The sequence below is a fragment of the Pinus tabuliformis genome, chromosome 9 (assembly GCF_031772625.1).
Source record: "Pinus tabuliformis cultivar Carrire ecotype Pingquan chromosome 9, CPIR1, whole genome shotgun sequence".
Classification (NCBI taxonomy): Eukaryota; Viridiplantae; Streptophyta; class Pinopsida; order Pinales; family Pinaceae; genus Pinus; species Pinus tabuliformis.
Window position 1 is genome coordinate 83,542,951 of NC_142307.1, and position 72,089 is coordinate 83,615,039.

General features: G+C 37.8%; 1 protein-coding gene across 1 annotated transcript; it reads left to right on the forward strand.

The window, feature by feature from the left end:
• The first annotated feature begins 53,091 nt into the window (after positions 1-53,091).
• LOC149147213 (uncharacterized) lies at positions 53,092-57,270 on the forward strand. The gene has a single exon (XM_089441752.1). It carries the CDS (start codon positions 53,092-53,094, stop codon positions 57,268-57,270), a length of 4,179 nt encoding a protein of 1,392 aa, XP_089297878.1.
• The last annotated feature ends 14,819 nt before the right edge of the window (positions 57,271-72,089 follow it).

The window sequence follows — 72,089 nt, forward strand, 5'->3', positions numbered from 1 at the left end:
TCGGGATAATCCCACGCGGCTTATGAGAATGCCTGTCAAATGCAGTCAAGAGGGTAGGTGAAGGAATAGCCAAAGGCGATTCGATGGCCTTCCAGCATGACATCGACATGACCCACGTGGAAGCTACTTCTGGCCAATTTTCGTCAGTTGCCGTAAAGCTTCCCCTTGGCAATTCTATATACCACTTGGCTACATTACCAGTCAAGGTGCATTGAAAATGTCTCAACCTAATTGAGTCATCGATAAGGGAGTTTAATGAGCACCACAAATGGAATGTGGTTACATGGTCGCCCGGGTCTTCGTTGCCTTTCCCCTCAAACTTTAGAATGTCCAAAGGGAGTTTGGTTGGGACCGGAGGCAAGGCTGGATTGTATTTGATTGGATCATTTGTTAATTTCGTGAGGTCTGGAAAATTCAACATTGCCAGAAAAGGAAGCCTAGGAGGAGCTTGGGGATTCCACTCAGACTGGATGGAGCTGCCAAAGTTCTTAAAATATTGGCCTAGATTTTGGAAGGCACCAGGCTGCCCAAAGTAACCAGCAGAACCAACTGAACCAAAAGGCAGACCTTGTGATCTAGCAAAACTCAGAGTTTGACCAACTCCGGCTAAAAAACCTCCATAACCGGCGAAGCTTCCTCCTAAAGGATTATAAGGAGTTGATAACCCCTGATAAGGATTCCAAGCAGAAGCTAAGGGAGGAATACTTCGAAATGCGCTCACTGTGGAGTACGGCCTATTCCCTTGTTGGATGAAAAACGGATTCCCAGTTCCCATGCCACTAACTGCGGGGTTAGTCCAACCTTGAAAGGGATTGCTACTTTGTCTTGTAGCGGAAAAAGGCATAGATCCTATCGTCAGGTTGGAATGTGGTATATGACCACTTCCAAAAGGAAAACCCTGAAATGAAGCCAATCTACCCATCATGGATGTCGAGGCATTGAACGGAATTGATGGAATACCCTGTGAGTGGGTGCCAAACGGGAAAAATCCACAACTGAAAACATTGGCTTGGGAATTTCCACTCATAGAAGGAATGGAGGTAGACCCAACTAAAGATGTGCTAGCAAACGACGCAAATAAAGATGTAGAGGGGATGGAAATAGTTCCTCCCCCTTGTACATATGTTGGAGTCTGCATAGTTGTAGCACTTGTGGTAGAAGCCATGCTTCCAATAGTGGTCATCGATGGTAAGTGCATAATATGACCTGGAATTGATGGTCTATGCGTCGGAGTCCCAATGTATTATAATATGTCTGGATGGCTAGAAGGTAGGGGAGAATTTGGAGCTGCTAATGACTCTGGGAGTTCTTCTACCTCTATGTTATCTTCCAATTGAAAGAGAACTCGAGAAAGAACTGGAGTGTTCCTCTCTCATTCTGCAGAAGTACCAGGCCTATCCTGAACACTAATGCCCCCAAGGGGAGGATCAATCCCCAATGCATCAGCTGCCATGGAATGAAACCGACTGACAGTATTACCTCTGTGCCTTCTAGGAGAAGGCTCTAAACTTGGTGGTGAAAGACCACGAAGTCTTCGAGACCGTCTAGGTGATCGGTCAGCCACTTTGAATTTTTTATAAATATCTAATTAAAGACTCAGGGAAAAATGAAAGCTAGGCCAACTAAGAGCACAGATCACATACTAAAAAGTCCCTAAAAGATGTCAGCTAGTCAAACAACTTTCAAGTATTTCCACTCCGGGTGATGAGGACCGGACACGAAAATACAAGAAAGTGAAGTAAGGGGCCTTCCATAGATAGTCTGGGATAATGACAGCCCAATCCTACCAGCGAAGGTAATAGAGGAAGTTACACTGACCTCCTAACAATAACCTGTGCCAGTGCAAGCACCCAAGCTTCGCAAGGGTGCCCTCCAGTAGTACCATTGAGAGTGATACAACGCCAACCTCAGGTGCCACGGGATTCCTCTCCGTAGCCACCTATGTAGATCCCTAAGAGAAGCAACTAAGGTTACCAACTCGTGTCAAAAGCCAAGCGGAACAGTCTTGAGGTAAGATCTGACAAGTAAGAGAGGGGGTATCTTTCTTCCTTATCTTCAAAAACCCTCCTGCTTAACTCCCAGATCCGGAGCTTTCCTAGTCTTCCTAATGCTATTGGATTTTCACTCACTATTCAGACTCCTATGTTTGACATTTTAAATGGCCTTGGAGATTTTTCTCTCCACTCGCCTAATCCAAGGCCCTAAAATATACTAAAACTTGTTGGTGTGTCTAACTTGACAATTATAAAAAAGTTCTAGTGTATTTTAATTAGCGCTTGTTTTTAAATGGGTTGTTCTTTAAGTCAAGAGATAAGCAGAAGTGAAACTTGTGGTGTTTTGATGCAAAAGAAATTAATAAAAACCAAACTATATGCAAATGCACTCGTTTTGTTCTTTGATGAAAGAAATTTCTACTAGGTTCAGAGGAACTTTTAAGAAAGGAACAAATTTTTCTTTTCATTTCTTTTACTCAAGCTTCACACTCACAAAAATCAACAAAACTATGGATGCCCTAACAATATGCACAAATTTATCCTAATGCAATGAGTACATGCTGATGCAAAACTTAAGAATACTCTAAATCAAGAAATGAAAGTAACTTTTTTATCAATTCTAATGTGCCACTTAAGATGTTTAGATAGAATATAAGTTACTAATGCTCATTTTCGTCCAAACACTAAAAGAAAGTTTCAGGACAAAAAAAAATGCACTTTCACTCGCAAAAGGAAACTAAATCCAAACAAAGTTCAAGAAAGAAAAACCAAGTTTTCAAGAAGTTTTCTTCAAAAGCAAAAACAAAAATGTCTTTTCAAAAGTGCTCTTAAACAAGAATAAAACTTTATGATCGAAGAATAGGCAACAAAACACTTTGCATGTTAAGAACACAAAACGGGTGAAAACTCAACAAAAAAATGTGTTTCAAGATGCTCTTAACAATCAAAAGCGACAACAAGAGCTTGGCAACAAAGACCAAAAGATCGAAAAGACAACTTTCAAGAAAGTGTGAATCAACAACTTTCGGAAAGTAAGAAAAGAAGATGGTCACAAAGATGTAGTTTTGACATGCAAACAAAAAAGTCACCAAAAAAAGATTTGACACAAAGGTTGAGATCAATCTTTCTGCCCTGGAAGACCAGAGAAACCAAGATTCCCAGCAAGAAATCTTGTGTGATTAAACAAAAATGATGATGCTTGCAACAAAACAAAACCAGACTAGCACTTTCCACAATCGGAGAGAGTTTGAAATCATATACTTGTTGTAAAAATAAAGAATGACACAAAAAATTAACTTTTCAGGACTGATTCAGACCAGCAGACAAATCTTCAGAAACAAAAGTATTTGAAGAATCTTGAAAATTTTTAGGTATACGCGACTGTGTTAGTGCACAGCTGCGTGTATATTCTATTAAACCCAAGGAAACCTACATATACATGAGTTGACTTGAGGAAACTTGTGTACATACGCTTCTGTAAAGTAGAAAAACAGTGTATATAACAGATTACAAGAAAAAACAAAAAACAGTATGAAGAAGCTGATCAAACTTACAGTTCAAGTTCCTATAGGAACAAACTACTCAGTCACAGCAAGTAAATAAATAGTTGAGCCCTGATTGGTTTGAACAAACCCAAACTAGGAACAACAATACTGTTGTCCCCAGCAAAGTCTCCAATTCTGTTAAGGGAGAATGTCCCCTAGGGTCTTGGGTTAATACCCTAGCAGAGTGGGGGTTATCTATAAAGAAAAACAAGCATTCCACATAGCCATGATGTTGATATAAACAAACTACGCAAAGATAGGTGCACCTGGTGGTCCTTCATTTGGGAAGATCTAGCTAGGGTCCAAACCCTCTTGAAGTTCCTTTTGCTCCTTCAATCTGCAAAACAATCAATTCAAGAAAGCACAACAGTATATGGACTAAACATCATAAAGAACTTAACTTCATAGCATATTTAAGGGTAGTTCGTTATACAATTAAAATAACCATTCATATGTAAATCATAACATTGATATCATAAACATGAAGAAGATTCATATCAGGAACAAGACAAGTGTTTCTTTTGACTCATTGGATGCGAAAGGTTCCAACTTTTTGGAGTGAGTTGAGAGCGACCCGAGAGATGGCCATCGCTGAGGTTTTCTCCTGCTCTGGTAATGAAACCACAGTCATTGCGGTCGTTGGCGGTGGCGTTGCAGGGCTGGCCACAACCATTACCCTCCACTGGACCGGCCTCAAGAGCGTGCGCTCTGATGTTTATCGAGCTGCCGGCACGGGCTTGGCTATGCGGCCTAACGCCTGGAAAATATCTGAAGCCCCTGGGATAGCAGATAACCCTCGCCCAAATTATCATCTGCTTGATGGGCCAAATGTATCAAAGGCGGATCTGGAAGAGAAGCTCGCCAAGAGGCATGAGATCAGAAATCTGTACACAAAAATTGCTTTTGGGTTCAGAATCCACCTCGGAGGCGGAAAATTGTCAGGGTATGGCTTTATCGCTCACGCCAACATTGTCCCTCCTCTCACGACTTCTGCATGCAAGGACGGGGGACTGCGGGTTGCAGATCTGACCCATCACAAAACCGCATGGCCCAAACTCAGCAGATCTAGGACGGATCTACCCGATCTGAGCCCCAATCTCTGCAGATCTAGGTCGGATCTAACTGCCCAAGAACCCAGGCGGCAGATCGGAGGTTATGCGCATCGATTCAATAGAGGGTTCACAGACCGCGATGTGCAAATGGGAGATCGTCCCAACAGGAGCCCAGATCTGGAAGATTGCTCACCAGATTGGGCCAAATATTGCAGATCCGGGGTGGATATATCCCCGGATCACAAGGCAACCAGCAATGACACCGGTTCAGGCAGAGCAGGAACTCAGCTAAAATGCAGACCTCAGGTAACAAAAACTCATTTTCAGATTTTTATTAAAACCCCAGAGAAGCAATCTCTTTTAGTATGGGTATATGCAGAAAGTACTGTGCTGCAGCTGAAGCAGCAAATCTGCGCATTGACTGGATACCCTAGCCAGATCCAACATTTAGTCAATGGCGGATGGTCTCTTCAGGACAACAGAGCCATGGGAAGCTATGAAATTAGCCCAGGAGAAACCATTAGTTTGAACCTCAGACTAAGAGGAGGGGCCCCTCTTCAGGGTCAGTCAAGCAGCTCAGGAGGAGAAAAAAAAAATCCAGCACCTCAGCATCAACCCAAGGGAGGACCCTCCTACAAAAACATCCTGCAAGGTAGCAAAGACTCAGGGCCTTCTCCAGATCAAGGTGGACACACACCTAGGCCATACATAGTAGACCAGCTAGGGCAAACTCCAGCCCTTAGCTTTGACTCCACAGGGCTGGATGACTATGTCAAATCATATGAAACGCAGGCCCTAATATGTCGATTTAACAGCTTCTGGCCAAATCCAAGGGAACTATTTCACTGGATTTTCACCACTTGGACCATGGAATGTGACATACATTTATGTTCCAAAGGGTTTTTCATAGTCAGATTTGCATCCAAGGAAGTCAGAGATACAATCATCAGTGCTGGGCCTTGGTTCTGGGGAACGACGGGGCTATTCATGACACCATGGTTTACAGACTTCGATCCAAACAAAATGACAGTGTCCAAAATGCCGGTCTGGGTGCGTTTACACAACCTTCCCCTTCACTTCTGGAGTGAACGAGCCTTGGAAGGAATTGGGAACAGTATAGGGAAATACATCAAAACAGATCTGGAAAGGATTGACGAAAGAATCTTCACCTTTGAACGCATCTATGTGGAAGTGGATCTAAGAAAAGGGCTGCCTGACAACATAAGGCTGATCTACAAACAACAAAATTGGATGCAAACACTAGACTATGAAAATACTGCATTCAGATGTAGGATTTGCAGACAAACAGGACACTTGCAAAGCACATGTCCAGAAGCCAAGAAAGTAAACAGCAAAAGAAAACAAAAAGGGAAGCAGAGGAAAGGATGGCTATTCTCTCCCCCGGTCTCAGAGGATGAAGAATCAGAAGCAGAAGAGGAAGATACCACAACAGAGAAAGCTGAGGGTTCCCAAGAAACGGGGAACTAGAAAGAAACCACATCAGACAACAAGGCCTCTCAGTTCCACGCAAATCAGGCAGAGAAGATAAATGATGACCAGAACATGGGAGGGATAAAATGACATCACCAATCAGACACATCAGATTCGGACAAGGAATTAGGCCTGCAGAAGGCAGAAACACAGTTAGTCATAGCCTCGATCGAGCCCACTCAAGGAGAATGGCGCAAGGTCGAAAAGAAAAAAGGAAGAAAAACCTGAAGCGTGGGTTTTTGCTCACATATGTAATTCAGTTTTTCTCGCTTTTCTCCCTTTTTCTCTCTCTCTCACTCTCCTCTTCTCTTCTTTTTTGCACGTTAGTCATGTAAGTTGCGAAGAGTGCGAAAGCACTCGAGCCCAATGGGCAGCTTATGGTAATGCATCATGCATCTGCAATTGTAACTTTTCATTTTTTAAATAAAAGGTTACAGATTTTTTCCACCGGAAAAAAAGACAAATGTTTCTTTTATTATATATAACTAAAGTACAGAAAGGAATGATTTCACCTGAGTCTTCCTTTCGTAGGCTCCAAGTGGAACCGTCCTCTGGATTCATCCAATCTCAAGCCTTCAACAAGCTCCTTCCATAACTCACTCAAGGATATCTCAACAAATGTAAAGACATCATAACTCAAGGAAACAAGGGTTTCCTGTAGTGGGGGGAGTGCTAGAAGCACAAGGATCTTCAAACCTGATCTGGGATAATCTCAACAGAGTGATTTTTCTCTCTATTCTCTCCTCCTTTAGGCCTTCCCATTGAGGCCCTTTTATACTTCTCCCAAAGTAGTTTTTTAGTTGGGAATTTGTTGGGAACAATTGGGCCACAGGCACTAATAGGTAATCAACAGGTAAAACCTGCGATCTCCTTCTGAAATTAAAGAGATCTAATTTTTTAAAGTGTTTTAAGACATATATGCGGGTTGGGTATACACAGACCCGTCTACACACGCATTTAGCTCAGGGTAATGTCGCATATAGGGAGTAAAACATTGTTTTTTAAGTATTTGTACCTAGTCTAGAAGAAGGGGTTGCCCTAGGCCATGAGTGTAGCATCACAAACATCAAGAGTGAGATTTGGAGCTATAACACTAACTAGTGTCACCTACTCTAGTTAGTTTTTTTTGGGTTAATCCTTATCAACTCAGTTAGGTAGAGTAAAGTGAGGGGAAAAACCTTAACAAGCACGTCAGAGGTATATACAAACTACTTCTTTGAAGGAACAACCTCTTCTACTCTGAATAAGTCAGGATCCCTCTTCCTCCTCTGAAATGAATAAGTGTTATGCATAGTTACAAAAAATGAAAATAAAAAATGAAAATGTGAAAAATCTTGAAAAAATGAAAATGAATAAGGAGAAAGAAGAGAAAGGCTTCCTGTGCAGAGAGGTGATGCAAGTAACTCCGTCGAGGTACTAACCAGCTCACTAGAAACAGAGAAATGATTGTGTTCCTGTGTGACTCCTCCAGGGTACTTTCCAGCCCTCGTAGCGGAGCAACACCAAAGATAAAACTAAAACCCTGACGACCATATCACTTGTGCACTAATATACCCCTCATCCCCAATCGAAACAACTATGTTGACTTGGCTTGGAATTTGTGATGACCGACCAAGAGCTTAGAAGATGCTACAACTTACAATCAAGCAAGTGTGGAAAGCAAGATGAACAAAGAACTGAACAATACTTCCAGAGGTGTTAGACTTGTTTTTCAAAAACAAGGTCCATTCAAAGAGCTAGAGTTCTACCAGTGTGTTGCCAAGTGTTGTAGCGGCTAAAACCACCCTAAAAAATTTTTCCTTAGCTTCTTTTTAGAGCCTTCCTACTATCCATCCTTAATAGCATGTCTTGCACTGTCAAGTACATAGGCTTCATTGGTTTTTCATCAGCTTGCCAACCTATGCATGTTAGTTTTCTTCACTCCTAATGTGGATGGTTACCAAGATTGGTGTGGTAGTCTAGAATTAGATTAATGGTTCACTTAAAAACCAATCAGTTGCATGTTAAACATATTTTGTACGTGTATTTTCCTCCAGAGGGTCCTGCTAAGCTGACTAAACACCGCTAGTCCTACTTTGACTTCTTACTTCCTGAGCACTTCAATCTCCACCATTGATCTGGCTTCTTCAGATCCAACAGATATTGCGTCTTATCTACTTGCCAACTAGTTCGGCTGATTTCCACCATCGGTCTCTCTTATTCGATCCAACGGTTATCGCGCAATATCATGAAATTACTTGCACGATCGATATCAGGTCGAGGGCACACGAGATAAGTGGTTTCTCTGTGCTACATGTCAACACCTTAGGTTAATCGCACAATTTGGAAAAATACCATTTACCATTAATTTTCCACACGATATACCACTTACTGCTTTCTGAATACTACCCATGTGATTAATACAGAACCTTTAAGAAATATACTTAATAAGATTTAGTGCCTAATATCGGTATTAACCCTTAATTCTATTTAGCTGTAATTATCAATGAAATACATAAATGGAAAATAATACCCGATTAGGGTCCACAATACCGACACAGATTTGAGATAATTCCACACCAGGAATAATACACAATGGCACACTTAATCAATTATTTCAATAAAATAGAAATTACAGAGTCTTGGCCCTCTCGGCTTGATTACAACAATTTGTCTCACCTTTGTTTCACTCATAAACCCTATCTCTCTCTCAATCTCTCGCTTACTCACTCTCTCGTTCCATCCAAAAATTCGTATCATTACATTTTTCCCTTTCTTTTATGGATCAAATCCTATCCTAACAACAATGACAACTCAATCTCTATTTTTATTAGCTCAACTATTAAATCCCTATTCTCAAGCTTTGATACACACCTATCCTAACACTTATCTCATGTTCTAAAAATAATACAATGATTTAATTGTTACAATAAATGAAGTAAAGATCAATTCAAGAGATCCAACCCTCCCTCCTAGGAATTGATTTTGACCACTCAGGTCAATAAAATCCATCTCTTGTTAGCCACAACGTGTGAACATACATTCACATTGCTGGCTAAGTTCGGATGCTTCTGCATCAGACTCCCGGGGAAGAAAAGAATCGTTCATCAAACTATCAGGATTGACTCCATACTTCTGTAATTCTGCTGTTGTTAACCAAATGGAATCCTCCATTGGATGTCCCTTCCATTCGACTAGATACTAAAAATAATCTTGTCCTATGGTTCTTTTGGATACTATTTTCTCCAAAACAACTTCCACCTCTTTCTTGACTGTCTTTGGCATTTGTTCTTCCCAATTTAAAGTCCGAAATTCATATTCTGTAGGTTCCTTCTATAACTCTACCTCTGTCTCCTTGTATGGATATAAATCTGCAACATTGAAGATAGGTGATATTCCAATCCCTTCTGGCAACTCAATTTCATAAGCATTGGTTGAAAACTTCCTCACAATTTTGCATGGCCCTATATTTTTCATCTTTAGTTTATTATAAGTCCCAACAGGAAATCTTTCTTTCCTCAAGTACACCATCACTAGATCTCCCACTTGGAATTCTTTTTCTTTCCTCCTCATATCAGCTCTCTGTTTGTATTTTCCATTGCTTTCCTACAATTTGTCTTTGACATCTTCTTGCAGTCTCTGCATCTTCTCTACAAACTGTTCGGCCTTTGCACTTCTTCTCTCCTGTTTGCCCAAATTTCTAAGTTCATACACACCTCTTGGATTTATTCCAAAAACAATATTAAATGGACTCATCCCAGTACTTCAGTTTGGAGTGTCATTATAAGCAAGCTTAGCTTGAGCAAGTGCTAAATACCACTACTTAGGATTTTGATACAATAAACTTCTCAAGATGTTTCCCAAGCTTCTATTTACCACTTCGGCCTGTCCATCTATTTGAGGGTGATATGCTGAACTGAAACTAAGGTTGGCACCTAGTTTCTTCCAAAGAGTTCTCGAGAAATGCCCAACAAACTTTGTATCCCTATCAGGCACAATACTTATAGGCAATCCATGTAACCTTACAACTTCTAAAAAAAATATATTAGCAATATGTGTTGCATCACTAGTCTTTTTGCATGCAATGAAATGTGCCATTTTTGAAAATCTATCTACCACAACATAAATGGAATCATTTCCTCTTTGAGTTCTAGGTAATCCCAAAACAAAATCCATACTAACTGCATCCCACGGTCATTCTGGTATTGGTAATGGCTGGTACAATCCTATATTTTGGCTTCTCCCCTTAGCATGCTGACAAATCCCGCACTTCTAAACAAATTTCTTAACATTTGTTTGCATATTTGGCCAGTAGTAAAAAGCATTTACTTGAGCAAAGGTTTTATCTTGTCAAAAGTGCCCAGATAACCCTCCACTATGTTTGTCCTTGATTATGTTTTCCCTCATAGAACATTTGGGAATGCACAACTTGTTACCTTTAAACAGTAAACCTCCTTGGATAAGATAATCTAAGCATTGGCTTCTATTATGAACTGTTGGATTTTGTACAACTACACAAATATATTTAAATTTTGCATCATCTTTATACATATCAACCATTTCTTCAAATCCTACAACACCAACTCTTAATTCCTGCACAATGAAATTTACCCTGCTTAGAGCATCAACAACTTTGTTCAACTTATCACTTGTATCTTTTATCACAAAATTGAAACTCTACAAAAATTCTACCCACTTGGCATGCTTCTGGTTTAATTTTGGTTGGTGTTTTATGAACTGTAATGCATGATTATCAGAATACAATAAAAACTCTTTTGGTAGTAAATAACGTCTCCATTTTTTTAAAGCTTGCACAATATCATAAAATTCTTTATCATAAGAAGAATATTTCTTCTTAGCTTCATTTAGTTTCTCACTAAAGTATGCTATTGGTCTTTATTCCTGACTTAAAACTATTGCAATTGCATCTCCACTAGCATCAGTTTCAACTTGAAAAACTTTTCCAAAATCAAGCAAATCTAAAACTAGTTTTTTTGTAATTTTCCTCTTCAACAACTTAAAATTTTGGTCTCCTACTTCTGTCCTCTTGAATGGTTGATTAGTCTCTTTGATTGTTTCAATAATTGGTGCACAAATTTGACTAAAGCTTCTGATAAATTTTCTATAGAAACTTACAAGACCATGAAAGCTTCTGACCTCAAATATGTTTCTTGGAATAGGCCGGTTCCAAATTTCTTGGACTTTCTCTGGATCCATTTTTAGACCTTCTTTAGAAACTACTAACCCCGAATAGATTAATTCTTCTTTCATGAAACTACATTTCTTCATATTTATCAATAGTTTCTCTTTTGAAAAGTTCTTAGAACCAACTTAAGATGCTTCATATGTTCTCTTTTCTTCTACTGAAAACTAGAATATCATCAAGATAAACAATGACAAACTTGCCTACATATTCCCTCAAGACTTCATTCATCAATATCATGAATGTGGTGGGTGCATTAGTGAGTCCAAAAGGCATCACTAACCACTCATACAACCATTGTTTGTTTTAAATGTAGTCTTCCATTCATCTCCTTCTCCAATCCGTATTTTATGGTATCCACTTTTCAGATCTATTTTAGTAAAATACTTTGACCCACTTAAACAATCCATGAAATCATCCATGCGTGGTAAAGGAAATCTATACCTGATAGTAATCTTGTTTATAGCTCTAGAATCAGTACACATGCACCATTCACCTCCTTTCTAAGGACTGACTACTATTGGTACAACACATGGACTAAGACTCTCTCTGATTAATCCCTTATCCATCATTTTTTGCACTTGTCTCCCAACTTCTGCATTTTCTTGAGGAGTTAACTTGTATGCTGCTTTATTTGGCAAACTTGCTCTAGGTATTAGATTAATGTGATGACTATTACTCCTAATTGGTGGTAATGCATTTGGTAGCTCATCCACAATAATATCAGCAAAATCATTCAATAGAGTTTTAATAAATCATCTAAGTTTGTGGAAGTCAAAATTACCTTAGGTCTCCTTATGACAATAAAATGTATTCATCCTTCTTGACTTCTTGCAGCAATTCTTTCCCACTTATCAGCATAAAACTGTTTCCAGGCGCTTCTTTGTCTACTTCATTCTTTAATGGCAGTAGTGTATGTTTATTTCCATCCTTCTCTAGAGTATAAGTGTTTCTTCTCCCATCCTGTATAGCTTTCTGATCAAACTGCTAAGGTCTTCCTAGAAATACATGGCATACATCTGTTGGCATTACATCACATAATACCACATCCTTATAAGTAACAATCTGGATTTCTACTTTGCATTGTTTTGTCACAATAAGCTAATGTCCTTTTTGTAGCCATGATACTTTGTAAGGAGTAGGGTGTACTGTTTTCACTAATCCCAACTTATCCACCATTTATGTAGAAAGTTATCAGTGCTTCCACTGCCAATTATCACTTTACATCATTTTCCTTTGGACTTCCATGTATTCCTGAATAGATTATTTTTCTGTGCTTGTTCTCCTATCCCTTTTTCTGATTTAATCAATACCCTTTTCAATAACAAGGATTCTCCTACTTTGGGTGATTCTTCCTTACTTGAAATTTGAGGTTTTTCTTCCTTTGCCTCAGCCACATTCACATTCCACTAATTTGTTGCTTTATTATGAGGATAATCCCATGATCCATGTCCCCATTCCCCGCATGTGTAACATCGACTTTCTCTTCCTCGGCCTCTTTCTTTGGGTGAAAATATTCCTCTACTAAAGTCTCCTCTCTGTGGTGGTCTACTACTTGAACCTTCTGCTTCACCTTGAGGGTGCTGAAATCTTGATCTGGTAGTTCCTCTACCTCTTCCTGAAATTTTCCCTCTGTTCCTCTGATTTTGTTTCCTCAACATCTTCTCCTCTATTTTCAAAGCTGCTTGATAGGCATATTCAATTGTCTTCAGACTCAGCAAGTTAATTTCATCCTGTATGTCACATCTCAAGCCATTGACTACGTCATCCTCTGCATGTCCTGCTCTAGTGCTCAACTTATAAAAATCTTTTGTATATTCTTTGACAATCATCCCCTTTTGTCTCAAATTTTGTAATTGTCTGAAAAGATTTAACTGATAATATTTTGGCATGAATTTACCTTTCAACAATTTTATCCCATTGTTTGATCTTGTGCTTCCCCTTTCTTTCTCTAGATGTTTGTAGTTCATCCCACCAGATAGTTGCATGACCCTTTAATCTGGTAATTGAAAATTTCACATTCTTTTTGTCATCAACCTCCTCATAGTAGAAATACTTGTCTAATGAACTGATCCAGCCCATCAACTCTTCTACATTGAGATTCTTGTCATACAAAGGTATTTCCACTTTTGGTCTTCCACTTACTTTGGCCAACATTTTGAGAACTTTGGTTGCCTCACTTTCATCCTCTTCTTCTTCCTTAGAAGATTCCTCTACAGCACTAACATCTCCTTCATTAGGTGCTCTCCCTTGAGTAGTTTCCATTGTCTCCATCATTGTACGTAGGTTTCGAATCTCTTCCAGCAGAACTACATTCACTACAGGTCTCCCCCAACCTATGCCAACTCCTCTCCTAGGTGGCATGTTTAATGTAGCAGAATTAATCCTTGATCTTTGATACCAAATGATGTGGTTGGTTACCAAAATTGATGTGGTAGTCTAGAATTAGACTAATGTCTCACTTAAAAACCAATCAGCTGCGCGTTAAACATATTTTGTACGTGTATTGTCTTCCCGAGGGTTCTACTAAGCTGACCAAACTCCGCTAGTCCTACTTTGAATTATTATTATTAGAAAATTATATATTACAGAGAAATGGAACACATAAAATATTGTAGAAATATAAACACAGAAAATAGATAGAACAAGAGAGACACAAATATACGTGGTTCACCCAATTCAGGCTACGTCCATGGAGAAACAACCAATCCTTCCTTTTATATTATCTAGCAAAATGAAGAGATAAAGCCTACAGTAGATCCGCTGTAATTCCCTCTTCTCTCTTGCTCAATCTCCTCTCTCCTCTCTTTCAAAATACAGATCTACATAGAGGCAATACTGTTCCCTCATATATAGCAAGGGTTTTCCTTCTAGGGCAAAAAACCCTAAATTAAACATAACTTCTACTATCAAATTTCCTCCTAATGAACGACCTATATTGACTACGAAATTACAACATTTTACAAGGAAATTTTACATCTATTTTTAGCTTCGGGGGCACTTCCCCCGATCCCCCTGCTAGGGGAGGACTCCGAAAGGCCGCAATCACCCCCCTTGTAGTGTATATTTTATGGGCGGATTCGCTGCCTCATTACAAACTAGGGTCCAATGTGGTGATACCTTTGAATAGAAGATAATCAGGCTCCACATCCAACAATTTCCCACTTGGAGACTGCTTATAGTGACTCCATCGCTGCTTCATTTGGTGGACAATGACTCCACTTTGGACCTGGCTATTTCTCATCTTCTTCATCATACTTGAATACCAATTGAAACTAAGCACACTCTTAGTTTCTCCCTAGTTACAACTTTTGTTAACATATTTGCAGGATTATGGCTAGTGTGTATCTTTTACATCTTCAACTGTCCATCTTCCAATGCTGACCGTATGAAATGGCACTTGATTTGTATATGTTTAGTCCTAGAATGAAATGAAAAGTTCTTTGCAAGATGTATGGCACTCTGGCTACCGCTGTATAACTTGCCCAACTCCTGCTTCTCACCTAATTCATCCAGAAACCTTTGTAACCAAATCATTTCTTTACTAGCGTCTGTAGCAGCAACATACTTTGCTTGTATTGTTGAAAGTGCTACAACACTTTGTAGTTTTGAGACCCAACTGATAGCTGTTCCACCTATAGTAAACACATACCCTGTGGTTCTCATCTTGTTATCTCTATCACCCACCATATCTACATCAACATATCCTTGTAGAGTAATGTTTGAACCAACAAAGCATAATGCTTGATTTGTGGTACCTCTCAAATACCTGAGAATCCACTTTATTGCCATCCATTGTTCTTTTCCTGGATTGTTCATGTACTTTCTTACAACTCCCACTGCATGTACAATATCAGGCCTTGTGCAGACCATTGCATACATTAAGCTTCCAACTATTGATACATATGGAACCTTAGAAATATCAACCATTTCTTCCTGAGTCTTTGGACACATTTCCTTACTTAGTTTGAAATGGATAGCCGAAGGTATACTAACTAGTTTTGCATTCTGCATATTAAACCTTTTCAACACCTTTTGTATGTACTCACTCTGAGACAATGTTAATTTGTGATTCTTCCTGTCTCTAGTTATTCTCATACAAAGGATTTGTTTTGCAGCACCTAAATCCTTCATTGCAAAAGAGTTTGCCAATTTTCTTTTGAGCACATTTATTTCCGGCATGTTAGAACCTAGAACAAGCATGTCATCTACATACAATAACAATATAATATAGCTGCCGTCATTTTGTCTTTTGAGATAAACACAATGAAAGAGTGCCATCTAGTATAACCTTGTTCAGACATAAACCTATCAAATTTTAGATACCACTACCTTGGAGCCTATTTTAAGTCATACAAGTTCTTCTTCAACCTGCACATTAGTTTCTCCTTCCCTTTTACCCCATATCCTTATGGCTACTGCATATATATCTCTTCCTCAAAATCCCCATGGAGAAAATTTGTCTTTACATCTAACTGCTCAAGATGCAAATATTTAGCTGCTACTAGACTTAAAATAGTTTTGATTGAAGTCATTTTAACAATAGGAGAAAATATATCATCAAAGTCTATACCCTTTCTCTGTGAAAACCCCTTCACCACAAGTCTAGCTTTATACCTTTGTCTACCTCCATCTTCTTCCTTCAACCTGTAAACCCATTTATTCTGCAATGCTGTTTTACCTGCAGGCAACCTAACTAAGTCCCAAGTCTCGTTATGTGTTAAGGCATCCATCTCTTCTTTCATGGCTTGCTCCCACTTCTTCCTGGTTTCTACCTGCACTTCTTCTTCATAACATTGTGGTTCACCAGAATCAGTCAAAAATACATAATATAATGAAGGAGAGTATCATTCAGGGGGTCTACTTTTCCGGGTATATCTTCTAACACCACTTTTAGGTGTTTGAGGTGCTTATTGCTGTTGTGGTTGTTGTTCTGGCTGAACTGATCATTATGATTTTCAGGCACCATCACTTTTTCTGTGATCTCTTCAAGGATTGTGTATTCTCTATTTTCTTTTTCCTGTTTCTTTTCCTGCAGCTGATCCTTATACAAAACCTTTTCATTGAATATGACATCTCTGCTCTGAATGATTTTGTATTTTTGATAATCGTAAAAGAGATAACCAAAATCATTAACACCATATCCAATAAAGGTACATTTCTTTGATTTTTCCTCAAGCTTTGTTATATTTTCTTTATTAATGTGGACAAAGGCTTCACAACCAAAAGCCTTTAAAAAAGAGTAGTTTACCTTTTTACCTATCCATGCCTCCTCTGGAATACCGCCATCCAAGGAACTTGAAGGCCCTTTGTTTATTAGATAAATAACTGTATCTACAACATCTGCCAAAATTATAAAGGCAATCTTGCATGCAATCTCTTGCACCTTGCATGCTCCTTGATTGTCCCATTCATCCTTTCTGACACACCATTTTGTTGTGGTGTTCTTGGAGATGTCTTCTCTTTGCGAATTCCATTTTATGAATAGTACCTATCAAACTCTTTGCTGCAATATTCACCTCCATTGTCTGATCTGAGACACTTCAACCTTTTTCCTGTCTCATTTTCAACCAAAGCTTTCCATTTCTTGAAAGTATCAAATACATTAGATTTATTTCGAATATAATAAATCCAGGTTTTTCTGGTTGCATCATCAATAAAAGTAACATAATAATGAGAGCCACCGAAAGATGATACCTAAGTAGGTCCCCATACATCTGCATGCACAAGCTCTAATTTTTCGCTCTTCTTTTCTTTCCCAACTTTGAGAAAATCTGACTCTCTTCTGTTTTCCATAAACATAATTTTCACACAATGCCAAATCAACATGCTTCAAACTTGGCAACAAATTTCTTGACTGAAGGATTTGCATCCCCTTCTCACTCATGTGCCCAAGCCTATGATGCCACAATGTTGTATCTTCTCCTCTAGAGGTTAAAGCGTTAACATAATTAGAAATACCATTGCATAAATACAATGTACCAACATTTTATCCTTTTGCTATTACCAAGGCTCCTTTAGTGACCTTCCAGGTTTTATCTGTGAAAGTAGTTACATAGCCTTCACCTCCCAACTACCCTATTGAATTCAAATTTTTCTTCAGATCTGGAACATGCCTTACCTCCTTCAATATCCATTGATTTCCATTTTGCTATTTTATGAAACCTGTACCCATTCCAATGATTTTGCAAGGTTTATCATCACCCAATCGAACCTGTCCAAAATCTCCTTGAACATAATCATGAAAATGTTTCCTATCAGGTGTGGCATAGAATGAGGCCCCTGAATCTACCACCTAGGCATCAATAATATTTTCTAATGAAAGAATCAAAGAATCTTACAACACATCACCTGCCACATTTGCTTCATGATTGTTTTCTTGTTGCACATCTCCTTCTTTTCCGTTTTGAGACTTGCAGTCTTTCTTCAGGAGTCCTTTCTTCCCACATTTCTAGCACACTATGCCCGATCTGGACTTGGATCTACCTTTTGTTGACTTACTAAAATATCCATGGCTCTTTCCTCTTTCCATTTTTCTTCCCCTAGTCTCCGCAGTCAAAGCATTACCTGATGTCTCATTGAAGCCTTTCCATCGCATTTCCTCTCTAAGGATTGCACCGACAACATCATCAAACTTTCAAGTACTAGGTCCAGAGACAGAGTTACTAATGGCCATAACTAAACCATTCCAACTTTTTCGTAATGAGCACAAAATTAACAAAACCCTAACTTCATCATTAAAAATTACCCCTACAGAAGTTAACTGACTCATAACTGTATTAAATTCATTTAAATGATCAATAATAGATCCACCTTCTGACATCTTCATATTAAATAAACACCTCATAATAAATACCTTATTTTAGGCTGAGGGTTTTTCATATAGTTTGGCCAATGTCGACATTAAACCCTCTGTTTTCGTTTCCTTTGAAATATTAAATGCTACCGATGCTACTGGCATAGCCATATTGCTCCAAGTGCTTTTCTGTCGAGAATATACCATTCTGTGTCTATCATATCGTCGGCTTTTTTTCCTTTTTGCTTAATGGTTGGTAAAAATCTCTCTCGTACAAATAATCTTCCATCTGCATCTTCCACAGCTGGTAGTTCTGGCCATTAAATTTTTCGACCCTCAACCTACCATCTTCCACCATTGCTCCCACTCAAACCAGGAACCCTTCTCTCTTGCGAGTTTATCAGCCAAATAGACCTTCGGCTCGGATACAAGTTTTTAGAAAATGATATATTACAGAGCAATGGAACACATAAAATATTGCAGAAATATAAACACAGGAAACACATAAAACAAGAGAGACACAAATATATGTGGTTCACCCAATTCGGGCTACATCCATGGAGAAACAACAAGTCCTTCCTTTTATATTATCCAGCAAACTAAAGAGATACAACCTATAGCAGATCCATTGTAATTCCCTCTTCTCTCTCGCTCAATCTCCTCACTCTTCTCTTTTAGAATGCAGATATATATAGACGCAATACAATTCCCTCATATGTAGCGAGGGGTTGCCTTCTAGGGACAAAAACCCTAAATTAAAAATAAATTCTATCGTCAGACCTCTGCCTAATGAACAACCCAGATTGACTATGAAATTACAAAATTTTACAAGGAAATTTTACATCTATTTTTAGCTTTGGGGGTGCTGCCCCCGATCCCCCCTCCAGGGGGGCTCGCAAAGGTCGTAGCCACCCCCCTGCAGCGTATAGTTTACGAGCAGCTTTGCTGCCCAATTACGAATTGGGGTCCAATGCAGCAATACCTATGAGTACAGAAGATAATCAGGCTCCACACCCAACAGTTACTCCCCGAGCGCTTCAATATCCACCATTGATATGGATTCTTCAGATCTAATAGATATCACGTCGTATTCGGTTGCTAACTAGTCCGTTGATTTCCACCGTCGATTAGTCCCGTTCAATCCAATGAGCATCATGTAATCTCGCGTGATTACTTGCATGATAGATATCCGGTCAAGAGCACATGAGATAAGTTGTTTCTTCATGCTACGTGTCAACACCTTAGGTTAATCACGTAATTTGGAAAAATACCATTTACCATTTATTTTCCTCGCGATATACCACTTACTGCTTTTCGAATACTACCCACGTGTTTAATACAAAACCTTTAATAAATATACTTAATAAGATTTAGTCCCTAATCTCGGTATTAACCCTTAACTCTACTTGGCCATAATTATCAATGAAACACAAAAATGGAAAATAATACCCGATTAGGGTCCATAATACTGACACACAGATTCGAGAGAATTCCACACCAGGAATAATATGCAATGCCACTTAATTGATTATTTCAATAAAATAGAAATTACAGAGTCTTGGCCCTCTCGGCTCGGTTACAACAATTTATCTCACCTCTGTTTCACTCATAAACCGTGTCTCTCCCTCAATATCTCACTTACTCACTCTCGTAATCCATACAAAAATCCCTATCATTACATTTTTTCCTTTCTTTTATGGATCAAATCCTATCCTAACAACATTGACAACTCAATCTCTATTTTTATCAGCTCAACTATTAAATCCCTATTCTGAAGCTTTGATACACACCTATCCTAATACTTATCTCATGTTCTAAAAATAATACAATGATTTAATTGTTACAATAATTGAAGTAAAGATCAATTTGAGAGATCCAACCCTCTCTCCTGAGAATTGATTTTTACCACTCAGGTCAATAAAATCCATCTCTTGTTAGCCACGACATGTGAACATACAATCACATTGCTGTCTAAGTTTGTTTTCTCCTACATCAACTCCCCTCACAGGCTGCCATTCCAGACTGGGGCTAGTTGCTGGCTGAATAGGTCCCTTAAAAAATTGTATAATTCAGGTGGGAAACTAGCCTTCCCTCTAGAAATTATACAAATCTGATGGGCAGCCTACTAGGCTCAGATATTATGCAATGCAATTGGACAATCTTCCTTGGGAAAATTAAATAATCTAGCCCAACACTATAGCTCAGCCCAGAAATTGCGCAATTTTGGGTAGCAGTCACCTGTTCCTCCCAAAAATTGCATAATCCCTCTAGGACAACCAGCCCAGTTCCTCTCAGAAATTGTGCAAATCCCTCTCTCATTTAAGAAGGTTGTTGCATGTTCCTTCAAGTTGACCGGTTCCCTCCAGGACCAAGAAAATCTAATTTGCATGCATGGGTTGCTCTTCTCAAAATAGAAACAGGCAGCATGCAAAAGGCATCCCTAGATCTAGGTATCTATTTTTAGCAGTTGGAGGTTACATTCAAAGCTCATTTCAGAAACCTCTCGCCATGTTCAGATTTTTCCTAGATTTGTGTCATGCACATCATAACCTAGGTCTTATCAAAACTCATGAACCAAAAGCTAGATCATTCCTCACATCAACCTTGTAGCTTTGACATCCCACATTACATTGAGGAGTCTTCAGCACTTTCAGCTTAGTTGTTTCAGGCTAAGTATGGTTTTCATGTCTTGTGCTGCATTTCTATCACTTTTTGTATTTCGCTTTGTGTGAGTGATGTATGCTTGATTCCAATGAGCACTTGTTGTTGTTTTAATGTATGTTAGCTTGTAGAAGCATCGTTTCAGTTTTCATTTGTGTCTCACTGCTCTCGCTGAGTTAAATTCAGTTGTGAGTAGTTCCAACTGATGGAGGAATTAGTGGGAGATCTAAAACCATGGGGTGTAAGAAATAGTAGTGGGGTGTAACCAGAATCAGCAGGGTGTAACTTTTGGTAGTGGGGTGTAACCTGTAGTAGTGTGGTGTAACCAACACTGATTAGTAAATTGAATATTCACTTATAATTAACTCATGCATGTCATATTAGAGAAATACCCAGTTGAGATTGGAGTTCAATGACATTGTATTATCAGTCATATAATCATCCGAATTTTACAGGTGGTGCATGCAATCAAAGGAAGGCCTATGAGGATTTCTCTATCCATAATTATGCAATTTCCAAATTAAAAAAGGGTTGATTCCCAAGGGAACGACACAAGGAAATAGGAGCTTGGCAGACAACATAATAGGCTAAATACTAGCTTGAGCTTGTTTGTGAAGCAGTGAGATAGATATAAACAATGCAGAGGTTGCTTGGGCTTGAGCAAAGAATTGTAATCTTCTCATATCTTCTGATTAATAATGAAATATACAGATAGTAGGGGTTTTTACCTATGGCTTTCCCCAGAAAACCATTGTGTTATGTGTGATAGAATTCTTTCTCTTATATGCTTGATGATTTCATCGATCATTTATTGTTTCCATTGATGAGTAGAGTATATTTTGTTGGAAATAATACTAAGAGGGGGGATTGAATCAGTATTTACAAATCAATAACTTTTTCTATTTCATAATCAGATTTATATAAGCTAATTAAGTGAAGGGAACTCACATGTGCACGCAACTGTTCTTAAGGAAACCATCGTATATCTAGTGAACTTATGATTCACTTAATTCATAATATGTTCATCTTTAATTAGTGCATCAATGCTTTATTAAACATTAAATAGTAAACATGTGCACTAACAATAGAATAAACCATCACACATAAGCAACACACATCAACACCAAGATTTGAGGTGGAAACCCAATGTGGGAGAAAAACCACCTGTTGTTGTTGTCTCCATCTTATTTTTAATATAAAGAATAAGTTTTTTACAATATTTTACTAGTGCAGACTCATACCAATACGTAGGCACCCACCTTCAAAAGGCTACAACCTTCTCTCGTTCTCTAGCTTCTATTGGAAGGGAGCTACAACCGCATAGCTCTTGTACTGGCTGATATGTTTACCAGTATGTAGGTGTTGACCTACCATCTTCACTTGTTTTCCAGCTGCTACTAGAAGGGAGCTCCAACCCCCTGATCTAATCACCAACCACTACTGGCAGGAAGCTTTGACTTCCTCAGTGAAGGTTTCAACCCTGAGTATCCCCCAGGGACCACATTTCATAAATTTTCAAACTGGATACTCCTGGTACAGAACAACACACTATGAAGGCCTCATTTCATCAAATTTTCACACTCCACCCATTAGTAACATTGAAGCTCAAAATCAGTCAGCATTGCAATACATCGAACAAATACATCTGCATCAACCAATCAATGAAACCCAATCATGAAACTCTAATATAACTGAAATCCAATCATCAAACTCTAATATACCTGAAACCCAATCATCAATCCTTGAATCAACCATAACTGAATCAATCGATCATTGAAACCTATGACACACCGAATCAAACAATCATTGAACCTCTGACACAACTGAATCAACCATTCATTCAAAACTTAATCAAAGTTCAACCAATCAACTAGAACATATAGATAATTGTAACCAGTACATAGATCTAAACCTAGAACACTGCATCAGTAACTAGAACCAACTGTAACCTCAAAAATCATGTGTCAAAATGTATATGCTACTTCAATGAAGCCAACTTGCATGTATACACTACTTCCTTTAACAAAACCTGCATATACCTCCAAAATTACTGAATCATAAAAACCTCTAAATCAAAACTGTACCAACCAGTAACAATCTGAAGATCTACTGTCAAATTATAGATATCTAAATAGACAACAACAAATATCACCCTTCTCACTTAATCAACCAATCAATCAGACTCAATCTCCTTATGCATTTTGTTCTACTTTTATATCTAAGAAGACATCATTGAAAGAAAATAGTAAAACAACAACACTAATCAGATAGACTAGTGATCTCTGAACAACATTCTTTTCTTTTGCATACGCTACTTGGAAGTGCCAAACCAATGTGTATACATGCCTTCACCAAGGCGAAGCAGAATATAGATCTGCAAATAAAAACTTATAACTTCGTAGCTATTCCAATCTTCAGATATATCCATATCATAGCATTTAAAGCACAAAACATTTGTTAGCACTCAAATCTAGCCTATCCATTATCAAATCTCATAATAATAAGTCATTATGATCCTGATCCATCATTAGATCTCATCCATCATCAAAAACTCAGGTGCATACTTTGTCTGGATCAAGCAAAGCATGAGAAACCCATAGCACACATAATTGCTTTTGATCTAACACTTCATAAGATATTCATTACTTGTGCACTTAGCCCTTTGATCTTCTCCTCCTTATATACTTTTAGCATTTCTCAATACCTCAAACCAAAAGAACACTTAGAACCTATGGTATTCTTAGACAAGATCAAATAGTCATTAGTTGGCTCAATATTGTGAGCTAATACCATGGTATTGACCTTTGGTATACTTTCACCTTAATTTCCCTAATTTTTCATCCCATACGCGCTTTTCCTCTTGTGAAAGTGTGTTGGGTCCCTATAATACTAGTGATTACCCCATTAATATTGTATTTATACCCCTTATTTATATTGTTGTGCCCCTATTACCCCCATATTGTTATTTCTGTGCCCCATAGAATCCCTCTATTGTTATTTTTGTGGCTTTATATTATTATTGTTAGGTCGGCTGGATTATACTGTGACTCCTTAGACTCCTATATATAGAAAGGAGGTTTTGTCATTTGAATCATCGAAGAATTGTTCATTTATGTAATGTAAAGGAGGTTGCCCCCTCGAAGAGGCTGAATTCTAAGGCGTTCATCTATCTTTTCTATCTTTTCTTGAGCTGGTTTCATAACATTTGGTATCAGAGCTTTGGATTCTAGGGTTTCGCTGCTCCAAACAGGTCATCGTGGCATTTTCACTATAACTTTTTTCTGTGACGTTTCAGAAGTCGCAAAAAAACCCATTTGAGAAGAAATCGCGCTGAACCTTGGGTCCGAATTTCAGAGCTTTTCACGCGATATTTTCGGAGATATGATCTGAGGAAGTTGGTCTTTTTGCAGACTCCTGAATTACATTCAAAACAGGTGACCTGGGGAAAATCGTCATAACTTTCTCTCTGAGGATCAGATTGAAATTTCGTAAGAAGGTACAGAAAGAGGACAGACTGTAGTTTCTCATATGCATTTTTCAGATCCAAAGGTTGAAACAGTGACTCGTGGCACGTCATACAAGTTTGCTCTACTGAACTAGTCTATAAGCAAGTCACTGTGGGAGATTTCGTATAACTCTTCCTTGGAGAAACCAATTTGGGTCAGACTTGTGGCATTGGAAAGAGGACTCAGAAGGCTACTACAGGTCAAAATTTCAGAACTGGATGATCCGAAATTACAGAGATACATCAGATTCAATATCAGGCTTCTACAAAGTGAAAAAAGGTGTGTAGTTTTTTTTTTTAATTTTTGCATAAGCTTGGTTTGAAGGAATTCAAAGGGCATAGTAAAGCATTATTATCGGTAACTGATGCCCCGAGGAAAGAAAATGCAAACACCTAGTAAGGAACCTGAAAGCTCTAGCATGACTCATGAAGAAGAGGAAGAAATGCTACATGATATATCAAAATTACAAGAACAAGTGCAACAAATGTCACGCTCACAAAAGCTAACAGAAGCTAAGATAAATGGCGTGGAATCTAAGATAAAGGGAATGGAAGCTAAGATGGATGATTCGAACATAGATTTGAAGAGAGACATGGCAGATTTGAAGATAGATTTGAAGACAGACATGGACGAATTGAAGATAAATATGAATAAGTTGCTACAAGAAATGGGCACTAAGGATGAAAGGGTACTAAAGGAAACTCATGATGAGAATAAAAGAAATGTTAATCATGATTCCATAGATGCTAATGTTGGATCGAAGACTCACCATATTCCAAAAATCGATATGAGGAAGTTTGATGGCAAGGATCCCGCCACATGGATATTACAGATGGAGCAATTCTTCGATCTCAATAATGTGCAAAACACACAAAAGGTACGTATGGCAACTTTATATTTGGAACCAAATCAGTTTGTATGGTATCAATGGCTTTGCTCTCGTAAACAATTTATCACTTGGGCAATTTTTACGGAAGAATTGATAGCACATTATGAGGATACAAAAAGCAACACTTTTTTTAGCCAATTGATAAGTCTCAAACAAAAGGGTTCAATAATGGAGCACATTGAGGAGTTCCAAAAATTGAACATAAGGGTAAAAGATATTCCAGAGGAGCATAGGATTGATGTGTTCATAGGGTCTTTAAAGGATAATATCCAACATGATGTTCGCCTTTGGGAACCTGATTCATTAGAGAAGGCATTCAGGTTAGCAAGAAAAATGGAAAGCAAAATTATGGCAACCAGGAAGCATACCACTCACAACTATAAAGATGGAAGTGTTGTTGCCCCTAGTCTTCCACAACCTATAAGGTTGACACCACAACAATTGGAAGAAAAAAGAGCAAAAGGGCTTTGTTACAGTTGTGATAGCAAATACACAAAAGGTCATAAGTGTGCTGAGAAGAAATTATTCTACATAGATTGTGAAGAGGAAGAAGAAAAGGAGCAAGAAAGGTCAAAAGAAGAGGATATACTCCAGGAACAAAGCCTAGATGAAGAACAAATAAATCCGACCATATCTTGTAATGCATTGGCGGGAATTACCACTCCTCAAACCATCAAGATAGAAGGACAAATCAAGAAGAAAAAGGTAATAGTGTTGATTGATTCAGGAAGCACCCACAATTTTATTCATTGTAGGGTAGCAAAAGAATTGAATTGCTTCCTATATCCAGCACCAGAGTGTCAAGTGATGATTGCAAATGGAGGAACAATAAATTGCTCTGGAAAGTGCCATAATATCAAGCTATCCATGGGAGAATATGTATTGACTAGCCCAATGCTTTCCATTCCAATGGGAGGTGCTGATGTTGTACTAGGAGTCCAATGGCTACAATCCTTGGGTACAATAGCTTTTAATTTTCAAGAACTTTTCATCAAATTTTCTACGGAAGGAAAGGAAGTTGAATTAAGGGGTATTGCAGGGAAACCAGGAAAGATAATCAGCTCTAATGGTATGACAAAGCTTCTAAAAAAGGAGCAAAGAGGTGTAATTGCACAATTATGTTCGCTAGATGTTTCCACATTGGAATCATCTATTTCTCCAGATCTCCAAAAAGTCCTGGACAATCATTCCAAGGTATTTGAGACTCCCAAAGGTCTCCCACCTATGCGTGATCATGATCATGCTATTCATCTGATTCCAGGAAGTGTTCCTCCAAACATCAGGCCGTACAGATATCCCTATGTCCAAAAAAGTGAAATTGAACGTATGGTTGCAGAAATGCTAGAGGCTGGTATAATTCAACCGAGTCAAAGTTCTTTCTCTGCTCCAGTAGTATTGGTGCACAAGAAGGATGGATCATGGCGCATGTGTCCAGATTATAGGGAGCTCAACAAGCTCACTATTAAAGATAAGTTCCCCATTCCTGTCATTGATGAATTACTGGATGAATTGCATGGATCAATTTACTTCACCAAGTTGGATCTTCGTTCGGGATATCATCAAATCAGAATGAAGATTGAAGACATTCCGAAAACAGCATTTAGAACTCATGAGGGTCATTATGAATTTTTGGTCATGCCTTTTGGCCTTACCAATGCACCTTCAACATTTCAAGGTTTGATGAATTCAATTTTCAAACCATTCCTTAGAAAATTTGTGTTAGTATTTTTTGATGATATACTAATCTACAGCAAGTCTTGGAAGGATCATGTTGAACATGTTGACAGGGTGCTACAACTATTGGAGGAGAAACAATTATATGCAAAAAGATCCAAATGTTTCTTTGGAGTCCAGGAGGTGGAATATTTGGGTCATATTGTATCTCATGAAGGAGTTAAGGTAGACCCTAGCAAAATTAAAGCCATTAAGGAATGGAAAATCCCCACATCCATAAAGCATCTGCGAGGATTTCTTGGGTTGACAGGGTATTATCGCAAGTTTGTTAAGAATTATGGGAGAATAGCAGCACCTCTAACAACATTATTGAAGAAAGATGCATTTTCATGGACTCCGGAAGCAACAAAGGCCTTTGAACATCTTAAAGAGGCAATGTGCCAAGCACCGGTCTTAGCTACACCGGACTTCACAAAAACCTTTATTGTGGAATGTGATGCTTCAGGAAATGGAATTGGTGTTGTTCTAATGCAAGATGAAAGACCCATTGCTTTTGAAAGTCGTCCAATCAAGGGAAAGTTTTTAAGCAAAGCTATTTATGAGAAGGAAATGTTGGCAATACTCCATGCACTTAAGAAATGGCGACCCTACCTAATGGGAAGACACTTCAAGGTAAAAACGGATCATGATAGCCTTAAATACTTTTTAGAACAAAGATTATCCTCTGAAGAGCAACAAAAGTGGGTCACAAAGATGTTGGGTTATGACTTTGAAATCATCTACAAAAAAGGGAAGCAAAATGTGGTGGCAGATGCACTCTCAAGAAAGGATGAGGATGTGGAAGCATTGTTGTGCGCCATTTCTATTATCCAACCAGATTGGATAAACGAAGCAAGGGAGGAATGGAAGAATGACGAAGAAGTGTGGGCACTTATTCGAAAGCTACAACAAGATTCCAGTATGTCTGATACATTTAGCTGGAAAAATGATTCGTTATGGTACAAAGATCGCTTATACCTCTGTAAGAATTCCCAGCTAAAACAAAAGATTCTTATGGAATTGCACACTTCTCCCTTAGGAGGGCACTCAGGATTTTTAAAAACTTACCACAGGGTTAAGAAGGAATTTTTTTGGGATGGCCTTAAATCAGATATTCAAAAGTTTGTGGCGGAATGTTTGGTTTGCCAACAAAATAAAGTTGAAACAATTAAGACACCGGGTCTATTACAACCTTTATCCATTCCAAGCCAACGTTGGGAGGAGGTTTCAATGGATTTTATCACAGGTTTACCCAAGTCTGAGGGAAAGAGTGTCATCATGGTGGTAGTTGACAGACTTACCAAGTATGCACACTTTTGTGCATTATCACATCCATTTAAAGCCAGTACAGTTTCTACTGCATTTATGGAAACAATTCAAAAGCTACATGGAAACCCAAAGATTATTGTAAGTGACAGAGATCCCATTTTCACTGGAAATTTTTGGACAGAATTATTTTCTTGTCTTGGTACTCAGTTAGCTCATAGCTCATCTTATCATCCTCAATCTGATGGGAAAACTGAGATAGTAAACAAATGTTTGGAAGGATATCTTCGTTGCTTTGTATCTGATAAACAGACACAATGGGTCAAATGGTTGCCTCTGGCTGAATGGTGGTATAACACTTCCTTCCATACAGCAACAAAAATGACCCCATTTATGGCACTTTATGGGTATCAACCACCATCCATCACATCATATTTAAGAGAAAATTCTAAGGTTCAGGCAGTGGAACATCACATCGAACATCAACAACAAGTCCTCCAACTCTTAAAGGATAACCTCGTGTTGGCACAAAATAGAATGAAACAACAGGCAGATCAACATCGCAGTGAAAGAAGTTTTGATGTAGGTGATTGGGTATTCCTACGGCTACAACCATATAAGCAAATGTCCCTAAAGCAAGCTAAGAAGGATAATAAATTATCACCAAAGTATTATGGTCCGTACAAGGTGTTGCAAAAGATTGGTACTATGGCATACAAATTGGAGCTTCCTGCAGCTTCTCGATTGCACCCAGTTTTCCATGTTTCATGTTTAAAGAAGGTTATAGGCGACAAGCTCCCAGTTCAAACAATATTGCCAGAACTTGACGAGGAAGGAAAAATTATATTGGAACCAGAAGCAGTCACAGAAACAAGAACTCGACAGCTACGAAATCGATCAATTTCAGAGTATCTTATCAAGTGGAAGAACTTATCCGCTGAAGATTCCACATGGGAGGATGAGAATTTTATGCAGAAGTATCCAGAACTACTCAAGCGTTGAGGACAACACTTTTTTGAAGGAGAGGGGCATGTTGGGTCCCTATAATACTAGTGATTACCCCATTACTATTGTAGTTATACCCCTTATTTATATTGTTGTGCCCCTATTACCCCCATATTGTTATTTCTGTGCCCCATAGAATCCCTCTATTGTTATTTTTGTGGCTTTATATTATTATTGTTAGGTCGGCTGGATTATATTGTGACTCCTTAGACTCCTATATATAGAAAGGAGGTTTTGTCATTTGAATCATCGAAGAATTGTTCATTTATGTAATGTAAAGGAGGTTGCCCCCTCGAAGAGGCTGAATTCTAAGGCGTTGATCTATCTTTTCTATCTTTTCTTGAGCTGGTTTCATAACAAAGTGGTCCATACGTACACGCTCGTTTTTTACAGTGAACCCATGTGTATACATTCCTTTTGTATAGTGAACCCGCATATACAACTTAACATGCCTGAAAACATCATTTTTCTTCACTTTTTGATTATGATTTGTAGTCCTTTGTTCCAACATCCTGTTTACCTCTGAATTGACCTGTTATAATGTGATTTGCCATCATACATTACTTCTGAATTGATTTCTTTGAATTTCCCTGCATTTTGTCACATCTGTAAACACAACTTCCATGCATTCTGTCAAATCCTGTTTATACTTTTATCAATTAGTTCATTCATCAAATATCAAGGACAACACACACTACCAATCTCCTTGTATCAAACCTTTGACCATTATTCTCTTCCATCATTTTTTCACCTCTGACCTGTAGATTCATCTTTGTTCCATCATTTTGTCACCTCTAATCTATCATGTAGATTCATATAGTTTCCATATACTTGTTATTCTACAAGTTGGTTGCCATCAAGTATAGCACATGCATCATAATGCCAACAATCTCCCCCTTTGGACTTGATGAAAACTAATTTGGTGTTTGGTCACCACAACCTATAAATAACACCAAGTTGTTCTAAACATCAAGCTACTCTCCAAACGCAACTCTCTAAACACCAAGCTAATCTCTCCCTTTTGACATCAAGGGCAAGGGGTTGACTGATGAATGATAAATGAAGACTTCCATATTTACAATTGAATATTAACATTTATCATGCTCCCCCTAGGCACATACTAAATTCTCTGATTAAACTCCCCCTTTATACATGTTGATATGCACTATACCATCCATTCTCCCCCTGAGCACATGCAGAGTCTACAAAAATATTTTCAAAAGAATAACATGACTCTATAACTCAACCATGTGAGTATGGCCTTCTTATCACCAATGTCTCATACATACACCAATCGCCCAACCAAATGGGGATACACCAAATTTGACTCATCCGCCCAACTAGGTGGGGATATACCAATTATTTATACATGACTGAAATATGAAAATTATTACATAATATGTCTTTACATGACCTTTACATCAAATGATATACATGAAATTTATAGCAAGGATCAAATATCTAAACAAGACCATGAGAGTCGTCACCAACTATCATACACCATATATGATCTGCACCATAAGCATCTGTCAGCAACATCCAGACCAATAGCCTATATATGTCATCATCAGTTCCCAATATATGAAAATGTAAATATCATCAACCTGTGACAAAGTATGCCACATATAGATATCAAGTCATCTTCTTGATCTCATCAAGATCAACTTGCTATGTTTCCTTAGTAGACATATCCTTATCATAACCTTCCATGAATCAACTAAGAATATGTCATATCTCCAAGAAGTAACACAAAATCATTCACATCATATCATATGTATGTGAAAACACCATAGTCATAATCTATGATCATAAAATCATCATCAAGAACTAGATGATATTTCCATAAGAACCATCAATATATCAACAAGGTATTATCACTAGGGAACATCCCACATCTGATAAGAATCAACCATGATAATCAACATACGTGAGTATCAAACCTATCATCATAAAGTAAGAAGTCATCATCATTATGTGACTAAGAAAGCCATGTCTCCAAATATCCATGTCTTCAAATAGCTATGTCTTCATGGGACCTGCAATAACACCATTCTCTTGGCCAACCAACAATATTTATCAATATGCAACTTAAGTAATCATCCATGTATCCAACATAATGTGTATCCATCAAAGAGATAGCAATATGTATCTAGCAAACCATGAGCTCATAGTCATTTGTCAAGCTTTTTTGATACCATCAACATCAGCAATCCTTAACCATGTGAGAGCCAGAATCTATATGATTCCTCATCCATAACTACACCATATGAAGTTTATGCATATTTGAAGGCATCATGACAACAACATAAAAGAAATGAGACTTATCAAATAATGAAGTTGTGTACTCAATCTTTGTTCTTCCCTTGTCCTTATGAAGATCACCATGTAAGCAACATACCATTTGTACTGTATGCATCATCAAAAGGGACATCCACAATCATCCATAAATTTGATCTAAATAACAACTATGTGGCTCAAGCAATATAAGTATCATCTGAGATTTCATCATATGCAACTCATGACTGCATCATGGCATGATGTATCATTTAAACATTTCAACAACATAAGCATCCTCACCATTGATAATAATCTTTATGTACCGAAGACTTCTAAACATAATTCTAACAATACATTATTAGAAGCATAGCATATTCTCCCCCTGAACTTGTGCCAACTGTTGACTATCAGATCTAATAATTTCATATATCAGTAAGGATCATCAAGGCATCATCATCAACTAGTTATACATCAAGTCATCAACAACTTATGAGGGTCAAAATCACTTCTGAGTAGCATCCACAGGTTGTAGTCAACAATCATCTAGATAGAAAAGATAATTGATAATTGTCTGAACCATATCAAACCCTTTTTCTCTGATTTTTTCCTATTGTATCTTCATCAAACCAACATATACGCGACTGTGCAACTTCTAACTCATGTATATATGTGACTTGTATTTATTATAACTGCGTATGAGAATTAGAACACTAAAATTTCATACTTTCAGTTCCTCATGAGTTTGTTCTATAGATATACTGAGTTATGCCACATTTTTCAAACAATAGTTCCTTCTTCTTCGATACCTTGGAGTGTGATGATGTTTTCTCCTTTTGGTATGTTGCTGAAATTTTCTCCTGCATTATTTTGCTATATGCGCAAACGTTTTCCAAGCATAACATATTATATGTTTCATATTGCTTCTAAAACAATCAATGGCTTTGTGACCAAACATATTGCAAGAAAAACAATATCCCTTAAAGTACCTAGAAGCTGATGATCTTTCTGTGTGATGGTTATTAGCTTGAACCTTTCTACTTCTGTATCTTGCTGCAACATGTCCAAAATTATGACATATAAAACATTCAACATTATTCATTAGATGAAAGAATCGATTAACACTTCCATGGTTAGGAGTAAATGATTTTCTTTGAAGACTTTCTTTCCTTGGTTGTTGATGGGGTTGACCTCTTATCTCCTTGTTGAGCCTTTCACGTTTTGCATTAGAGTTCCTTGCTTCAGTTTGTGAGCTAGATTCACCTTTAACAGTTTCATGAAAACCAAGACCAGATTTGATGGCAGGAGACCTTTGACTACTAAGAATATCATCTAAAATCTTAGTACTATCTTAAAATCACAAAAGTTTATCCTTTTCTTCTAATTTACCTTTTAGGATATTTACCTCAACCTTATATTGCTCCTCCTTTCCAAGATACTGCTTTTTCATGATTTCTTCAACATTTATTCCTTCTTCCACTTGTTGCTTTAATTCGAGAACTTCATTTTCTTGTTCTTCAAATGCTTGAAGTAGTTATTCATTCTTCTTATTTGAATTTTTAAGATATTCTTTTAGAGAAATGACAACAGCTTCAAGACCTTCACACTAACTGGTTCTTTCTATAAGTTCCTTGGTTGTTGAGTCCTTTTCATTCACTTCATTTCTCAATGCTGTCACTTCTCCTGCAACCTTTGACTTTTATCTTCCTTTTCTTTGCACTGCTTCTTTATTTTGTTTCCTTCCTCCAACTAAGATTTTAACCTGGTAACTTCTTCTTTGTAGGCACATTCCCTTTTATCAATTAGATATTTTTTATCTCTAATTGTGTCTCTGAGATTTTTAAATTCTACCTCTATTTGATTTCATTCTCTTTCACCCAAAAGAGAAAATTCAATTGTTTCACTGTCACTTTCATTATCTTCAAATGAACAGAGAAATGTATCACCAGAGGACAACAAATTTGTACCTAATAATTATTTTTCTTGTTCATATTCATTTTGAGGTGATTCTTAATCTAAAGAGTTGCTTCCACATAATATCCAATCGTCTCTCCGACTCTCACAGCTCCTTTGAGACATCTTCTTCTTTTGAGGTGCTTTCTTCTTTTGTTTCTTTCCCATTGTTACTATGTATCTCCTTCAAGCGGTCAATTTTTTGCCAAAGGACATGCTCTGATATCAATTGTTGGAAATAATACTAAGAGGGAGGGTGAATCATTGTTTACAAATCAAAAACTTTCTATATTTCATAATCATATTTATATATGTTACATCAGTGAAACGAACTTATGTGTTCATGCAACTGTTCTTAAGGAAACCAACGTATGTCCAGTGAACTTATGATTCAATTAATTCATCATATGTTGATCTTTAATTAGTGCATCAGTACTTTATTAAAAATTAAATAGTAACCATGTGAAATAAAAACAAAATAAACCATCACACATAAGAAACACACGTGAACACAAAGATTTAAGGTGGAAACCCAATGTGGGAGAAAAACCACCTGTTGTTGTTGTCTTTGTCTTCTTTTTAATATAAAGAATAATATATTTACAATATTGTATTAGTGGAGACTCATACTAGTACGTAGGCACCCACCTATAGCAGGCTACAACATTCTCTCATTCTCCATCTTCTACTGGAAGGGAGCTACAACCCCCTAACTCTTGTACTGGCTGATATGTTTACTAGTACGTAGGCACCGACCTACCATCTTCACTTTTTTTCTAGCTACTACTAGAAGGGAGCTCCGACCCCCTAATCTAATCAACAGCCACTACTGGCAAGAAGCTTCAACTTCCTCACTGAAGGCTTCAACCCTCAGTATCCTCCAGGGACCACGTTTCATAAATTTTCAGACTAGATACTCTTGGTACACAACAACACACTATGAAAGCCTCATTTCATCAAATTTTCATAGTGGACCCATCAGTGACATTGGAGCTCGAAATCAATCATCACTACAATACATCTAGCAAATACATCTTCATCAACCAATCACTCAAACCCAATCATCGAACTCTGATATAGTTGAAACCCAATCATCAAACTCTAATATAGCTGAAACCTAATCATCAATCTCTGAATCAACCATAACTTAATCAATCAATCACTTAAACCTCTAACGCAATGTATTAAATAATGATTGAACCTCTGACACATCTGAATCAACCATTCATTCAAAACTTAATCAAATTTCAACCAATCAACTGGAACAGATAGATCACTATAACCAGTACATAGATTTGAACCCAAAACACTACATCAACAACCAAAACCAATTGTAACCTCAAAAATCATGTGTCAAAATGTATACGCTACTTCAATGAATCCTTTAACAAAACCTGCATATACCTGCAAAACTACTGAATCATAAAAACCTTTGAATCAAAATTGTGAAAACCAGTAACAATCTGAAGATCTATTTTCAAATTACATATATCTAAACAGACAAAAGCAAAGATTACCCTTCTCACTTAATTAATCAATCAATCAGACTCAATCTCCTTATGCATTCAGTTCTACTTTCAGATCTAAGAATACGTCAATGACAGACATCAGTAAAATAACAACATTGATCAGATAGATCAGTCATCTCTGAACAACACGCTTTTCCTTTGCATACGCTACTTGGAAGTGCCGAACCAACGTGTATACGTGCCTTCACCAAGGTGAACCAGCGTACAAATCTACAAAGAAAAACTTATAACTTCGTAGCTATTCCAGTCTTCAGATATACCAATATCATAGCATTTAAAGCACAAAACATTTGTTAGCACTTAGATCTAGCCTATCCATTATCAGATCTCATAATGAGAAGTCATTATCATCATGATCCATCATTAGATCTCACCCATCATCAAACAGTCAGGTGCATACTTAGTCCAGATCAAGCAAAGCATCAGAAACCCATAACATGCATAATTGCTTTTGATCTAACACTTCATAAGATATTCATTACTTGTGCACTTATCCCTTTGATCTTCTCCTCCTTATATAGTTTTAGCCTTTCTCAATACCTCAGACCAAAAGAACACTTAGAACCTGTGGCATTCTTAAATGGGATCAAATAGTCATTAGTCCGCTCAATATTGTGAGCTAATACCATGGTATTGACCCTTGGTATTCTTTCACTTTAATTTCCTTAACTTTTCATCCCATATGCACTTTTCCTCTTGTGAAAGTGTGTGCATATGTATACACTCTTTTTATACAGTGAACCCACATGTATATGATCTTTTTGTAGAGTGAACCCACGTATACAACTTAACATGCATGAAAACATCATTTTTCTTCAGCTTCTTGATTCTGATCTGTAGTCCTTTGTTCCAACATCTTGTTTACCTCTGAATTGACCTATTATAATGTGATTTGCCATCATACATCGCTTCTGAACTAATTTCTCTGAACTGCCCTGCATTTTGTCACATCTGTAAACACAACTGTCATGCATTCTGTCACATCCTGTTTATACTTTTATCAATTAGTTCATTCATCAAATATCAAGGAAAACACACACTAACAATCTCCCTGTATCAAACCTTTGACCATTATTCTCTTCCATCATTCTATCACCTCTAGCCTATAGATTCATCTCCGTTCCATCATTTTGTCACCTCTGATCTGTCCTGTAGATTCATATAGTTGCCATATACTTGTTCTGCTACAAGTGGGTTTCCATCAAGTACAACACATGTATAATATTGCCAACATATCCATGTCAATTGTTTTATCATATTACAATCTCCAGTTTGAATCTACAAGGAATTTCTATAGCTCCATAAAACTAAACATGCATAATCTGTGTCAAACAATTTCTACACCTCCATCTTAAGGCCCCCAACAACTGGGCCTTCTAAAGGAACCAGATGATAAAACATAGAAAAATTGTTCCAACTATACTTTAACATTGGAATCATTAATACCTTAGTTTCTAACTAAAAACATCCATTACTCATAAGGTGGCTATGAAACTATGCAATATCACCTAAACTCGCCATTACATAAACATTAGGTGGGGAGTGAGTGTGTATAAACAAATATATAAAACGATCATTAATTTAGGCAAAGCCTGTCACCTAAATCCCCACAAAGGTGTCGAACATCTTAATGCTACATGATCATTGTTCATGCTTATTGGATCACTTATGAATTTTAAGAGTATTGACATTATTTTGGCCACTTCTCTTGTAAATAACACTCTACAATAGGAACCCATGTTATCCCAACTCTTATGAAAATCAAGGATAATTTTAGGGGCGAATGTTCGCCCTTTGGCGAAATTAAGGGGTTTTAAATTTTTAGTGGGCGAATATTTTGTATCATAGTACATTTTACAAATCACCTCAAATAGCCCACCTTATTTTAAGGGAGAGGGTAAAAAAGGTAAATTTAGCCCTTGAAATTAGGACTTACAACCTTCCATTCGCCCATTTTCAAGAATAGATTTTCTTTAAGTGAATCCATTCGCCCATTTTCAAGAATAGGTTTTATTTAAGTGAATCCTATGGGCCAAATACCATATTTATAAAAGAGGTATGGTAAATTAATAAAAATATAAATAAATGAGAGGTATGGTAAATAAATAAAACATTTTTTATATTTACTCCATAAGTCACCTTATATACATGTAAGGGTGTAAACAAATAAAAATATAAGTAAAGTGGAGGTATGGTAAATAAATAAAACGTCTTTTTATACTTACTCAAAAGGTATGGTAAATAAATAAAAATATAAATAAACTAGACGTATCGTAGATAAATAAAACCTCTTTTTATATTTACAAATAAAACATTTTATAGAGAGGTATGGTAAACAAATAAAACATTTTTTTTATATTTACTCCATAAGTCACCTTATATTTACGAACACTCAAAAAATGGGTTATATTTAGGTGAAATCTATGGCCAAAATACTATGGGACAAATACCATGGACTAGATTGTTATTAATACCATGCAAAAAACCATTATTAACCCTAATATTAGAATTAATAAAAATAAAAATGGCACATGGTATTGACCCATGGTATTCACCAAAATGGCACATGGTATCGACCCATGGTATTCACCTGGAATGTAGCCTATTTAAATGGGGGAATCAAACCAGCATGTAGCCTATGCTAAGATTCACTAGGACTTTACAAAGTTTTATTATTTAGTGAGAGACTTGCCAAGATCTTACAAGAATTTATAATTGAGTAAAATATTCTAATAAAAATAAAAATGGCACATGGTATTGACCCATGGTATTCACCAAAATGGCACATGGTATTGACCCATGGTATTCGCCTAGAATGTAGGCTATTTAAATGGGGGAATTAAACCAGCATGTAGCCTATGCTAAGATTCACTAGGAATTTACAAAGTTTTATTATTTAGTGAAAGACTCGCCAAGATCTTACAAGATTTTATAATTGAGTAAAATATTCGCCATGCCTGGTGAGAGATTCGCCAAAAAATTATATATACTTATTATATTATTGATAAAATCGCCTTCCATTTTTCCTATATACCATGGAGATTCGCCCATTTATTATATTTATAAATTTAGGGGGGGGGGTTCTTAAAATTTTCCTTGATGAAAATCTTTAAGTGAGGATATTCCCATTATTGCAACACAAAACTGAGTATAACTTTCTCTTCTACAAAGGAACTATTGGAGAGATGTAACTTTCCATTATTCTTGCCAATGTTATTCCACATATTATAGAAGTTGAATCTCAGCAAGTTCGCATAGTCCCAATGTGAATGCCATGTTAATGATGGTGTTGACTAAAACAACTCCTAATCCTGTGAAGTCACAAGGTAAGCATGTGATCCAAGGATTTGAAGAAAGAGGATGTGACTAGCAAGAAGACCTGCAACCTCTTCATGGAGATGTGACCTTGTGGGATGACGACTTGTAGAATGGTTGTATAGTCACAACTTTTTGTAGGTCGTATTTCCCAGTCATTTGTATCGGGTTCTGTAGTGTGACTCTGTGACATGGAGAAGGGTTGCAAAAAAATGATGCGACTTTGGTGAGTTTCATGGGTCGAATTTCTTGGTCATTTGTTGGAGCATAAATTGCAATCATGTGACCTGGGGAAAAACTGTGACGTGAGGGTAAATAAATATGAGAGTTGTGTCATAGTTAATGGTAAAGCTCCTTCATTTTGGGACTCTGTTGATTACAAAATATTTGCAGATTTAGAAGGCTGAGACTATAGACTACCTTTGTGAAAGGGATTGATTAATTCAACTCTCCATAAATCTTAGTAGTCCCAACCATGGACGTTGGAAGCTATCAAAACGAACTTAATAGGGACAACACTCTTGAATTATGACCCCTCTTTAACATGGGATATATGAAGTAATGTTTTAGGGCAGTTGACCCATCATAAATCCTCCCTGGCTGTGGACCTCATACTTATTTTGAATTTGTATAATTACACAACATGCCTATTGTTTTCATTGCATGCTTACACTAGAATGACCATTATGTATCAACAGCTTAGAATCCTTCTACATATGGCGATATCATGCGTTCCACGACTGCACATATAGAGTTTGTCTTTTAATAAATATAAATTGTGGTCCTAACAGATTTATTTAATGTAATGGATCTCATGAAGGTAACTTGATAAGTCCTTTGTTGTGTTATAAATATGTTTTTCTTCACTCTCCCATCATGATTTAACAAAAACTCAGGTGCGTTACTTTATCCTTCTTTTCCATATTGGATTATTCATAAGTGAAAATGGAGTGAATATAACTTGTGATGACCTTGAAAACTTGACAAATGAGGTCTTCATTCTATTTCAAAGAGACCATTTCAATGATCCTTACAAATAAATGAGTCCCATCGAGGCATGAAAAAAAGCGATAATGCAACCTGGGTGGAAATTTGACTTGCTAGAAGTTGCACAATCACGTTGAAGATAGGTCGCTCACCCTAGTTTCTTCTAGAGTGTGACTCTACAACTTCGTTGAAAGTGTGACTTGCAGGGGTCGCATGGTCACATAACCTAGCTAGTCGTAACCCTCAGTGACCTTCCTAAGGTGATGAGGTGTGACTCTCCGACCTATATTGTTGACCAAATGAACCTTGCTGCTTTTACCAATCACGTGGGTATGATGATTTATGTGTCTTTGCTTCTAGTTGTGAGAAAAGAACTTATTTTGTTACAACAAAGGTAATTTGTGGCTCCATGATGCCCATTCAATGTAGCCTCACAGCCACCACTCATACTCTTGGAATATCGAATTGATGCATTGCATCTGGTTCCTTCAACACACAAAGTTCAATCTGAGGCAACCCTTCACCATTTGTGACTTGGATATGTGCACTTGCAAGCCAAATACTTCCCTAAATGTGATCTGAGCGAAGAGTTGAGTACAATGCTTTTCCTTCAAGATTGTGACACATTTAATGGATATGTTGGCTAAAAGTGCACAAACATGGTTTACATAGATAGCTTTATGTCGTGCATTGGCCATTTTGGTCTTCTTTGTGGCAGTAAGATCTTTTATAGGATTGTTAAAGTCATTACTCGCAGCAGGAAGAATGATTTTCACACCTTTGCAAATTAATATCTTCAACATTATTGTTTCACAAACATATACGTAAAAAGTGAAACAAAATTGACCTAGAATGGTTCTAGCATCACAGGGTCTAGATTTTACCTTGAACCAAACCTTAATAACAGGGAAATAAGATAGAATAAGAAGGAAGTCCCCTCATGTGTGACATTATCTTTCTAGAAACTCTAAAGCTTAATGGATACCAGACCTCAAACAAATCACCTACAAAGAAATACCAACATTTGAACTTTACGACACAAAAAATCCACGAACTGTAGTAAAGGAATTCCTTATCCTCTTCATGTCATATGGTACCCTCCAATGGTGTATATGGTACCCTCTTCATGTTGGTTGAACACCTTCCATGTGTTGTGTGTTATCACTTAGATGCACAATTCATATGGATTGGTTGAACATATAACCACGTTTGGAGATGCCTTGTTTGTTCTTTTATTATTATATGTTTTCCCTTTAATGTGGTTGAATTATTCGGGTGCCTCTACTTCAATACATAATGTATGTGTTTAACACCTTCCCCAACATATCACATGCACTCACATTAGCTCCCATAATGATTTTACCATGGTGTTATCCCCCTTAGCACTACCATATGACCTATTTCTTTGTAATCTGATCCAACATTATCCCAATTTAATATTATCTCCAAACATTGGTTAAAGGAATATGTTGTCTAAATTGAGACAACATTGCTTGAAAGCAACCATTGTTAATAACTTCCACCCTTTGGTTTGAAAAGGTCTGTTGATTTCCCTTTATTCACACTGCATGAAAAAATATGTTATGAATTAGCTAAATCATAGAAGACAATGACTTCGCATGTGTTTCAACATAATTCCTTGAATATGATAAAAGAGGAAATTAAAGGTTGGTCTAAGTGAGTTCCACAAAGTCCAAGAGAACTTCACCCCATTAATGAGAATATTTAAAATATCTTGGGTGTTTATTTAAGTGACAAAAAATCCACAAAATAAAACTTATGGGGATTAGCTTGCAATATACAAGTGGAAACTCTTTATTCACCTAGACCTTGAAAGGGGAATTGAAGGTTCTCTTGACGATATAGGGTTTCAAAAGAGACAGTAGTTGTTGCATACCTTGATGTACATGTCGAGATGGGGGGAACCAATTATGATCCTAGGGGAATGTGGAATGCAATGATTATGCTACAACACTGAAGGGAACCTTCCCTTTGACATTTTAAGGTTTTCCTCAGACCTTAATGTGATTAACATAACGAACAGAAATTTAAAGTCATGTCTCCCCACACACGATGCCACCATTGATTAAATACATATTACGGAGTGATAAATTTCAAATTCATGGGAATGAAATCAAACCTCTAAAACCCTAATGCAATGGTAGGGTAAATGCATAAGATAACACATGAAAAATGAATGCAATATACATCACATGATCGCACGGGTGAGTGCGTCAACAAAGTATCATAAGAACAATTCATGGGGATATTAACCAATCAACAACCAAATCATAACCTTAATGGCTTGAGGCGAGTAGTGGGGGACACACAATTTTGAATATGCCCAAAATTTTGGGTGTTGTTGTAGCGACTACAATAAAATCGACAAATCATTACATCGAGTGGATCAATTTAATGATGCATTAATCTACCATTGCTCGTTAGATTCCAAATTTACGAAGTGTATCCGAGGAACACTAAAATCAATATTTTCACCATTGAAGATCCAACCAGGAATATTCAAATCAAGGCTTTCATGGTTGAAGAGCCAACAATTAACTTTTTGTAAAAAAATTTAAAGCTAAAATTTGTTTTAACATAGATTTTTTATAATCACAAGAATTGTAAAATATGTATAATAAATTTAGAAATATCAAGAGTGATAATAAGGAAAGGATAATTGGAGGTTGGAAAGCTTTAATATGGAATTGAAAGCAATTGTAAATACACAAATATTTGGGTATAGAGTAAAAAAAAGTCCTCTTTGAGACCCACTCTATTATTTTATATGGATGTGAGGTTTGGGGTTGTAGTATATCTAGATAATCATTGAGGAAGATTGAGCTAATTTAAAATAAATTTATAACCTACAACATCAAGATTAAAGGAAATACTCCCTACCCTATCCTCTTGATTGAAGTTAACCTTTCCCCCATTGAAAAGCATCGCTATGACTAGTATCTCATGTATAAGAAGAAACTATGCAACATGGAATCCAAGAGGTTTCCTAAAATTGCTTCTAACTCTAGTCAAAACCCCCAATGACTCAAGTGACACTGGCATAAGATGCCTGTTTCCAACTCAAGCGAGGTTGGCATAAGATGCCCAATGTTGTCTAGACCTTTGGGGAGTGAAAGAGGAGATCATCCTGAAAAATAAGGATAAGATTAAAAATATTATTACATCCAAATTTAAGGATAAGTTTTGGCACTATAAGAAGTCTGAGAGAAAAAGGAAGCCGAGGTATTATATGGAGGTGATCAAACTCAATCTTGAAAACCAAAATTGTATTTCTGCATTGACTAGTTCTAAGAAGAAAATGAACATTGGGAAGATAAGAACTAATTCTCACTAGCTTCAAAGTGAACAGGGCATTGGTGAATTCCCAAAATACCTTGGCACTAAAGAGTTTGTCGCCTTTGCTATATTAAGAGGATTGAATATTTAAAAACACTTTCTCTGGCATTGCCCAAATCTTACTCACATATGTTCTAATTTTTAAAATATTTACCACCCAACCGAACTTCTTGACTTGTTAAGTAACCAAAACTATGGTGATCTAGGAACACTTGTCTCCCTTCCTTTCCTTCATAGAAATAACATGTTAAAAAATATCAATTAATCTCTTACCTTTTTAAGGTCTCATAGAGAATATCGATCTTAATAGACATAATCATCATCTTAATCTTGATTTTTCTGAAATTTAAATTTATTTTTATATTAATAAATTTATTTTAAATAAAAATAAATAAATAATAAAAAACCAAAATTTCCTTAATTTCAACAAGAAAAAAAAGAAAAAAACATCTCAACATAAAAAGAACCACTAACCATTATGCAATATATTCTAAGAATGATACATAATGTTACAACCAACTTTCCCAAAGATGCCCCTAAACTCCACATGAACATAAAAACTCTCCTAGTGAAAACACCACACAATTGTTTATAGAAAATCAGGTCAATTTAATTGGGAAGTGTCTACCTAGGTGGAGGAATTTCCTGGACGGCCAAAAGTGGATGAAATCCGGGAAAAAACGTTTCAATAAATCTTGCAATAGCAGTGTTTGAATCATGTTTTTGATGGGGGGAATGGATTCAACACCATCATAAACCTCTAGCACACCCAAAACTAAAGGTCATAAGTGTACTGAGAAGAAATTATTTTACATAGATTGTGAAGAGGAGGAAGAAAAGGAATAAGAAATGTTAAAAGAAGAGGATATACACCAGGAATCAACCCTAGAGAAAGAAGAAATGAATCCAACCATATCTTGTAATGCATTGCAAGGAATTACCACTCCTCAAACTCTCAAGATAGAAGGACATATCAAGAAAAAAAAAGGCAATAGTGTTGATCGATTTGGGTAGTACCCATAATTTTATTCATTGTAAGATAGCCAAGGAATTGAATTGCTTCCTATATCCAGCACAAAAGTGTCAAGCGATGGGTGCAAATGGAGGAACCAAAAATTTCTCTAGGAAGTGCCATAATATCAAGGTATTGATGGGAGAATATCTATTGAATATTTCAATGCTTTCCATTCCAATGGGTGGTGTTGATGTTGTACTAGGAATCCAATGGTTACAATATTTGGGTACGATAGCTTTTAATTTTCAAGGACTTTTGTTGAATTTTTTTTGGAAGTAAAGGAAGTTGAATTAAGGGGTATCGTAGGGAAACTAGGAAATATAATCATCTCCAACGGCATGACAAAGCTTCTAAAGAAAGAACAATGATGCGTAATTTCACATTTGTGTTCACTATAGGTTCCCACATCGAAATCATCTATTTCTCCAAATCTCCAAAAGGTCTTGGACAATCATTCCAAGGTATTTGAGACTCCCAAAGGCCTCCCACCTATTCGTGATCATGATCATGCTATTCATTTAATTCCAAGAAGTGTTCCTCCAAACATCAAGCCTTACAGATATCCCTATGCCCAAAAGATGTTGAAGTTTCTAACTTTACTTATTTTAGAAATCCTTCATGCACTTTTTCTTATTTATTCCTACCTACTTGTTAATTTTTCTTTAACAAGTTATTTACAAAGTAAATACTGAGAATAAACACCAATGCATGCTCAATATATTACAGATCAGCAACTAAAAGAAACAAGAAGAAACACACCACATGACACCATTATTTTTCGACCAATGTCCCTGGAAAAACCCAATGCGGGAAAACCGGTGTCGCTATCTGAGGGTTTTCTTATTAAGAAATATCAAAGTACAATTTGGGTGTTGTAACTGGCCTACCCAATAGAGAATTTCCTTAGGAGTTATACCTCACAGTTTGAGAGAAATCTCCTGGCTGAAACCCTGGAAAAACCCTTCTAGCAGCTCCTCAACACAAAATTGCTCCTGCAACCCCTGCATCTACCCAATCTGGACTACATCAGCCCATCTCTGTGTCACGTTGGCCATGTGTAAACCTTTATTGGCCTGCGTCAGCTCCAGGAGGCCCTGTGTCAGCTCTGGGAGCCTCTGCGTCAGCTACACTAGCCCCTTTGGTGCTCTGCGCAGCACTTGGCTACCTCTGCGTGGCCTTATGTGAGCCCTTGTTGGCTCTATGTCACCCTCCTTGGCTACTGTGCTGCTCTCCTAGCATAATATTTTCCTTCTCTGTTCCTCTGTACTCAATGCCCCTCAGCTGCTCTCTCAGTCACTGATTCTATCTCTCTTAGCAAACCCAGCTCTAGAGAATAAAATGACTAATCATCTGGCGTAATCTCCAAGTGACCCTCAAGCCTCCTCTTATACTTTTCATATTGACGATTCAACAGCCGAGATTAAGTCCCTAATCAATGGCTAAGATTAGATATGTCTTGATCCATGTCTTTTGGACCACTCTAACATAGATTCATATTAATACTCATTAATATTTTATTTTCCCTAAGTTTAAACTTAGGGACTCCATTAAAAATATTAATTATTTTAATATCTCCCGATCTATTTAGAAGCTACCTAAACACTTTCTGGATATTGGAGATCTCATCTGCCCCAACCTCTCCACAAAATTTCGTGGCTAGAGCACATCCATTTCTACCCCAAATCAACACTCCCTCTTAGCGAGCACTATGCTCTAGCAATACTCCTCACTGAGTATTACTCTAATCATCTGGCATCGGTACCTTTGCTGATGCTAGGCCTTCCTGCCCAACATCCTCTGCATTGTTGCCTCCTGTAATGCTGCCCATGGTTCTACCACTACCATTGTTGCATTTGTATGACATCTCCCTTTGCATCCATGCTGTTGTTGGTCCTTTCTCTCAGCACTGCATCCGCACTACACCTGCTCTCATCATGTTGCATCATGCTGCCCACTGTTGCACTGAAACTCAGTTACTGAGAAGTAATTAACTGATCTCCCAACTGACCTCTATGTTGGGCTAGAAACACCCACAGATGCTGAAGCTCCCTCTGCCATTGACAAGTGATCCCTCTCTCTGACCTCTACGTTGCTGCAACAACACCCTGCATCTCGCACCGTTTCATACCTCACTGTGTTGTCCTACATTGGTGAAACAATCCTGTGCCTCTCGCATTGTTGCAGCCTACTAGCTCTGCATTGTCTTGGGACTCCTTCACTGTAGCTCTCTTTGCTGCTCCATCCACATACACCTCTACCCGACTCAGCTAGTCCTGTTACTCCTCGTCGGGGCTCCCGTAGCAAGGTCTAATCTAAGAGGCTAGGTACCTCAAGGTTCCTGCCCCTCATTGCCTGTAGTCCACCTAACTACAAATCAATGTCTCCCCACTTCCAATCAAGTGGCGTGTATGCACTCATGGCACAATCATTGTCTATCAAAACTTCCTTCTCTGCCCGTGCTAGCGCTACCTTAGTCTCAAAATACTCTCCCTTACTCTTCTTCCTTGGGCACTAGGTCACATAATGACCCATCTCCCCACAGTGGAAGCACTTGATCTTGGAGAGATATTTCTTCTTTCGCTTCTCCTGCTTTCCCTCAATTGCTAAGGCCACATCCTCCTCCTCCTGATTGACCTTGATCCCTTTGTTGCTACTACCTGCCTTTGACTGTCGTCTGATCTCTTCCTAGTGAAGAGCTGCCCACATCTCGTCCCAAGGTAGGAAATTTCCTCTGCCTAGGATGCTCTGGACAAACACTTCTCACTCTTCTGAGATAGCATTCAGGGTTGTCCTCACCATAAGCTACTGATCTGGTGCCGCTCCTATAGTAGTCAACTGATCTTGGATCTCATTCAATCCTCCTAGGAAGGAGTCAATCGTTTAACCCTTCTCCATTTGATATGACCTCATCTAGTTCTCGAGCACCATTCTTCTCTACATAGAAGTATGTTGGTACAGGTTTTTGAAAGCCTCCCACATCTCAACTACCGTTTCCTTCTCGGCTATATGTGGTACCACATGATCCTTGACCCCGTCAAGGATAATGCACCTGGCACTAGCCATCACCTCCTCATACTTGCCATTATCATTGAGGTCAACTGGGATAGCTATAAACTTGAAGGTGAAGTTCTTGACACGATTCCTATCAAGTACTGATAAGATTCTTGCCTTCCAAACTGTGAAGTTCGATGCTCCGTCCAATCCATCCTAGTCTCTTACCCCGTGTAGTGCCATGATGCTCCTCTACTTACCTCCTGGAAGTTCTCTATTTGACTCCACTGAGTCTCTACTTCCCATCTGGAAGTTCTCTTCTGGACTCCCTCTGAGTCCTGATTTCCCTCATGGAAATCCTTCTGCCGCTTGTCGAGATGACCCCTACTCTAATCGTCTTGTGCAACTACACTAGTGATCTAGGTTCCTTGGCTGGAAACCCTCAGTAACAACTCCTCTAGCCCTGCTATGTTAGATATTGCTCTGACTACAGTACCTCACCAGCTCCACTTTGCAATATTCCTGTAGTCTTCTACACCCCAGCAACTGCCTCTCTTTGAACTGCGTCAGCCCTTCTCTACCTCATGGTGGCTCTGCGTCACCCTTGATGGGTCTACGTCAACACTAGGATGCCCCTGCATCAGTTCTCTGGCCCTTTACGTCAGCAACATTGGCTTCTCTAAGGCTCTGTGTAGTTCCCAACTTCTTCTGCGTGGCTCTGGCTAGCTCTGCATCACACTTCCTTGGCTTCTGCACTGCTAGAAGTAGCTTCTGTCACCTCAAAATAGCTATATTCTACTGCTATTGCTCTAGTCAGCTAATTTCTCTTAGTCTCCTTGTGATCTGCAATCACCCTCTAATACCATGTTGAAGTTTCTAGCTTTACTTAATTTAGAAACCCTTCATGCACTTTTTCTTATTTATTCCTACCTACTTGTTAATTTTTCTTTAACAAGTTATTTAAAAAGTAAATACTAAAAATAAACACCAGTGCATGCTCAACATATTACTGATCACTAACTAAAAGAAACAAGAACAAACACACCGCATGACACCATTATTTTTGGACCAATGTCCCCGAAAAAACCCAATGTGAGAAAACCAGTGCAGCTATCTGAGGGTTTTCTTATTAAGCAATATCAAAGTACTATCTGGGTGCCATAACTGGCCTACCCAGCAAACAATTCCCTTAGCAGTTATACCTCACAGTTTGAGAGAAATATCCTGGTTGAAACCCCGAGAAAACCCTTCCGACAACTCCTCAGCACAGAACTGCTCTTCCAAACCCAACATCTACCCAATCTGGATTGTGTCAGCCCCTCTCTATCTCACGCTGGCCCTTTGTTAGCCTTTCTTTGCCTGCATCAACCCCAGGAGGTCCTGTATCAGATCTAGGAGTTTATGCGTCAGCTACGTTGGCCCCTCTCGTGCTCTGCGCAACACTTGGCTGCCTCTACATGGCCCTGCATGAGCCCTTGCTAGCTCTAGGTGACCCTGCTTGGTTGTTATGCTACTCTCCTGGCACAATCTTTGCCTTCTTTGTTCCTCTGTACTCAATTCCGCTCAGTTGCTCTCCCGATCACTGATTCTATCTTTCTTAGCAAACCCTACTCTAGAGAATAGAATGACTGATCATCTAGTGTAATCTCCAAGTGGCCCTCAAGCCTCCTCTTATATTTTTCCTATTGACAATTCAATAGCCAAGATTATGTCCCTAATCAATGGATAAGATTATATTTAGCTTGATCCATGTCTTTTGGACCACTCTAACACAAATTCGTATTAATACTCGTTAATATTTTATTTTCCCTAAGTTTAAACTTAGGGACTCCATTAAAAATATTAATTATTTTAATATCTCCTGATCTGTTTAGAATCTACCCGAACACTTTTTGGGTATTGGATATCTCATGTTCCCCAACATCTCCACCAAATTTTGTGGCTAGAGCACATCTTATGCTACCCGAAATCAACAAAAGAGTGAAATTGAACATATGGTTGCAGAAATACTAGAGGCTTGTATAATTCAACCTAGTCAAAGTTCTTTCTCTGTTCTAGTAGTATTGGTGCACAAGAAGGATGGATCATGGTGCATGTGTCTAGATTATAGGGAGCTCAACAAGCTCACTATTAAAGATAAAATTCCCATTCCTATCATTGATGAATTATTGGATGAATTACATGGAGAAATTTACTTCACCAAGTTGGATCTTCGTTCAGGATATCATCAAATCAGAATGAAGCCTGGATAAATTCTAAAAACAAAATTTAGAACTCATGAGGATCATTATGAATTTTTGGTCATGCCTTTTGGCATTACCAATGCACCTTCTACATTTCAAGGTTTGATGAATTCCATTTTCAAACCCTTCGTTAGAAAATTTGTGTTAATATTTTTTGATGATATACTAATCTACAATAAGTCTTGGAAGGATCATGTTCAACATGTTGATAGGGTGCTCAAACTATTGGAGGAGAAACAATTATATGAAAAAACATCCAAATTTTTCTTTGGAGTACATGACGTGGAATATCTGGGTCATATTGTATCTCATGAAGGTGTTAAGGTAGACCCTAGAAAATTAAATCCATTAAGAAATGGAAAGCCCCCACATCCATAAAGCATCTGCAAGGTTTTCTCGGGTTGACAAGGTATTATCGCAAGTTTGTTAAGAATTATGGGAGAATAGAAGCACCTCTAACAACATTATTGAATAAAGATGCATTTTCTTGGACTCCAGAAGAAACGAAAGCCTTTGAACATCTTAAAGAGGCAATGTGCCAAGCATCAGTCTTAGCTACGCCATACATCACAAAAATCTTTATTGTGGAATGTGATGCCTCAGGAAATGGAATTGGTGTTGTTTTAATGCAAGAAGGAAGACCCATTTCTTTTGAAAGTCGTCCAATCAAAGGGAAGTATTTACACAAAGCTATTTATGAGAAGGAAATGTTGGAAATACTACATGCACTTAAGAAATGATGACTTTACCTAACGGGAAGACACTTCAAGGTAAAAACGGATCATGATAGTCTTAAATACTTCTTAGAACAAAGATTATATTCAGAAAAGAAGCAAAATTGGGTCACAAAGATGTTGGGTTATGACTTTGAAATCATCTACAAAAAAGAGAAGCAAAATGTTGTTTCAAATGCACTCTCAAGAAAGGATGAGGATGTGAAAACATTGTTTTGTGCCATTTTATCATTCAAGAAAATTGGATAAATAAAGCAAGGGATGAATAGAAGAATGATGAAGAAGTGTGGGCACTCATTCAAAAGTTGCAGCAACATCCCAGTACATCTGATAGATTTATCTGATAAAATGATTCGTTATGGTACAAATATTGCTTATACCTCTGTAAGAATTCCCAACTCAAACAAAATATTCTTTTGGAATTTCACACCTCTCCCTTAGGAGGGCACTCGGCATTTTTAAAAACTTAGCATAAGGTTAAGAAGGATATTTTTTGGGATGGACTTAAATCTGATATTCAAAAGTTTGTGGCAGAATGTTTGGTTTGCGAACAAAATAAAGTTGAGACAATTAAGACCCCGAGTCTGTTACAACCTTTATCCATTCCAAGTCAATGTTGGGAGGAGGTTTCAATGGATTTTATCATAGGTTTACCCGAGTCCGAAGGAAAGAGTATCATCATGGGGGTAGATGATAGACTTACCAAGTATGCACACTTTTGTGCATTATCTCATCCATTTAAGTCCAGTACAATTGTTATTGCATTTATGGAAACAATTCAAAATCTACATGGAAACCCAAAGATTATTGTAAGTGACAAATATCCCATTTTCACTCAAAATTTTTGGATGGAATTATTTTCTTGTCTCAGTACTCAGTTAACTCATAGCTCATCTTTTCATCCTCAATCTGATGGGAAAATTGAGATAGTGAACAAATGTTTGGAAGGATATCTTCGTTGCTTTGTATCTCATAAACAAACATAATGGGTCAAGTGGTTATCTCTGGATGAATGGTGGTATAACACTTCCATCCATACTGCAACAAAAATGAACCCATTTATGTCACTCTATGGATATCATCCATTGTCCATCACATCATATTTAAGAGAAAATTATAAGGTTCAAGTTGTGGAAGATCACATCGAGCATCAATAAAAATTTCTCCAACTCTTAAAGGATAACCTCACCTTGGCATGAAATAGAATGAAACAACACGCAGATCAACATTGCAGCGAAAGAAGTTTGATGTAGGTGACTAGGTATTTCTACGACTACAACCATACAAACAAATGTCTTTCAAGCAAGCTAAGAAGGATAATAAATTTTCACCAAAATATTATGGTTTATACAAGGTGTTGCAAAATATTGTTACTATGGCATACAAATTGGAGCTTCTAGCATCTTCCCGAGTGCACCCACTTTTCCATGTTTCATGCTTAAAGAAGGTTAAAGGTGACAATCTCCCAGTTCAAACAATATCACCGAAACTTGACGAGGAAGGAAAAATCATATTGGAACCTGAAGCAATCACAAAAAGAAGAACTCGACAGTTATGAAATCGATCCATTTTAGAGTATCTCATCTAGTGGAAGAATTTACCCATTGAAGATTCCACATGGGAGGATGAGAATTTTATATAGAAGCAACCATAACTACTTAAGTGTTGAGGACAACAATTTTTAACAATACAGTAATCATAATAGTTATAGTTGAAGGCCCCGTTCATGACCTAGAGCTCTGCAACCCTACGGATGCACAGGCTCCTGCCGCCATCTCTGAACCCTACCTGTTCAACCCTGTCAATGCACGACAAGCTGCCAGTCTACGGTTGAAACACCTCTATGGCTGCACCTGCAGGAGGGGCGGGCTTTGCCCCCCCTCCTTCGAATGACACCTCCAGCGGAATAGCAAAGCGTATGCCGCCGCCTCCTCCTGAAACCAACAGCGAGAAAGAAAGCTCGAAAGCTAGTGAACACGAAATCCCTGCAGACAAGTCGGCCGCCACGGATTCGGAAACAGAACAGGCTCCAAACGTCTCTGCGTCACAGCCAAAGGCGACTTCGGCTACCTGCATTCCCAAATCGACAGAGCGCATCAAGATTGAATTGCCCAGTCACCGGATCAATGAAGAAATACAGTACATGCAGGACCACGCTCTGATAGGCAAATTCTTGGGCTTCTGGCCGACAGAACGCGCCCTGAATGGTTGGATAGAATCCAAATGGAAACCAAAGGGACAAGTAACACTGCAACTAGGACCAAAGGGCTTCTTCACAGCCATATTTAACTGCCTGGAAGACAAGACCAGGGTATTCGAAGGCGGCCCTTATTTTTTCAACTCTTCTGGACTTTACCTTACAGAATGGAAGCCTCGATTTGACCCGAACAAAGAAGACTTCAGCTGGGCTCCGGTTTGGATCAGAATGTACGGACTCCCAGTGGAATATTGGAAGGAGGAAACGCTCGCCGACATTGGCAACAGATTAGGAACCTTCATCAAAGTAGCGGAGGAGACAAAGAAACGCAAGTTTACCTCATATGCCCGGATCTGCGTCAAAATGCACCTGGCCAAGACTTTGGCAGACTCGGTAAGTCTCCTTCACGAAGATTTTGAATGGGAACAAACTCTTGATTATGAGCATATTCCTTTTCGTTGCCGTAAGTGTCATGCCCATGGGCATCTTTTTAGGGATTGCCCTCTAAATCAATTCTCCAAAGCCCATCCTTCAGAACCTCAAACAGATTCAGAAGGCTTCATCTCAATACCCAACCGCCGTAGACATTCCAAAAAGCATCAGGGAACCCCTGAGATCCCCTTCAGATTTGATGCAAAGAACAAGTTCTCGCCTCTTGCCAACCAGGATCCTCACAGCAGCGAGCCTCTGCACTCCAACTCTCAGCCCTCTTCCTCCCTGGCTCCCCATGCTGATAAATCTGCGGCTAAATCCATCTCAGGGCACTCCTCCCAATCTCCCCCGGAAGATAACCCTAAGGAGGATTCAAATCCCAGCGCCCCTTTGGTCGGAAAGGGGAAAGCTCACATGGATCCCAAGCAACTAGAATCTGACATGGACATGGATGCAGCAATAGCTCTAAGTCTACATACCTTGGCCGAGGAGGAGGACCAGAATGCTCCCAGCAGCATGGATCAGGATCCGGAGAACATCATCATAGAAGGCATAGACATCTTAAAACTTGAAACAGCTTGCAAGCAAAAAGAATACAATTCTATTCCTCCATGGCAAATCGAGAGACTGGAAGGAGTCTTAACCAAAGTTCAACACAACAAACATCTGGGTATACAAGGCGGAAGTCCATGGGATGCAAAAAAGATCCTCAAAGACAACAAAAAGAGAGGGCGCAAGACGGACCTGCAAAGAACCATTGCAGTAGGGGAAATGCTTATGGAATCAGGGAGATTCCCTAAGCTGACTAAGTTCTACAAACCTGCATCACATTTACCATGAAGCTAGTCTCATGGAATGTAAGAGGACTCAACAGTCCCTCAAAAATTAGGATGATCAAGAACTTGATTCAGCAAGAAAAACCCTCGCTAGTTTTTCTTCAAGAAACCAAAAAAAGCACAATAGCTATGGACAAGGTTAGAAACAAGATCTGGGCTGGCAGTAATTTAATGTCAGTCGGCGCTTCAGGAGCATCGGGTGGATTAGCAATATTATGGAATCCACAAGTCCTTAATCTCTACGACTTCCATGCTGCGCACTTTCTCATACAAGCTTCCTTCCATCTTATAGGAACTCAGATCCATGGTCATTTGACCAATGTCTACTTCCCGCAAAATAATCAACACAAATTGGATTTGCTAAATACACTGTCCAGTTTGAATGAGAACAGACAATTCCCGCTCTGGATAAGCGGTGGAGACTTCAACATCATTCAATCGCTAGAGGAGAAAACAGGGGGAAGATCACGATTGGAAAGTGACAGCAAAGGGTTCAGAGACTTTATTCAGGACAATCATTTAATGGATATTCCTACTTCCAATGGGATCTTCACCTGGACCAACAAGCGCAGCGGGGTCAATCACATCGCCTCTCGACTTGACCGATTCCTCCTTTCAGATAATGCAATCCACTTGGGCGGAGATTTTAATGCTTCAATATTACCACACGGAGGATCAGATCATTGGCCCATTGTGCTTCATTGGTCGAGGCCGGGTGTAAGATGCAACCGACCCTTCCGCTTCGAAGCTTTTTGGCTCACTAATGCAAAATTCCGGCAGATTGTGGAGGACGCCTGGAAAGCCTATAGACCTCCAGAAGGAGCCAAAATGTTTCAATTTCAACAAAAATTGAAAAACCTCAAGCAGGTTCTTAAAAGTTGGAACAAAACCCAATTCGGCAACATACAGGAGGATCGACAAAGGCTGGAAAAACAAATGGAGAATCTACAGCAAACCATCATTGAAGAAGGCCGTACAGAGGAGCAGTCACAGCAAGAGCAGATCCTTTGGCATAGATTAGAAGAACGGAGAAAGCAAGAAGAAATTCTATGGCAACAGAAATCTCGAATCAATTGGCTAAAAGAAGGTGAAAAAAACACAAAATTTTTTCATAGAACAGCTGTTCAGAGGCGCATGCATAATAACATCACCTTCATCAACAATCCGCAGGGTGAAAGGGTAGAAAGCCATGAAGACATGGAAAAAGAATTAACACATTACTTTCAAGATATTCTCAAAGAGCCAAAAGGAAACAAAGATGCAGAAATTAAAGCCATTACTCAGCACATTCCTCGAATCATAACTGAGGAGCATAACAACAAATTACTCCAGCATACATCCCTGAAAGAAATTGAGGAAGCAATGAACCAGCTCAAGGATGGCAAAGCACCGGGGCCGGACGGCTTCACGGCAAACTTCTACCACGCATTCTGGGATTTAATTAAAGTAGAAGTTTGGGAGCTGGTGGAAGAATCGCGAAGCATGCACTGGATCCTTCCAGCTCTCAATACTACCTTCATAGCGCTAGTTCCAAAATGTGCAGAACCAAGCAAGCCTGAAAGCTTTAGACCTATTGCATTATGTAACGTCATATATAAGCTTATATCTAAAGTCATTGCAAACCGGCTCAAACCTCTGTTGCCCTTGCTCATCTCTCCGGAACAAACAGGTTACGTCGAGGGAAGGCAAATTATGGACGGGATCATCCTATCAAATGAAGTGATTCACTCCCTCAAGATTCTCAAAAAGCCAGGTATGCTTCTCAAGTTAGATTTATCAAAAGCTTTTGACAAGCTTAGTTGGAACTATATTCAAAAAATGCTCATCGCTTTTGGCTTCAGTCATACTTGGACAAGATGGGTCTTTAATTTAATTTCCTCCCCAAGCTTCTCTGTACTGTTAAATGGTTCTCCTTCACAACCCTTTCGGCCTTCAAGGGGCATTAGGCAAGGGGACCCATTGTCGCCTTTTCTCTTTGTTCTCATGGCAGAAGGGCTTGGCAGATTGTTGAAGGCGGCCATCTCCACTCAAATGCTAAAAGGAATCTCAGTTCATGGCTCTCCTCCTCACTCCCATCAACAATTTGTTGACGACACTTTGCTATTTGGCCACCCATCCTCACAGGAAGCCTCGGTTTTTAAATCCCTGCTCTCCATCTTCTCAAAAGCTTCCGGAACCTCCATCAACTCTTCGAAATCCCATCTATATTTCTTCAACACCCCTCTCTCCACTCAAAGAAATATAGCTAGAATTCTGCAGTTTACCATCTCTAAACTGCCGTCGACCTATCTAGGAGCCCCCCTTGCTGCGGCTGCAATCAATCACTCATCCTGGCAGTCTCTTCTTGACAAGTTGGAATCCAAACTCTCACACTGGACCTTTCGTGCTCTTAACACAGCCAGTAGGCTTGTCCTGATCAAGTCGGTTCTCCAAGCCTTGCCTTTATACCTCTTTTCCCTGTTAGCAGCACCTAAATGGGTCCTTAAATCAATCCGCAATCTACAGCGTAATTTTCTCTGGGGTTCGTCGGGCCTCAACAGAAAGTGGGCACTGGTAAAATGGTCTGATGTATGCAAGCCCAAATCTGAGGGGGGACTGGGACTTAGAGACCCGTTGCATAGCAATGACATTATGGGGGCCCGCATGTGGTGGAACTGGATCACTAAGCCAAATGCCCTATGGGCCAAATTGTGGCAGGCCAAATATGCCCTAGGCAGCCAATGGCATGATCTAATTAGAATCAATTCTACTATTCAAGGTTCTCCCATATGGAACGCCGCCAAACCCCACAGTAAATTCATTCAAGAACATTGCTTTTGGGAGGTACACTCTGGAAACTCAGCCAGATTTTGGGAGGACTCGTGGCAGCAGCTCCCCAGACTGACTACAGTTTTTCATAAGCCTCTCTGGCAAGAGCAGATGCAACAAGCAGGACTCACACAAGTCAATCAGTTTTGGCAGCACTCTGATAACACTGACTTCAGAACCTGGAAGAAGGCCAGTCTTTGGCAAGATAATTGGCAAAGCGAAACTTATGAGGAAATAGAGGAAGAACTCTCATACAGGAAAATCAGGTACTCCACTCAACAGGACCGACTCAGATGGGGACATAAACACAAAGGCACATTCACTACTCAAGAAGCCCATCAGCTCAGATATAATGGAAACCAACCAATCAAGGACCCGATTTGGGAAAAGATCTGGAGACCAGAAATATGGCCCAAAATATCCACCTTCCTATGGCTGCTTAGTAAACGAAGAATATTAACCTGGGACAACCTGATAAAGCGAGGTTTTGTGGGGCCATCAAGATGTCCGAACTGCAATATTGCCTCTGAAACGATAGGACATCTCATGGAGTCCTGCTCGTTAGCTAAGCTAATATGGGGGAAAGTAGAGAGCTGCCACATGAGAACAGATGCCAGGACAGAAGATATAGCTGAAAACTTAAGGAAATGGGATCCCTCTCCCTACAAAAGTCAGCTTCTCAACCACTTGTGGAGACTCCTACCAGGTTTCATATATTGGATTCTCTGGAAAGAACGAAACCACAGAATTTTCAATAACTCTTCCCGGCCCATGGAAGCCTTATGGTTCATTCTCACCAATCAGTTGCAAGAAACTTTGGCCCTTAAATCATGGTCAGACACGGATTTGCCAGATACTCCATTAGAAGGCAAGATCCTGAAGGCTTGGAACATAAATCTCTCAACGCTCCAGAAAGAAGGTATCAGACCCACTATCAGCAGCTCCTCTCCCTCTAGCTGGTCCCCCCCTGAGTTTGCGTCCTACAAGATGAATTTCGATGGGGCAGCCAAAGGAAATCCCGGGCTGGCAGGTTATGGAGGACTCTTCCGAAATCACACAGGGGAAATAATCCAAATATTCTATGGTTCTTTAGGTAAAGATACCAATAATGTGGCCGAATTAGAAGCTTTATGGAGAGGACTATGCATTGCAGAACAGCACAACTACTTCCCTTTGGAAATAGAAGGGGATTCATTAATCCTAATCAACGCCGCCCAAAGACTCCAAGCAGGTACGCCGGCGGCCAAGGTCGCCACGAGTTGGAGATTATTAAGCAGATTAGAATCCATGGAGGAGAAGCTTCACACCACACAGAGTATAGAGTTCAAACATGTAAGAAGAACAGCGAACAAGGTGGCAGACAGATTAGCCAACAAAGGAGCCTCTCAAGCCATTTCCTATTTTGCTGGCTCACTGGACAATTCTGAAGATGACAAGCTCAATTATGACTGTATCTCTCTGGCGAAGAAGGATCTCATCATCCCGGATGCGGGTGATTAAGAGCCGCGAGAATGACACGGGCCATCACGTGGCCGGGTGTCACGACCACAATCAAGGGCGGTACCATGCGTTAAGGCAGTTTAATGAAGTTAAGAGCGGAGACGAGACGGCATTAATGCCTGTCCTCTCGGCTCGAGGGAAGCAGATGGGCAGTAGGGTGATGGAGAAGTTTAAGCGGGGGAGGATGGCTGGTTCGAGGGAGTATGGTGAGTCTGGTAGGGAGACCCTCCTTTGCGCAAGCCGCAAGGTGAATGCAGAGCCGAGGGGGGAAACGGAAGATTGTCAGCATGTCGTCTGTGAGACTGCTCCCCATCGTTGGAGGGTGAACTGGAGTTATATGCTGAATGTCCTGTTGCTAATTCTTGTTGTTCGAGAGGTGAATTTGCTCTGTCATTGGGCTCGAGGGGCGGATTCAGGAAATTGGGGTGGGTTCTGGAAGTGGGCTCTGGAAGCCTGCTCTTGGAGCTGGTCCTCAAGTCTGGTTCTTGGCGCTAATTCTTGGAGCTCAGGCGCGTTAAGGCAGTGGACTCCTGAGGCCAGAGACAGAGCGTGGTGGTGGAATTCGCTCTTGCTACTGGGAGTTGCGTTAGTCCTGGTGAATGCTCACAGTATTGACATTGAAAGGCAATTAAGTATGCCGAGGGATAGGCCACGAATGGGTAGCCGGAGGGGAGGAATTCAAGGTCGAGCGCCGCCGAGAGAAGACCATCACTCCCCTTCTTCTTCAATAGAAGTCACCTCGCAGCCCGGTTGGTTTCAGGATAGTAATGACGAAGTTGGAGGGCAGAAGGAAAGCAGCCCTATTGATGGAGATAGCCAGAGAGAGCTTCCCATGCTCAGGTATCGTCTCCCCTGTCCGCATGTCAACTCCTCTCTAATTGTGACAATTGCTGTGGAACCTGGCATTGAGCATCAGTTGAATAGGCAGCATTCCAGTGGGGACGACTCCCCCGTCGCTTGCCTTCCCGTGGGTGAAGAAATTGGATGGGCTCAGCCCGAGCGCGTTCCAGGGATGGGTTGGTCGGTTCCGTGTCACGCGGGTGGGCTGAGATTGGAACGTCCTGGCCCCAATCTGGACCCAGAAGCTGGCCACTCGGTTCGTGCGGTTACTCCTCTGCCTGGTCCGAGTAAGGGTAAGCAGAGAATGGAAGGCTCTGACCCCAATTTGGATCCTGGAGCTGGTCCCTTGGTGAGTGCAGCTAAGCCTCTGCCCGGTCCGAGTAAACTTGCCCGAAATTACAGTCCTCATAAGATCATTCAGCTCTCGGATTCGGAGAATACGCTCCACTTCGGATGCAGAATTGCAGAGGAGCTCCAGTCTACTGATGAAGAATGAATTTGTCATGGTAATTTCTGTTTTGTATGGGATTTTCAGGGGCAATTCGGTCATATTGTCCATATGTCGGCTTTATAGTCCAAATGTCGCTTGTAAATGTCCAAGTGTCAAGTGTTTCTGTCCAGTTGTTTGTGTCTTTGTCTGTGTCAAATGTGTTTATGTGCATCAAATGTTCAGTCCAGCTATGGACAGTCTTTCAATGCTATGTAATAGAGTCAGCAGGGGTACAGCGAGTCACCCAATTTTGAATACATTCAAGTTGGGTGCTGCAATATGGGCAAGGCCAGGGAGCATGAGAAAATCCACTTAAACCTTGCCCTCTGTAATCTTTTCTGTATATTTGTTTTGTAAAGATAATAGAAGTAGTCAAATTCAGAAAAAAAAAAAGTGTTGAGGACAACACTTTTTTGAAGGAGAGGTACATGTTAGGTCCCTATAATACTAGTGTATTCCCCCATTATTATTATCATTGTAGCCCCTTATTGTTATTGTTGTGCCCTTGTTGTCCCCATATTGTTATTATTGTGCCCTAGAGAAGCCCACTATTATTATTGTTGTGCCCTTACATTATTATTGTTATTTCAACTTTGATTATATTATGACCCCTTAGACTCCTATATATATAAAGGAGGTTTTTTCATTTGTATTATCCAAGAATTATTCATTTGTGAAATGTAAAGGAGGTTGCCCCCTCGAAGAGGCTAATTTTGAAGTCGTTGATCTATATCTTATTCTATTTTGTGAGTTGGTTGCATAACAAATTATCTGTATGGACAAGTTTCCATCATAATAGTATGCACCAAAATACACACTTCCAGTTATATATGTAACATGTCTAAATACAGAGATTATCGAACAATCAATTATGCAACTGACCTTTCTTTACGCACACATATATGCACTAATAAATACTATAAATGACAACAATTTGAGAAAAGAATGAGAGGATTTGTATTAAATTCATTATCATTGTCACAATCTAAGAAGTCCTGAAGGCTGGCCTCTTGCAAGTCCTCAGTAGTAGTTATGTTGGCCAATTCCTTTAATTGTCCATTTAAAAGATCTATGGCATGAGTTTTACAATTGAAGGTTGTATGTCCGTGTTTTCGACAATAAAAACATTCCATTGAGTTCCTATTTTTATTAACTATGCTCTTCAAGAATAATTCCATATCATCATGTGCGTTTTCCTTTATGTTACTTGATTTCTTCCTCTGCTCTTCTGCTAAGAGTGTTGCAATCATTTCATCTAATGATCAAGAGGAAAACTGACTTAAGGTGAAAATAACATTATCATAATTTGAAGGTAAGTTATTTAACAAAATAACCTTAACATCTTGTTATTTTATTTTTATTTCAATATCCTCCAGCTACATTACGAGTGATTTTAAATCATGTTTGTGTTTAGACAATGATACCCCATTAATCATTTTGAGTTTGAAAAACTGTAATTTCAAAGAGAATTTTTCTTTCATAAATTTTTACCCAAATACCTTTCTTACGTTTTCCCATATTTGTGAAGAGGACTTTCCTAAGTCTATAAGGTTAAGTTGTGAATTTGACAAAGATAGTCCTATAATAGACTTAGATATTTCTTTACCTTTCTGCCATTCAGCTAAATGTTTTGGATCTTGGGGTGTTGATTCTTGTCCTTTTACTAAGCTCCATAGGTTTTTATGCATCAAATTCATTTGGACTTTCACCTTGCAGGTATAGAAATTTGGCGCATTGAATTTTTCAACTACTATTTGCTCCATTTTTTAAATAAATAGCTATTGTAAAATTATTACCTTGTGCACTAGATCTACTGTTTACGGATCTTGTGGAAGGTATTAGCGGTTGGTTCCACTTCTCAGCAACATTAATATCATGCATAGGGCCTTCAAACACTTGTAACAAATAAGCAGCGACAAATGAAAAATAATGGTGTCTCAAACAGATTCTCCTATTGGACCCCAACAAAATTGATTGCCAAAATTTTCAATTGGGAAACAACCAACATAAAATAAATTATTTATTTATTGCAAATGGAAGATTCCTATAGATATGCAAAAGTTACAAAGCCAAAAAACATTTGGGCAACTAGCTTCTCAGTCCAAAATAACCTGAGCATCCATGATTTTACCAAGACAACTGAAGATGCTTTGAACACGATGGTGACACTATGTCATTCAAGCCCACACTTAACAAACTTCATCCAGGACTTGATGGGATGATGATTGCTATACGCAGGTCAAGTGATATGCTATGCAAGTCAGCCAAGTGATACATTGGTCAAGCGATGCAATGGTTGCTAGATCGAAACACAGGTCTTCAACTCCCCCCATCCATGGATATCCACTACGTGTAGCATTTTGGATATGTGATTCTCATATCTTCTAGTGATATTAACAAATAACAAGGTGCAAACTCATTCAACGTTCACTGCCAGATCAAAAAAAAAATCAAATCAAGTCCTCTCACATTCTCTTGGGCTCTCCTAAAAGGAGTAAACCCAAAGCTACGAACTTTGATACTAAGTAAGAACAAAGAAATGTGTGCACACACAAACTAATATTTTTTCTATTACAGAATCACTCAATTACATCATATATTTATTGTATTAATGAGATCCAACCATTTCTAAAATGAAGGATTATAGTTGAGAATAGATCTCAACTATCCAAACCACTCAACAAACCAATCTTACCCATTTTCTAAAATAAGCATTATTCCAAGTTTTGGAGAGCTTATTTTTATTTTTTACATTTATTTTTTTTCCAATTTAATAGCGAAATAAAGTTTCTCTAAAGTGTGGGTAAAATTGATTCTTCTAATTATAAGAACATTATGATTAACGCTATTTCAACAAAGTTATAACAAACTATTATCTATATATATATATATATATATATATATATATATATATATATATATACACACACACACAAAAAATAAAAAATAAAAAAATAAGTGAGATTTAAGACTTCTCTTTCAATACCACCCTCTTATGCTCAACATTATTCTGGTGGAATGTTGCAACAATAAATTCATTCTCCAATATTGCTTCCTTGGCTTTAGAAAAGCAATTAATACAATCGTTAGAAGTAGCATCTACAATAAGTTGGAAGAACTAGAAGTTCCTTTAAAGTTGAAAGTTATTTTCGTAATGCTATACTAGAATATTCTTTCCAAGTTTAGAAACATTAAAAGATAGTAGGAAGAAATTAATTTTGAATGTTATTTTCATAATGCTATATGAGAAAATTCTTTCCAAGTTTAGAAACATTAAAGGATAGTAGGAACAAATTAATATTGATACAAGAGTTAGTCAAGATTGGTCCCCTATCCCTTAACTTTTGAGGATATAGATTGACCAATGAGAGGGTTTCTTGAAAGTAGGCATGTGTAAACACATCTACAGACCTAAGAAAAACTATAAAGCAACAGGGATTTGGCATTAGGATAATAACGAGTTCCTCTTTGAGAATCTTGTCATTACTATTATTTTAAATGGTTGCGATGTTGGGGTTGCAACATTTTTAAAGAATGGTGAAGAAAAATAGAGCAAATGAAAAAGAAATTATAACTTAAATCTTAAATTAAAGATAAAATAACCTATCGTATTCTCCTCATAGAAGCAATTTTTACCCCATTGAAAACATGATTATGACTAGGTATTTAACTTATAAGAACAACATAAGCATGGATGACAAGAAACTTCTTAAGGTTGCTTCAAAATCTAGTTAAACCCATCCATGGCTCAAAATAGGTCAACATAAAGATGCCAAATCTTGGTTCATTCATTGGGATATTGAGGAAGAGGTATCTTTACATTATAATGATAATATTAAATTTATTATTACATTTAAATTTAAAGATAAATTGTGATGTGAAAAGGAATTAGAGAATTATAAAAAAGTGAGATGTTATTAGTTGTCATAAAGTATCTTTTTATTTTAACTAGCACTTCGAAGAAAATAAATATTATTAAAATGAGAACAAACTTTCGTGAACAACTTCATCAAATAGATCATGGAATAATCTCAAAAAAAATTGGGTCAAAGAAATTTGTCGTCTTTGTAACACTAAAAATACTGAAGATGAACATATTTTCTTTTTAAATGTGTTACATACACGTGTAAATCTCAATTTCAAAATATTTGTTAAAATATTAATCTTATTAATTTTTTAAATCATCAAAATATTCATTTAAATATTTATTTTAAATTTTTTCAAAAATAAAATTTTAAATAAAATTATAATAAATTATCTTATTGTTAAAAATAATAATCAATATTAATTTAAATAAGTATTGATAACATCATTATTATCACATAAAATTTAAACAAAAAGATTTAAAAATTGTTTAAATAGAGATTTCAAAAAACTCTTTGTCTTTCAAAGTGAAAAATATGTGTATGAAGTCCACTACAATATCCAACCACTAATAAAGTTCACCATATACTCAAACAAAGTTCCCTGTACATAATATTGTATTAATCGTCATCCAAAATTCACCTTATACTCGAAACAAACTAAAACATAGATTCCAAATAGTTGCTCAGTCTAAATCTCCCCAAAACAAAAATATTAAAATTCCCATGCATAAAAGAAAGTCACTCTGCAACAAATATCAACTAGTTTTTTGTTACCTACTACACCTTTTTGAAATTATGCAAATGATGTCAAATGGTGGAAAAGAATGGGAGTTGAAGTTCAAAAAGGCCAAAGACGAGAGGAAATATCAGAGGCCAAAATCAAAGAGGAGTGTCGAAATTTGGGACCCTATCACATCGGAACCCGCTATCAGGAAGGCTGGTAGGAAGGGATATCAAAGGTTAGTTTTTTAGAGGATTGAAAGCATCAGGACTCTTTTTAATTACTTTTGAAAAGATTATGATGAAGAGGGGCTCCAATTTAGGTTGGCACTCAGTCGCAAAGTATTCCAAAGGACTAGGGGGCACAGAACTTGGTTGAGCACCTAAGTGCTAAGATGGAATATCAAAGTTTTAAGGCATTGGAAGTTTGCTTTAATTATTAACTGAAATGCTTCTGATAAGAGGAGCTCTGATATCATGCGACAGTTGGTCATAAAGACTTAGAAGAATCGAGGGCGTAGAGCAGGAAGAGCACCTAAGTGCCAAAAAGGAATATCAGAGGTTGAAGGCATCGAAACTCTTTTTAATTCCTTTTTGAATTTTTTTTTTGAAGAGGGCTTCTGATACAAATTGGTACTTGGTCACGAAAATACCAAGGGAACCAAAGCAAAACCAAGGACCCTATAGACCCTTTCTCTCTCCTCAAAACTAGACACATGGCAACAGATAGTTAGTTCCGAGAACTTGACAGGGAAGATTACATCAACATGACGTGGCCAAACAAGGACACATGGTAGGCGATTTTAGAATTTTGGAGGCCCTAAAGGGATAAATTTGGGTGACACATGTCACCATTCAGGAAGCAGCACGTGGAGATGATGATGTCAGCATGTCGTCATTTTAGAGATCTGTATATCATAGGTGAGAGAAATCGGAACTATTTTATAATTAGATTTTGAAAATGTCCTGATGAAGAGGGATTCAATATTGTGTGGCGCTCGGTCATAGGAACTCTAGAGAACCAAGGGTGTAGGGATGATTTAGCACCTAAATGTTATGGGTCATATCGAGGATGCAAAATATCATAACCCCTGTGTAAATTCCAATTCGGAAAAGTTTCGATGGTGAAGGAGCTCCAATATGTGGTGGTGCTTGGTCATGATCATCCAAAGAACCAAGGGTGAAGCATGAATTACAAAGGGAGATAGGGCCCCAACTGGATCCCAAAGGCCTTAGCACCCAAGCGCTGAGCCTGAGGTCATGGAACTCGATCCCATGGGATAAATAGGAGGAGGGTCAATGGAAGAGGAGATTGAAGGCATCGAAACTTTATGATTTCAGAATGTTGTTTCAAATGAAGTTGCGAGGATAAAAGGCTCTGATATTGCAGCACCTATGCATTAAGCTTTTGGTCATAGGTAGTGGTCCCATGGTTGATAAGTGATAAAGGAGTTTAAGCAAGAGGATCCAACGATGATCAGAGTTTTTTTGTTTTTGTAATGATCTTTTATAACAGTTACGAGGTGTATTGGGTTTCGATAGTATAGCCTAGAGTGTATGCATGTGGATGGGTCGACAGTTGATCGCTTCTAGCTCCAGAAAGGGGGAATTCAAGAAGTTAAGGGGAGAAAGCGACAAGCATATTAGACGGTAACTGCAGAGGAACACCGTGGAAAAGATGTGGCCTGATCAGAGGCGATCACAAGAATTGGAATGGAGATATTTTTCCATGGCCATCATTCAATTTTTGTATGTTTTATTATTTTGTAATTTCTGCATTTTAAAGCATGAACCAATCTATTATGTAATCATTTGAATATAGGCATGTTGACAGATCTAGTTGATCAAACAACTATAACATTAGAAGATATTTTGTAACTATTGATTCAAATCTCGTCCTCTGCCCATAAATTGGGGGAAGAAACTCATTTGATAGGTTCTAAATTCATGTTTCCAAAGGTTTGAATTTTGTCTTTACAGGGATTCCGAGTTTTATTTACAAAAAGAGGTTCCAATTTTGGTTCAATTACCTATCATGGGGTGCTAATGCTTATACAAATGTCAATTATGTTGGACCTGTGATATGGACTCCATTTTCAAATATTAATGAATTATATTTGGTGATTCCAAGTGGAGTAATGTGTAGTATATATTCCCCTCTGTTTATCATTTCATGTATGTTTATCTTCCTATGAAATTGTGTAAAACGTTGTTAGTTTCACTCACAAATTATGGATTTTACTTATGTTATAGGGTAGAAATGGTACCTATGCAATTATATATTTATTAGTGTTATATTTTAGCTAACAATACCTATGAGATCACAAATTTACCAAAGTTATTTTCTGACAGGATGTACTGATGTCACAGGCTAGGGGGCTTGCAATTTAAAAATTAATATACAACATAAAACTGAAATATTCTCACAATACGTATGCGTATAAAATCTCAGAAATAATTAACTAAACCAATAAGATATTTACAAGAGAAATATTGGCCTAATCATTGGCCACTCATTCCTCATTCTCCTTCACTTCCATGCCTCATTGGCTCACCTATATTTATACAAGTGCATCTAAACCCGAAATAGGTTCTAGATCTTAAACAAACTCCCACAATATCTCTCATGATCCATAAAAACTCTCACCTAATCCCTTATCTCTAGATGATATCTAACTAACCCTCAAATCTCTCAACTCTTCCAAAATACTCTCGAACTTTCTCCTAATTACAAAAATTCTCATTTTTTCTTAAAACTATAGGAAAATACATCAAATGATTAAATCCTAACTTAGTGAATTAACTCCTTTAGTAAACATGATACCCTAGGTTAGATGCTCCTGCATCAAAATCTCCAGGTAAAAGAAAATCATGGTCTCCCGATCATATATCTTCATAAGTTGATAAAACTCCTCCTGGATCCCAAACTTTAATCTGTTGTTGATCATCCATTGTTTGTTGTTCTTCTTCAACGATTGTGACTTTTAATTCACTCAATTTCCAAAATTTGTGCTACAATTCTCCTCCTTCTTTATTGATGTATACTCGACAAGTCAAATGTATCATGTTGTTGTATTTCTGCCTCTTCTTGCAATATCTTGGTTTATGTGCTTTTTCCATCAGTTTCCTTAATTCTTCAATGTCAATATCCAATCTAGTTTCCCGCTATAGTTTATGGTTACTAGCTTGGAATATCAATTCATCATCTTTGACATTAAATTGCAAATTACATTCAATTTCCAAATTTTCAGTTATTGAATATTTATCTTCCTTACCTACAATTTGCTTAGATTTAGGTTCCATCAACATATTTTCTAGCAATTGTAGTTCTTCTTCACATTTCATAAGCATTTTACGGTCCCTTTCAGAAATCATTTCAAAATATTGGTCTTCATTCCTGCATGAAACAAAATTAGTGTCTTGTCCATTATCTATAACACATCCTACATCCACACACCAACTGTTAGGTTTAAAACCAACATAGCTTTTATCTTCTATTGACAATTTAGTCATCATATGCAGATATTCTAAACAATTTGTGGCACCATCTATGCGAATCGAACCCACGTTCATATCAACAGATTCCATTTTAGCATCATCATTGTTCTCACCAAGCATCGGTCCTTGTTTTGGTTGGAAAATGTATACATTCATCTTAGTTATCCAGAGTTTGTCTGCTTCCCTTAACAAAACTTTCAACTTGTGTTGTTGTCTTCTTACAATCAATTTCTTGATTGGCCATCTAACTGTTTTATTCATTATCCATCCATGTTTCTGATTCTATAGTAGCTTCATCAATGCGTAAAGTCGTTCCTTCAACTCAACGATGTCTTTCTTGAACTCTTCATCACTTACGCCAACTGCTATGGCATCGCTGTGGATTTTCCATATTCCACAAATAACTATCCATAATCATCTTCATTTCCTCCTTCTTTTCATAGAAACTAACTTCCTGCACCACTCATCTATATATATTCACATTCAAATTTTAATTCATTCTTGAATAATTCAAAACACTTCATGAACATCTTGATTAAAAAACTCTCTCATTACAGGAAAACACTCATTATCTCTACATGGTTTATTCATCTTCATTGAATAAAATTATACAAACCTCACCACTCATTCTCTCACATTCCACTTACTATATCTCCTTTGTTCATAAACTCACATACTTTACATTTTATAATACTTAGGCTCAAAGGAGTATGTCTCATTGAGATCTCCATTTGTTTAAAAGTCTTTGTCTCCCTTGTGAGTAAAAAGTCTTCATGAAAACTATTTAACCTTTCAAACGCAAGAGCGCAGGAATTATCCTAATTATCATAATTATGAGAATTAATTTATGAAGGCGTTCACTTTTGGGACATTCTTTCATGAAAACACTCATACGTATCCTCGTGAACACATAAAATGTATGTTATATTACAAATAGATTAATTAATGGTCTTAGGCACCATTCTTCTCAACAAAAATTACAAGTATTCCACTCAACGTCATTTAAATAATAAAGTTTTCAGGGTTTCGAACTCCGCACATAACAACATTGTACTCAACTTACCACATTCACACGCTTTACACAAATACGTGACTCGACACCAAATTTAAGTGGCTCAACAATGAGTTTGATTTCTTTTTATCACACAATCTTTGGTTATTTCTTACACGGATTCACCTTTCCGTCACTAGATCTTTGCATCTCTATTGATTCCTCCACACTTAGCAAACAAACAAATTCGTAGCTCCAATTCCCATACACATTATTTTAATTGTTTGGCACTTCATCTTTTAGGGTTAGGGTTTTGGATATTTAGGGTTTTCCATTGTTTCTTGTAAGACAGGTCATGTTTTTTGTTTGTAAGCATATTTCAGTATTTTACATTAATGAAATAAGTATTATTTTTGTTGTATCTCTATATTTATGGTTATCATTGTAGTTTGTTGCGTTCTTGCTTAAATCTGGATCAAATGCCCATCGAAGTCCTTATAATCTTCTCGTTGAGTAATCAATGACCCAAATTAAATTCTAATCAATGGTTCATATCATGTTGACTCGATCTTCGTCTTCTTCTAGAAGATTCACACCTAGTTTTATTAATACCCTTTAATTACTTTAGTTTCATAAATTTACAATTAGGCATCCATTAAAAATAATTTATTATTTTAATAAAATTGTCTCTAGGTGGAATTTCCCAAAACGATTTCTAGGTATTTTGGAATACATGTGTCCTAGCCTCCCCGCAAATTTTAAGGCTTAGATCACATCCGATGCTACCAGAAATCAACAATTCCTCTTAGTGAGGAATGTGATCTAGTACTACAACATGCTGAAGCATCACGCAGACTCTGTAACATCTCCCTCTGCATTGCTAATGTCTGACATCACTGCTCACCAACTACTGTGCAAATGTTGCATCTGTGCTGTTGTTGACTCTACATGGTGTTGTCATCAGCATCTGTACTGCAACTCTCTCTCATATGGTGTTGCTGCAACTAAGAAACCATCCAAAACATTGAACCAAAGGTGTTCAACATGATGCATCTGTTGCAAGAGTTTTGGTTGCTTCTACTCTCTAGGTTGACCCTCTGAAGTCTCTATGTTGTTTCTAACTCTGCTTTGTGCCTACTGCACTGTTGCCAACTCTAATCTACACTGGTCAGTCTCTGGTGCTCCTAGCTACTGTAATTGTCACTCTGTCATTCCTCTACACCAACTAACATTGCTCCATCCTTATACTTCTGATATGGGCTCCCATAACAATGTATTGATCCAAGAGGTGGATTCCTCAAGGATCCTGCCCATCTTTCGAACTATAGTACTAGATCACCCCACCTCTACCTTGGAGGTATATGAGAAATCTTGGTAAACTTCTCCTCCTCAGTCTTTGCGATTGCATCCTGCGGATCACGTTTCTCATCCTTATCCTTCTTCTTGAGAGGACACTGAGTAGCATAGTGACCAAATTCACCACACCGGAAACATTTGATCTTAGAAACATCCTTCTTCTTCTTTCGTTGCTCCTACTGCCCCTTTGATGAAAGGGATGCATTCTCCTCCTCTTCCTTGGACTTCATCCCACTGCTGCTGCTTCCATCAAGTTTTCAGTTGACTAAGTCTCATATCATCTCTTCATGTTGAAGAGTAGCCCACGTCCCCTCCCAATCCAAAAATTTCTCTCTGCCCAGGATACTCTGAATAAATACTTGTCATTCTTCTGAGACAAAATTTAGGGCCAACCTTACCATCTCTATAGGCTGAGGTGATGACTCTACAACTCCCAACTAATCTCGGACTTCCTGAAGATTTTATAGGAACGAATCAATGCGTTCCCCCTTCTGCATCCTCAGACATCTCATTTTCTCCTCCAGGTACATCTTCCATTGTTCAGAAGATCATTGATACAACATAGCCAAGGCATCCCACATCTCTTTGGATGTCCATTTTCCAGCGATGTGACATACAAGGTGACCCCTCACTCCATAGAGGATCAACCAATTGTCCTTCTCCATCTTAGCCTTATACTTATTGAATAGATATACATCGACAAGTTCAGCTACCACACTATTGACATAGGCTTTCAGATCATGCTCATCTAGAAGACATGATATCCTAGCCTTCCAGATTACATTCAATGTACTCAACTTACCAATCAATAATATCCTAGTCGCACACAACAACAATGTACTCAACTTACCACATTCACACGCTTTACACAAATACGTGACTTGACACCATATTTAAGTGGCTCAACAACGAGTTTGATTTTTTCTTATCACACAATTTTTGGTTCTTGCTTACATGGATTCACCTTTCCCTCACTAGATATTTGCATCTTTGTTGACTCCTCCACACTTAGCAACAAACAAATTCGTAGCTCTAATTCCCATAAATATTATTTTAATTCACCAAAATTCCACAATCTAGTGCTACGAAATGCAATTTAACTCAACTAGGGATGCACTATGCATAAAATTGTGTATTTTTCAGGGAACAACTAACAACATTCCATGAAGAATAATCCACATATTAATTTTATTCAGCGTCTCACATTTTTTCAATGCTCAGGCCCAAAACCTATCAACACAACGCTTCTTAGTCACCATGGCACACCACATGCATAAAACAATAATCGTATTATGTGTTAAGAAGGCTCCATGCTTATTAAACTTCAACAAATATTCGACCACGATTTTTTAATGTTGTTCAATATTTTCCTCGAACAACTGGCAACCGACAAATTTAGTGTTCAATCTCACATCCCTTCACATAGAAAAACATTTAATTATCACACATTCTCTCATAATTTTGGGCACTTTGTGATGGAGTCATATTCAATGCTCTATACTAATTTTGGGCACTTTGTGATGGAGTCATACTCAATTCTCTATACCAAAATGATGTAGCGGCCTAGAGGGTTTGCAAATTAAAAATTAACACACAATATAAAACTGAGATATTTACACAATAAGTATGCATATAAAATCTTAGAAATAATTTATTAAAGAAATAAGATATTTACAAGAGAAATATTGGCCACTCATTCCTCACTCTCATTCACTTCCATGCCTCATGGGCTCACCTAGATTTATACAAGTGGATCTGAACCCAAAGTAGGTTCTATATCCTAAACAAATTCCCACAATATCTCTCATAATTTATAAAAACTCTCACCTAATCCCTTATCTCTAGATGAGATCTAACTAAACCTCAAATCTTTCAACTCTTCCAAAATACTCTTGAACTTTTTCCTAAGTACAATAATTCTCATTCTCTCTTAAAACTATAGTAAAATACAACAAATAATTAAATCCTAACTTAGGGAACTAACTCTTTTAGTAAACATGATACCCTAGGTTAGATGCTTGGTTAGATGCACTTGCATCATCTACCCATGAAAATACATACCTAGAAACCTTAAATGTGCTCCACAATTTCTGCAATATCTTCTCTTTGTTCTTCCATAGTTCTGTTGGTATTAGTTTCCTTGGATTCTGTGTTATCCAACCCTCTACATTGAATTCCTTCCTTACTTTCTCTCTCCATTTTTACTATAACGACAAAATTAAGCTGCATTTTACTCTGTGTCGCCACCATATCTAAACATTTATCCTTGGGATGAGAAATATCTGCTTACATATACATATGTGTATGTCTAAATCTACCTTGGTGAAGGGTGATTGAACCAAGTTCTGAATCAATCTAATTCCAATTATATTAAATACGGAATGCAACACAAATTTTAACAAATCATCAAAACATTCCTCTAAAATTCCATAAACATTGACCCTTTCCTCAACCTAGAAATTGTCTCCAGAAACTACAACATAGCAGTCAAAATGTGAACATTAAATCATAAAACTATTTGATTAAACTAATTAGATTTTGTTGACATAATTCATACCTAAGTTTATATAATCAATTATCATTATCAGATTTTACATTTTAAATTCTCTCACGAATTTTAGTTTTCATAATGAAATTATATGTTATATCCGGGAAGAAATCAATATTTTGAAATATAAACCTATTCTATGTAAATTTGTTTTATATGTAATGAACTTATGGATTTGTTTTAATTGTTAAATATATTTTTTTATAAGTTTTATTATTATTATTATTAATTTACATTATATTTTTAAATATATAAATAGAATTATTGTTTTGAAATAATTTTAAGATATTATTATGTAAACAATATAATTTATAATTTAAATAAAATTTTATTAAATTTTCAGTAAAATTTACTAAAATCTATGTTATCATTTCAATAATTAAAAATTTAAGGATAATGTTTATTCTTCTATCACCCAAATAACGTAACCATAACGTAAAGATGGGTGAGTTGGACAGCCAACGTCCTCGGGATGTGACTTGATCATATTATCTTTGTTTGACGCGCATG

Excerpts from the sequence above, each read along its gene's own strand:
- LOC149147213 (XM_089441752.1), top strand. The coding sequence starts at position 53,092 with ATGGACAAGGTTAGAAACAAGATCTGGGCTGGCAGTAATTTAATGTCA.